The following is a 72,089-nucleotide window of genomic DNA, read 5'->3' on the forward strand; positions in this document are numbered from 1 at the left end:
TAGTCTTAATGCTCAACTTAAGACTAGCAAGAGTAATTTTGATAAGCTAAAATTTGCAAGGGATGCCTACACAATTGGTAGACACCCCTCAATTAAGGATGGACTTGGCTACAAGAAGGAAGCCAAGAACTTGACAAGCCATAAGGCTCCCATCTCCGCCAAGGAGAAAGGGAAGGCCCCTATGGCTAGTAGTGTGCAAAAGAACCATGCCTTTATGTACCATGATAGGAGACAATCTAGAAATGCTTATAGGAGATGTAACGCATATGATGCTTTTGATTCTCATGACATGTTTGCTTCTAGTTCTTCTTATGTGCATAATAGAAATGTTGGTAGGAGAAATGTTGTTCATAATATGCCTAGGAGAAATGTTGTTAATGTTCCTAGGAAAGTAATGAATGAACCCTCTACAATTTATCATGCTTTAAATGCTTCCTTTGCTATTTGTAGAAAGGATAGGAAAATCGTTGCTAGGAAGTTAGGGGCAAAATGCAAGGGAGACAAAACTTGCATTTGGGTCCCTAAGGATATTTGCACTAACCTTGTAGGACCCAACATGAGTTGGGTACCTAAGACCCAAGCCTAAATTTGCCTTGCAGGTTTATGCATCCGAGGGTTCAAGCTGGATTATCGACAGTGGATGCACAAACCATATGACGGGGGAGAAGAAGATGTTCACCTCCTACGTCAAGAATAGGGATTCCCAAGATTCAATTATATTCGGTGATGGGAATCAAGGCAAGGTAAAAGGGTTAGGTAAAATTGCAATTTCTAATGAGCACTCTATCTCCAATGTGTTTTTAGTTGAGTCTCTTGGTTACAATTTGCTATCTGTTAGTCAACTATGCAATATGGGATATAATTGTCTTTTTACAAATGTAGATGTGTCTGTCTTTAGAAGAAGTGATGGTTCACTAGCCTTTAAGGGTGTATTAGACGGCAAGCTTTACTTAGTTGATTTTGCAAAAGAAGAGGCCGGTCTAGATGCATGCTTAATTGCTAAGACTAGCATGGGCTGGCTGTGGCATCGCCGCTTAGCACATGTGGGGATGAAGAATCTTCACAAGCTTCTAAAGGGAGAACACGTGATAGGTTTGACTAACGTACAATTCGAAAAAGACAGACCTTGTGCAGCTTGTCAGGCAGGTAAACAGGTGGGAGGAGCGCATCACAGCAAGAATGTGATGACCACATCAAGACCCCTGGAGCTGCTACATATGGACCTCTTCGGACCTGTCGCCTATCTAAGCATAGGAGGAAGTAAGTATGGTTTAGTTATTGTTGATGACTATTCCCGCTTCACTTGGGTGTTCTTTTTGCAGGATAAGTCTGAAACCCAAGGGACCCTCAAGCGCTTCCTCAGGAGAGCTCAAAATGAGTTTGAGCTCAAGGTGAAGAAGATAAGGAGCGACAACGGGTCCGAGTTCAAGAACCTTCAAGTGGAGGAGTTCCTTGAGGAGGAAGGGATCAAGCACGAGTTCTCCGCTCCCTACACACCACAGCAAAATGGTGTGGTAGAGAGGAAGAACAGGACGCTAATCGATATGGCGAGGATGATGCTTGGAGAATTCAAGACCCCCGAGCGTTTTTGGTCGGAAGCCGTCAACACGGCTTGCCACACCATCAACAGGGTCTACCTTCACCGCCTCCTCAAGAAGACGTCGTATGAGCTTCTAACCGGTAACAAACCCAATGTATCTTACTTTCGTGCATTTGGGAGCAAATGCTACATTCTAGTGAAGAAGGGTAGAAATTCTAAGTTTGCTCCCAAAGCCGTAGAAGGGTTTTTGTTAGGTTATGACTCAAATACAAAGGCGTATAGAGTCTTCAACAAATCATCGGGATTGGTTGAAGTCTCTAGCGACGTTGTATTTGATGAGACTAATGGCTCTCCAAGAGAGCAAGCTGTTGATCTTGATGATGTAGATGAAGAAGATGTTCCGACGGCCGCTATACGAACCATGGCGATTGGTGATATACGACCACAGGAACAAAAGGAGCAAGATCAACCTTCTTCCTCAACTTTGATGCATTCTCCAACTCAAGACGATGAACAGGTTCATCAACGAGAGGCGTGTGATCAAGGGGGAGCACAAGACGATCATGTGATGGAGGAAGAAGCGCAACCGGCACCACCAACCCAAGTTCGAGCGATGATTCAAAGGGATCATCCCGTCAACCAAATTCTGGGTGATATTAGCAAGGGAGTAACTACTCGATCTCGATTAGTTAATTTTTGTGAGCATTACTCCTTTGTCTCTTCTATTGAGCCTTTCAGGGTAGAGGAGGCCTTGCTAGATCCGGACTGGGTGTTAGCCATGCAGGAGGAACTCAACAACTTCAAGCGCAATGAAGTTTGGACACTGGTGCCTCGTCCCAAGCAAAACGTTGTGGGAACCAAGTGGGTATTCCGCAACAAACAGGACGAGCACGGGGTGGTGACGAGGAACAAGGCTCGACTTGTGGCAAAAGGTTATGCCCAAGTCGCAGGTTTGGACTTTGAGGAGACGTTTGCTCCTGTGGCTAGGCTAGAATCAATTCGTATCTTGCTAGCATATGCCGCTCACCATTCTTTCAGGTTGTTCCAAATGGATGTGAAGAGCGCTTTCCTCAACGGGCCAATCAAGGAGGAGGTGTACGTGGAGCAACCCCCTGGCTTCGAGGATGAACGGTACCCCGACCACGTGTGTAAGCTCTCTAAGGCGCTCTATGGACTTAAGCAAGCCCCAAGAGCATGGTATGAATGCCTTAGAGACTTTCTAATTGTTAATGCTTTCAAGGTTGGGAAAGCCGATCCAACTCTTTTTACTAAGACATGTGATGGTGATTTGTTTGTGTGCCAAATTTATGTCGATGACATAATATTTGGTTCTACTAACCAAAAGTCTTGTGAAGAGTTTAGCTGGGTGATGACGCAGAAATTCGAGATGTCGATGATGGGCGAGTTGAACTACTTCCTTGGGTTCCAAGTGAAGCAACTCAAAGACGGCACCTTCATCTCCCAAACAAAGTACACGCAAGATCTGCTAAAGCGGTTTGGGATGAAGGACGCCAAGCCCGCAAAGACTCCGATGGGGACCAACGGACACACCGACCTCAACAAAGGAGGTAAGTCCGTTGATCAAAAAGCATACCGGTCAATGATAGGGTCTTTACTTTATTTATGTGCTAGTAGACCGGATATTATGCTTAGCGTATGCATGTGTGCTAGATTTCAATCCGATCCTAAGGAGTGTCACTTAGTGGCGGTGAAGCGAATTCTTAGATATTTGGTTGCTACGCCCTGCTTCGGGCTCTGGTATCCAAAGGGGTCTACCTTTGACTTGGTTGGATACTCAGATTCCGACTATGCTGGATGTAAGGTCGATAGGAAGAGTACATCAGGGACGTGCCAATTCTTAGGAAGGTCCCTGGTGTCGTGGAACTCTAAGAAACAAACCTCCGTTGCCCTATCCACCGCTGAGGCCGAGTACGTTGTCGCAGGACAGTGTTGCGCGCAACTACTTTGGATGAGGCAAACCCTCAGGGACTTTGGCTACAATCTGAGCAAAGTCCCACTCCTATGTGATAATGAGAGTGCTATCCGCATGGCGGAAAATCCTGTTGAACACAGCCGCACAAAGCACATTGACATCCGGCATCACTTTTTGAGAGACCACCAGCAAAAGGGGGATATCGAAGTGTTTCATGTTAGCACCGAGAACCAGCTAGCTGATATCTTTACCAAGCCTCTAGATGAGAAGACCTTTTGCAGGCTACGTAGTGAGCTCAATATCTTAGATTCGCGGAACCTGGATTGATTTATAGCATACATGTATTTATGCTCTTGATCATGTTCCTTATGCATTTTGTTGCTTATTGTGGTGCTCAAGTTGTACAAACACTCCTTGGACCTCACAAGTCCTTTTTGCAAGTGATGCACATATTTAGGGGGAGCTGTGCTACAACTTGACCCTTTGAGACTAATCATGTACTTGAGTTTGGTTGTTTTAGTCTCAAAAGAGGATTGAAAGGGAAAAGGTGGACTTGGACCATGCAAGACTTCCACTGCACTCCGTTGAAAAGAGTAACTTTTCCAAGTTCATCTTTATACTCTTATTGCCCTTGTGTTCTTATTTGAAGATTTTGGTGAGGCAAAGGGGTTAAAGGGCCAAGATTGATCCCGTTTTGGTGCTTGATGCCAAAGGGGGAGAAAATAAAGGCCAAAGCGATAAATGGATCAGCTACCACTTGAGAGGTTTTGAAAACAGTAGAATAGAGCTTTTGGTTTGTCAAAACTCTTTTGTTGTCTCTCTTGTCAAAAGTTGGCCTCTTGTGGGGAGAAGTATTGATTATGGGAAAAAGGGGAGTTTTTGAAATCTTGAATTAATTTCTCTTGGAATGACTCTCTTTATGTCTTAACATGTGTATTTGACTTAGAGATAGAAATTTGAGTTGGATTTGCAAAAACAAACCAAGTGGTGGCATAGAGTGATCCATATATGTCAAAGTGAAACAAAACAATTTTGAGTTCTAATTTGATTTGATTTTGTACTTGTTCTACTTGCTTTATATTGTGTTGGCATAAATCACCAAAAATGGGGAGATTGAAAGGGAAATGTGCCCTTAGGCCATTTCTAAGTATTTTGGTGGTTTAAGTGCCCAACACAAGTGCTTAAGTGTAAAAAGGTGGACAAAGTACAAATCAAGGATAAAGGTATGTTTCTCAGACTTAGTACATTGTTTTATGGACTAATGTATTGTGTCTAAGTGCTGGAAACAGGTAAAATCCAATTGGAAATGTCTTGGCTCGAGCAGCCAAGAATCTGCTGAGTCTGGGAGCACCAGACTGTCCGGTGGTGCACCGGACAGTGTCCGGTGCGCCAGGCTGGCTCGGGCGAAGTGGCCGCTCTCGGGAATTCACCGGCGACGTACGGCTAAAATTCACCGGACTGTCCGGTGTGCACCAGACTGTCCGGTGAGCCAACGGTCGGCCGGGCCAACGGTCGGCCGCGCGATCTACGCGGGACACGTGGCCGAGCCAACGGCTAGAAGGGGGCACCGGACTGTCCGGTGTGCACCGGACATGTCCGGTGCGCCAACGGCTCCAAGTCTGCCAACGGTCGGCTTCGCCATTTAAGGAAAGAAATCGGGCACCGGATAGTGTCCGGTGTACACCGGACTGTCCGGTGCGCCAGTCGACAGAAGGCAAGATCAGCCTTCCTGGATTGCTCTCAACGGCTCCTAGCTGCCTTGGGGCTATAAAAGGGACCCCTAGGCGCATGGAGGAGGACACCAAGCATCCCTTGAGCATCATTGATCACTCACACTTCATTCTTGCGCACGTGTTCGACATTCTAGTGATTTGAGCTCCGTTCTAGTGTGCTAGTCTCTTGAGCTCAAGTCTGGGTTTTGCGTGTGCGTATTCGCTGTGATCTTTGTGTCGTGTGTGAGTTGCTAATCCCTCCCTTGCTATGTGATTCTTCGTGAACATCTTGTGTAAGGGCGAGAGGCTCCAAGTTGTGGAGATTCCTCGCAAACGGGATATTGAAAGGCAAAGGAAAACACCGTGGTATTCAAGTTGGTCTTTGGACCGCTTGAGAGGGGTTGATTGCAACCCTCGTCCGTTGGGACGCCACAACGTGGAGTAGGCAAGTGTTGGTCTTGGCCGAACCACGGGATAAACCACTGTGTCATCTCTGTGTTTGATCTCTTGTGGTATTGTGTTTTGTTGAGACTCCTCTCTAGCCACTTAGCGATTATTGTGCTAACACTTAACAAGTTTTTTGTGGCTATAAGTTTAAGTTTCACAGGATCACCTATTCACCCCCTCCCTCTAGGTGCTCTCACGGGCTTAATGATGAAGAGATGGCCCTCATCATCAAGCGCTTCAAGACGGCGTTAAAGGGTCGCAAGGGGCAGCCTAACAAGAACAAGACGAAGGGGAAGCGCTCATGCTTCAAATGTGGTAAGATTGGTCATTTTATCGCTAATTGTCCCAAGAATGATAGTGACCAGGAACAAGGGAACAAGAGGGAAAAGAAGAAAGCTTACAAGAAGGCTAAGGGCGAGGCACATCTTGGCAAGGAGTGGGACTCGGATTGTTCGTCGTCCGACTCCGACAACGAAGGACTCGCCGCCACCGCCTTCAACAAATCGGCCCTCTTCCCCAACGAGCGTCACACATGCCTCATGGCGAAGGAGAAGAAGGTATGTACTCGGAATACTACTTATGCTTCTTCAAGTGAGGATGAATCTAGTGATGATGATGAAATAGATTATTCATGCTTATTCAAGGGCCTAGATAGAACCAAAGTTGATAAAATTAATGAATTAATTGATGCCTTGAATGATAAGAATAGGCTATTAGAAAAGCAAGAGGATCTTTTGTATGAAGAACATGATAAAGTTGTAGAGGCACAAAAATTCCTTGCTTTAGAAATTAAGAGGAATGAAATGCTTTCTTGTGAATTGTCTACATGCCATGACTCTATTTCTAGCTTAAAGAGCATAAATGATGACTTGAATGCTAAGCTAGAAATAGCCAATAAATCAACATCTTATGTAGAACATGTTACAATTTGTAATAGGTGTAAAGATCTTGATATTGATGCTTGTAGTAAACACCTAGTTTCAATTTTGAATGATGAAGTGGCTAGTCTTAATGCCCAACTTAAGACTAGCAAGAGTGAATTTGATAAAATAAAATTTGCAAGGGATGCCTACACGATTGGTAGACACCCCTCAATTAAGGATGGGCTTGGCTTCAAGAGGGAAGCTAAGAACTTAACAAGCCATAAGGTTTCCATCTCCGCCAAGGAGAAAGGGAAGGCCCCTATGGCTAGTAGTGCTCATAAGAACCATGCTTTCATGTATCATGATAGGAGACATTCTAGGAATGCTTTTAGAAGTTATGATGCTTTTGATTCTCATGCCATGGTTGCTTCTAGCTCTTCTATTATGTATGATAGAAATGTTGCTAGGAAAAGTGCTATGCCTAGAAGAAATATTGCTCATGCTCCTAGGAAAGTAATGAATGAACCTTCTACAATTTTTCATACTTGCAATGCTTCCTTTGCTATTTGTAGAAAGGATAAGAAGGTAATTGCTAGGAAATTAGGGGCAAGATGCAAGGGAGATAAAACTTGCATTTGGGTCCCTAAGACCATTGTGACTAATCTTGTAGGACCCAACAAGAGTTGGGTACCTAAAACCGAAGCCTAAATTTGCCTTGCAGGTTTATGCATCCGGGGGATCAAGCTGGATTATCGACAGCGGATGCACAAACCACATGACGGGGGAGAAGAAGATGTTCACCTCCTACGTCAAGAATAAAGATTCCCAAGATTCAATCATATTCGGTGATGGGAACCAAGGCAAGGTTAAAGGCTTAGGCAAGATTGCAATTTCAAATGAGCACTCTATTTCTAATGTATTCTTAGTAGAGTCACTTGGATATAATTTGTTATCCGTAAGTCAATTATGCAATATGGGATATAATTGTCTATTCACAAATGTAGATGTGTCTGTCTTTAGAAGAAGTGATGGTTCATTAGCTTTTAAGGGTGTATTAGACGGCAAACTCTATTTAGTTGATTTTGCAAAAGAGGAGGCCGGTCTAGATGCATGCTTAATCGCTAAGACTAGCATGGGCTGGCTGTGGCATCGCCGCTTAGCACACGTGGGAATGAAGAACCTTCACAAGCTTCTAAAGGGAGAACACGTGATAGGTCTAACTAATGTTACTTTCGAAAAAGATAGACCTTGTGCAGCTTGTCAAGCAGGGAAACAGGTGGAAAGCTCTCATCATGCAAAAAATGTGATGACCACATCAAGACCCCTGAAGTTACTTCATATGGACCTCTTCGGACCCGTCGCCTATCTAAGCATAGGAGGAAGTAAGTATGGTCTTGTTATAGTTGATGATTTTTCCCGCTTCACTTGGGTATTCTTTTTGTAGGATAAATCTGAAACCCAAGGGATCCTCAAGCGCTTCCTAAGGAGAGATCAAAACGAGTTTGAGCTCAAGGTGAAGAAGATAAGGAGCGACAATGGGTCCGAATTCAAGAACCTTCAAGTGGAGGAGTATCTTGAGGAGGAAGGAATCAAGCACGAGTTCTCCGCTCCCTACACACCACAGCAAAATGGTGTGGTAGAGAGGAAGAACAGGACGCTTATAGACATGGCGAGGACGATGCTTGGAGAGTTCAAGACCCCTGAGCGCTTTTGGTCGGAAGCCGTGAACACGGCTTGCCACGCCATCAACCAGGTCTACCTTCATCGCCTCCTCAAGAAGACTTCGTATGAGCTACTAACCGGTAACAAACCCAATGTTTCGTATTTTCGAGTTTTTGGGAGTAAATGCTACATTCTAGTGAAGAAGGGTAGCAATTCCAAATTTGCTCCCAAAGCCGTAGAAGGGTTTTTGTTAGGTTATGACTCAAATACAAAGGCGTATAGGGTCTTCAACAAATCATCGGGTTTGGTTGAAGTCTCTAGCGACGTTGTATTTGATGAGACTAATGGCTCTCCAAGAGAGCAAGTTGTTGATCTTGATGATGTAGATGAAGAAGACGTTCCAACGGCCGAAATGCGCACCATGGCGATTGGAGATGTGAGACCACTGGAACAAAAGGAGCAAGATCAACCTTCTTCCTCAACAATGGTGCATCCCCCAACTCAAGACGATGAACAGGTTCATCAAGAGGAGGCGTATGATCAAGGGGGAGCACAAGATAATCATGTAATGGAGGAAGAAGCACAACCAGCACCTCCAACTCAAGTCCGAGCGATGATTCAAAGGGATCATCCCGCCGACCAGATTTTGGGTGACATTAGCAAGGGAGTAACTACTCGATCTCGATTAGTAAATTTTTGTGAGCATTACTCTTTTGTCTCTTCTATTGAGCCTTTCAGGGTAGAGGAGGCCTTGCTAGATCCGGACTGGGTGTTGGCCATGCAGGAGGAGCTCAACAACTTCAAAAGAAATGAGGTTTGGACACTGGTGCCTCGTCCCAAGCAAAATGTTTTGGGAACCAAGTGGGTGTTCCGCAACAAACAAGATGAGCACGGGGTGGTGACAAGGAACAAGGCTTGACTTGTGGCAAAAGGTTATGCCCAAGTCGCAGGTTTGGACTTTGAGGAGACTTTTGCTCCTCTGGCTAGGCTAGAGTCCATTCGTATTTTGCTAGCATATGTCGCTCACCATTCTTTCAGGTTGTTTCAAATGGATGTGAAGAACGCTTTCCTCAACGGGCCAATCAAGCAGGAGGTATACGTGGAGCAACCCCCTGGCTTCGAGGATGAACGGTACCCCGACCATGTGTGTAAGCTCTCTAAGGCGCTCTATGGACTTAAGCAAGCCCCAAGAGCATGGTATGAATGCCTTAGAGACTTTTTAATTACTAATGCTTTCAATGTCGGGAAAGCCGATCCAACTCTTTTTACTAAGACATGTGATGGTGATCTTTTTGTGTGCCAAATTTATGTCGATGACATAATATTTGGTTCTACTAACCAAAAGTCTTGTGAAGAGTTTAGCAGGGTGATGACTCAAAAGTTTGAGATGTCGATGATGGGCGAGTTAAGCTATTTCCTTGGGTTCCAAGTGAGGCAACTCAAGGATGGGACCTTCATCTCCCAAACGAAGTACACGCAAGACTTAATCAAGCGGTTTGGGATGAAGGACGCCAAGCCCGCAAAGACTCCAATGGGAACCGATGCACACACCTACCTCAACAAAGGAGGTAAGTCCGTTGATCAAAAGGCATACCGGTCTATGATAGGGTCTTTACTTTATTTATGTGCTAGTAAACCGGATATTATGCTTAGAGTATGCATGTGTGCTAGATTTCAATTCGATCCAAGGGAGTGTCACTTAGTGGCTGTGAAGCGAATTCTTAGATATTTAGTCGCTACGCCTTGCTTCGGGATCTGGTATCCAAAGGGGTCTACCTTTGACTTGATTGGATACTCAGACTCCGACTATGTTGGATGTAAGGTCGATAGGAAGAGTACATCGGGAACGTGCCAATTCTTAGGAAGGTCCCTGGTGTCATGGAGCTCTAAGAAACAAACCTCTGTTGCCCTATCCACCGCTGAGGCCGAGTATGTTGCCGCAGGTCAGTGTTGCGCGCAACTACTTTGGATGAGGCAAACCCTCAGGGACTTTGGCTACAATATGAGCAAAGTCCCACTCCTATGTGATAATGAGAGTGTTATCCGCATAGCGGATAATCCTGTTGAACACAGCCGCACAAAGCACATAGACATCCGGCATCACTTTTTGAGAGACCACCAGCAAAAGGGGGATATCGAAGTGTTTCATGTTAGCACCGAGAACCAGCTAGCCGATATCTTTACCAAGCCTCTAGATGAGAAGACCTTTTGCAGGCTGCGTAGTGAGCTAAATGTCTTGTATTCACGGAACTTGGATTGATTTATAGCATACATGTGTCTTATGCTTTGATCATGTTCCCTTATGCATTTTGTTGTTTATTTATGGTGCTCAAGTTGTACTCATGATCCCCGGACCTCACAAGTCCATTTGCAAGTGATGCACTTATTTCGGGGGAGGCATGCTACAACTTGACCCTTTGAGACTAACTGGGTGCTTGAGTCTACTTGATTTAGTCTCAAAGATGGATTGAAAGGGAAAGGTGAACTTGGACCATGCAAGACTTCCACTGCACTCCGATGAGAGGGTAACTCACTCCAAGTTCATCTCCATATTCTTATTGCCTTTGTACTCTTATTTGAAGATTTTGGTGAGGCAATGAGGTTTAAGGGCCAAAAAGGATCCCGTTTTGATGCTTGATGCCAAAGGGGAGAAAATAAGGCCAAAGCAAGAAATGGATCAGCTACCACTTGAGAATTTTGAAAAAGTAGAGTTAGAATTTTTGTTTGTCAAAATACTCTTGTTTGCCTTTTTTGTTTGTCAAAATACTCTTGTTTGCCTCTTATTGTCAAAAGTTGGTCTCTTGTGGGGAGAAGGCTTAATTATGGGAAAAAGGGGGAGTTTTTGAACTCTTTGATCAATTTCTCTTGAAATATCTCTCTTTATGTTTCAACAAGTGTGTTTGACTTAGAGATAGGAAATTGAGTTTGATTTGCAAAAACAAACCAAGTGGTGGCAAAGAATGATCCATATATGCCAAATTTGAATCAAAACAATTTTGAGTTCTTATTTGAATTGATTTTGCACTTGTTCTACTGGCTTTATGTTGTGTTGGCATAAATCACCAAAAAGGGGGAGATTGAAATGGAAATGTGCCCTTGAGCCATTTCTAAGTATTTTGGTGATTTAGTGTCCAACACAAGTGCCTAAGTGTTAAATGGTGGACAAAGTACAAATCAAGTATAAAGGTATGTTTCTCAGACTTAGTACATTGTTTTAGAGACTAATGTATTGTGTGTAAGTGCTGGAAACAGGAAAAACCAAGTTGAAATTAAAGATGGCTTTGTTCAGCCAAGGTCAGCTCTGTCTGGGTGCACCGGACAGTGTCCGGTGCGCCAGGCTGGCTCAGGCGAACTTGCTGTTTTCGGGAGGTGATTAACGACGTACGGCTATAATTCACCGAACTGTCCAGTGGTGCACCGGACTGTCCGGTGAGCCAACGGTCGGCCGGGCCAACGGTCGGTCGCGCGATCCGCGCGAGACACGTGGCCGAGCCAACGGTCGGAAGGGGGCACCGGACTGTCCGGTGTGCACAGGACAGTGTCCGGTGCGCCAACGGCTCTCGAGTGCCAACGGTCGGCTTCGCCAAATAAGGAAGGAGATCCGCACCGGACAGTGTCCGGTGGTGCACCGAACTGTCCAGTGCACCAGGCGACAGAAGGCAAGAATTGCCTTCCTGGAATGCACTTAACGGCTCCTAGCTGCCTTGGGCTATAAAAGGGACCCCTAGGCGCATGGAGGAGTACACCAAGCATTCTGTTAGCATTCCTAAGCACCAAGACTTCAATTCCGCACATTTGATTCTTTGTGATAGCAACTAGAGCTCCATTTGAGTTGTGAACTCGTCGGGTTGTGTTGTGAGCTTTTGTTGTGACTTGTGTGCGTGTTGGTACTCTGATTTTGTGTCTTGTGTGCATTGCTCATCCCTCCCTTACTCCATGCTTCTTTGTGAACATCAAAGTGTAAGGGCGAGAGGCTCCAAGTTGTGGAGATTCCTCGCAAACGGGAGATAGAAAAGTAAAGCAAAACACCATGGTATTCAAGTGGGTCTTTGGACTGCTTGAAAGGGGTTGATTGCAACCCTCGTCCGTTGGGACGCCACAACGTGGAGTAGGCAAGTGTTGGACTTGGCCGAACCACGGGATAAACTACTGTGCCATCTCTGTGTTGATCTCTTTGTGGTTATCGTGTTGTGCAAGTTCTCCTCTCTAGCCACTTGGCTTATTCGTGCTAACTCCTAATCAAGTTTTGCGGATTAAGTTTCAAGTTTTTACAGGATCACCTATTCACCCCCCCTCTAAGTGCTCTCAAGAATGAAACCGACCTAAAGGGGAAAAGACTGCTTAGTCCTCGACAACTTACCGTCTGGCTAATAGTAAATGTCAAGGACATGAATGTAATTTTGTCTAGGTTGCGTCCTGTGCCTATAAATAGATGAATAGTAACACCATACTGTTCACGTTGACTTGTAATCGCTTGCACGTCACTCCTAGACTTTTACCTTCTGTCAAGCCAATGGTACAAATGTAATTTAATATCATCAATGTTCGTTCATAATTATATAATATGAATAATCTAATGATTTAAGATAATTATTCATGCTCTTTCTATGTTTCATATGTTCCTGTTTTTATTCTTACATATTGAAATTATGAAAGTATGTCCTTTGTAACCTTCGTCTGAAGATCATTATATCCTAAGGGAAATAATGCTTCAAAGGACGAAGGTCTTTAACCATTAACATTTGTGTTGCCTTGTTTTTAACTCATAGCATTTGAGAACAAGTGGCCAACATTGGCGCCCACCTCTGGTGAACTCACTTGACCACCTTCGGCAAGCTTTGACCTTCGTCATGCCGCCGAAGAAGTCATCAGGGCCAGGGGCTGCATTGCAGCCACTGGATGTTAATCAAGAAACATTACGCGAAGCTAGGAGCCAGAAAAGGAAGGCTATGAGTCCAACACCTCAGGAGGAGGAATTGGACCAAGAAATCAGGGACCTTGAAGCCATCCATCAACAGGTTTAGAGGAAGAAGGAGAAGATGCTTCGTCTCACCGATCTTCAGAAGAAGATTGATGAGGCCGCTGAGAAAATGCGTCATCTCACCCAAGATGATCAAGACCGAAGACCTCAACACAAAGAGCTTCATCAAGACAATTCATACAACGATGATGAATGGTATGATGATTTCCATCATGGCAATTTTGATTTTGATGATGCTTCTCCTCTGCAGCAGAGTTGCAGGCTACCCCATGCCCCCCATCATACAAACCACCTCAGCTTCCTATGTATGATGGGCACTCAGACCTGAAGCAGTTCCTAATGAGCTACGAGGCAACAATATCTTCATATGGGGGCAACACTGCAGTCATGGCGAAATCTTTCATCATGGCAGTCAAAAGTGTTGCACAAACTTGGTATTCTTCTCTTTGGCCAGGGACAATCACATCATGGCAGAAGCTCAAGAATATGCTAATCACCAGCTTCCAAGGATTTCAGACGAAGCCAGTCACTGCTCAGGCTTTGTTCCAGTGCACGCAAGACCACGAGGAGTACCTTCAGACGTATGTCCGAAGGTTCCTGCGTCTGAGAGCACAAGCGCCTATAGTGCCCAATGAAATTGTCATTGAGGCCATGATCAAGGGGCTTCGGCCAGGATCTACGGCTCAGTATTTTGACAAGAAACCCCCACAAACCCTAGAGAAGCTTCTTCAGAAAATGGATGAGTACATCCGGGCTGATAATGATTTCTGCCAAAGAAGGGAAGAAGCATACAGGTTTTCAGAGATGACTAGGGGCTTCAGAGGAAGAATCCACCCTAGGCATGTCAGATCGATTCATAATTCTAACACAAGTGATGACAGAGGAAGTCAACCTCAAAGGCAACAACACAGCTCCCAGTCTTCAGGGCCACAACAAAGTTCCTTCTGGCCACCAGCCCCAAGGGGCAGAGGCGGCAGAGGCTTCAGAGGAAGATACGGAGATCAGCCCAGAAGACTATACTGTTTATTCTACGGTGAAGACAAGGGCCATACCACAAGAACATGTCAGGTCACAATTCAGAAGCAAAAAGAGATCGCCGAAGCTGAGGCACGGTAGAATCAGCCGAAGCAGGTCTTACATACCGCTTCATGCTACTCTCCCTATATCCCAGAGTACGTAGGTAATCAACAGCCTACGGCCTCTGTCACTTCGGCAAGCCACTCTCAAGCTTCCTGGGCCCAGCTCCCACCACCACCACCTTTACCACCTACTCTGACCCGAAGCCAGCAGCCAGAAGGGCACCAGCACGCTCAGCAGCAGCGCGACTTTCGGGAGGAGTCTGAAGCTCGCACAGTTAACAACACTGTGCCAGAATCCAAGCATATCTATTAAAGAATATCATATTCTTGATGTATCTTTATCTTTTATGCCATTTTAATTTTTGTATGAGAAACAAGTCATGAAGGACTAAATTTCGATTTTATGTAATAATTGTGCCTGTATCAATGAGTAAAATACGTCTTAAACAGACTTCTGAAGCTACAAAATTCATTCCTAAGGGAGCGCGGAGTAAGTTCCGAAGCTACAAAAGTCATTCCTAAGGAAGCGCAGAGTAAGTTCCGAAGCTACAAAACTCGTTCCTAAGGGAGCGCGGAGCAAGTTCCGAAGCTACAAAAGTCGTTCCTAAGAGAGCGCAGAGTAAGTTTTCGAAGCTCAGAAGTCGTTCCTAAGGGGATGCAGAGCCAAAAATTCCACCGAAATATAAGGTGAAGAAGCTCCAAAGTCGTTCCTAAGGGGATGCAGAGCTTAAATACCACCGAAATATAAGGTGAAGAAGCTCCAAAGTCATTCCTAAGGGGATGCAAAGCTTAAAGACTCCAAAGTCGTTCCTAAGGGGATGCAGAGTCTTGGACGTTTTAGTGTGGGTGTGTGTTCGGCATAACCATCATATTGCATCATATCATTGCACCATTCCGCATAACATTACGTCATACATCATATCGCATCAACAGACTGGTACGAAGTAGATTTTCAGCAACAATTTGTTAAATGAAAATGTGCTGAGGCATGAAGGCAATCTTCGGAAAATACAATTTTATCAGATTTGCCATAGAAGGGGCTTCTTTCATTACGAAGCATGAAAAGAAGGGAAGGTGTTTTTTCGCCGAAGGCTCAAAAACGGTATGTGTGTAGATTTCATGCATCGCAAAGAAATATATTACAACAATTTACATGTCTAATTAATTGTTTCATACATCAATTGTTACATCGTATCATTACAATAAAAGCCTAATAATCTTCCTTAAGGATCTTCTCGGCGGCTTCGTTCAGGAGCTTATCGACGACTTCGTCGACGATGGAGTTGGCAACGCTCATTACATCCAGCGCTTCTTTCATGACAGGATCGGCTAGGGGGTCGTATGGCTTGGGCAGCGGAGAGAGTTCAGCTATAATAGACAAGATGTTAGTTCGAAGCCAGGAAATATACATCGAAGCTAAAATTCAAAAACAATACCTATACGCCTTGCGCGCTCGGCGGCTTCTTCGGCTTGCTTAGCTTCTTCTCTGGCATCATGGGTTTCTTTTTCATTCTTCTTTATGATTTCATTGGCCAATTCTCGGCCACCGTTCACCCAAACATCGGAATAAAACTTTCCACCCACCAGAGTAGCTTCGGCCGAAGGGTCTCTCGTGTCGTCTGTGGAGAAGGTGGCTTCAGTCTGGGCCGCAGCCTTAATGTGGTCGCAGTCAGCCTTCTCCAGAATTGTCGCAATTCCTCGAGCGCCAGTGAAAGCACAGATGTCCCCGCGATCACTCAGGATCTCTTCAAAAGCTTCGGCTTCCCCGCTTATCCAATCAATAACACCCTCGGGGTCACCTCGAATAAAATTCTCTTCGAAAGAATAAGCACCCACTTTGGCAAAGCTAGTTTTTAATTTTCTTACGCAATCCAAGGATTTCTCGAAGCACCTCTCTTTGGATTTGCGAAGCTCCTCAACATTTTTCTCTAGCCTAGTGTTTGTCCATTCACTTATTTCTCGACTGGCTTTTGCAACTTCAAATTTTTTATTAGCTTTGGCAAGATTTTTCCGAAGGTCTTCAACTTCGGCTTTATGAGCTTCGGATTGAGCGTTAAATTTTGCTTCACCTTCCTTCACTCTATCCACTAATGAAAGTAGAATTTTATCCTTCTCCAAGGCCTCATTTCTCAGCTTGATAACTTCTAATCGAAGGTTGCCGAGGGCTATCACGCATCTTTCATCTTCAACATTCTTCTGCGCCCTCAAAGCGTTGCTAAGAATTAAGCCCTGCAAGAAGATAGAATCAGCATAAGTTCATCACTTTTGTACCTTCAGACTATTGTATGCAAGGCTGTCTGCAAGGTCATCTTTTGACATGGCGGAGAGGCCAGCTTCAAGCTTCGGAAATCCCATATTTTTGGCCATCTCCCGGCAGACGGATATTTCTTTGTTGTCCGGGAGACAGTATAGGAAATCATTTTTGTCCGTGTCGTTGAACACTAAGGCCCCCTTCGGGTATTTCAGTTCCCGGGCATAGTGTTTGGCTTCTGCAATTTTTTCTTCGGATAGTCTTTTTCCCGAAGCATGTCGAACAATAAAGTCAAGATCCTCGGACGGTGCTTCGGGAGCAGGAGATTTAGCTTTTTTGGCCACATCCTTCTCCACAGCCACGCTAGTATCTGGAAATTCTTGTTCGGCTCTCTGCTCAGTTGTGGCAGGCTCTGCCTCCACAGGCACTGCGGGCCTAGCTTCGGTTTTAGCACGAACTTTAGCAGTTTCGGCAACCTTTTTCATAGGGGCAGGAGTCAGCGCCTTTGTTGTCTCCATGACAGTGTCCAGCATGCTTGCCATTCTCCTCCTCTTGGGAGTTATTACAGAAGTTTTTGCCACCTTCAGCAATTCTGCCTCTAGCGGTCCTGCCTTTTCCTCTCCGTCTGGCTTCTCGGCCGTCTTTTCTTCAGCTTCGGCAGTTTGCATCGGCGCTTCAGCCGATCCAGTTGCAGAAACCTTCGGTACTGCTGCCGATTCTTCGGCACTTCGAACGGTAGGAGCAGCTTGTTCCGCTTCGACAGTGGAAGATGCTCCTTCATCAAATTTTGGCACTATGGCCGTCTCAATGTATCTCGGTGGATGCATCAAAACCTTGATCTTTTTGCCCTTCGGCACAGTAGAGATGGTCGAAGCGGCAATTTTCCTCTTTTTTCCTTGCTTTCGCGAGGGATAGCAATAATGAGGGTAGATGAAACCAATCACATCAAAAACTTTGTTCAACCTTTTCTTGCCTTGACCTCCGAAGGCTGAGGTCAAAGCATCATCTTCGGCTCTAGTGTATGCCCCAAGTAACTCGTCGCTAGTAGCCTCAACACATTTCAGCCACTCGTCGTTTGGTTCGTCAAACCGGTCTCTGTACCTGAAGGTATATTTCAAGTAAACCAAACCACCTTGACTGGACCCGGCAGCAGTCTCCTTCGGCATCTCCCACTTATCCACAAGTGGCCATATCCTATAGGCTATGTGTTCCTGAACCGGGTCTCTTGTGCCAATAAAGGCACAAACATTATTGAAAGCCTTCTGGCATGCTTCGGTATCCTTCTTGAGCATAGTAGTCGGCCTTCGGAGGCCGAAGCGAGACCAGATGGGGTGTTGGATAATCCCCTTTATGTCTTCCCTTTCAATCAAATTGTTCTTGACATAAAACCATTCCTCCATCCAAGCCCTGGGCCACCTTTTTCGAAATGTTGGGACGGGATAACTTACATCGGCACGAGGAACGAAGCCGTAACAACTGAAGTTATTGTGATATTGCTCTTTGCCAGTGCCCTTCGTCTCGTACAATAGTTTGTGCATGTTGCAGAAGCATTTCGCGCTCGGTTCCAGCCCTTGGCTTCTCACGGCCCAAACAAAAATACCCATTCTGATTATAGCTTCAGGAGTGATTTGATGAAGAAAGATTTCAAATGTCTTCAAAACTTCAACCAAAAATCTGCTTAATGGAAATCGAAGACATGCCTTCATAAAGCTTCTGTAAACAACAACTTCATCTTCTTCGGGTGCAGGGGCGACGCTGTCCCCCAACTCTTACAATAGACATATCACGAAAATTCTTCCCTTCATGGCATAAATTTGACTTTGTTTGATAGACGACTTTCCGAAGATAGTATGACTTGGCCGCCAGGGCCGATCTTCAGCATCTTCATTCCCACTTTCCACATCATAGTCATCACTATCGTCAGAATCTTCAGACAAATCAGCCATTATTTCGTTTGTAATCTTCTTTGTGTTTGTTTTTTCCATAGTTTCGTAAAACCTAGCTAGAGCAGGGTCCACAACCTTCTTCTCCTCAGACATCTTCTCTTCAGACATTTAACAAGCACTTGTGTACTCGCAAATCAAGCGAGAGCTAATAGCAAGAAAATTAAAATTTGAGAAAACAACACGAGCAATTGAAATGGCATAACAGATGTTGTCGTTGTGGGTCTCTATTTATATGCCTAGTGCATTGCAACTTGGCGGGCCCCATTTGTCATTGACTTTCGCTATTCTAGCGAAGGGAAGGTGTTTTTTCGTACCTTCGGCTAAAGGCCTTCGTTCACGTTGCAGTCTGAATTTTGTTAAACAACAAATTAACACTACGAGGGGCTACTGTTGGGGGCCTTCATCTTTCGAAGGTCCTCAAAAACACGACTAACATGTCTTCCAGTATAGTATACTGTCAAAGGAGGCTTCGACTTTAAGATGAAGGTGTACATGGCATGAAAGGCGCGATCTGGAAGAAGGATGAACCAGTTCCGAAGTTATGACGGAGAAGCTTCGGCTTAGCACAAGGACGATGATGGTGCAGAATGAAACCGACCTAAAGGGGAAAAGACTGCTTAGTCCTCGACAGCTTACCTTCTAGCTAATAGTAAATGTCAAGGACATGAATGTAATTTGCCCAGGCTGCGTCCTGTGCCTATAAATAGATGAACAGTAACACCGTACTGTTCACGCTGACTTGTAATCGCTTGCACGTCACTCTGGACTTTTACCTTCTGTCAAGCCGAAGGTACAAATGTAATTTAATATCATCAATGTTCGTTCATAATTATATAATATGAATAATCTAATAATTTAAGATAATTATTCATGCTCTTTCTATGTTTCATATGTTCCTGTTTTTATTCTTACATATTGAAATTATGAAAGTATGTCCTTCGTAACTTTCGTCTAAAGATCATTATATTCTAAAGGAAATAATGCTTCGAAGGACAAATGTCTTTAACCATTAACATTTGTGTTTCCTTGTTTTCAACTCATAGCATTTGACAACAAGTGGCTAACAACATGTGTTTGATAGTTATTGTGGGCTTGATGTCCAATCAGCGATGAAGTCTGCCAATGCTTGAGACTAGAAGGATGAACGATGCATAAACTTTATGACAAACTCATTCATCTCAGCAACCCATTTTCTAATTTGTCCAGTCTGCCAATGCTTGGGGTAGGCTACTAAAATAGCTAATAGTTAAACTATAGCTGGGGTGTTTGATGTCTCTAGCTAATTTAGCCACTAAATATTAGCTCTAATTATTTACAACTAACTTTTAGGGCGATGTAAAAGTTTCGATAGTGGTCTCTGCTGCATAACAAAGGAAGGAGATCATCATTCATGCATGGACGTGCCCAAACTGTGGCCTTGGCAAAGTTTAGGGTCTGTTTGGTTGGGCTGTGGCTGTGGAAAAAGTTGCTGTGGGCTGTGAGCTGTGGAAAAAGCTGCTGTAGGCTGTGTGCTGTTAAAAAGCTAAAAATCGTTTGGTGGAAACCACTAAAAGTCGTTAAAAGTTCTTCGATATATGTTTTCACAGTTGCATCCAAAAGCCACTAAAAGCAGGTCCAGGGGTGCTTTCAGTTTTGCACTACGAGAAAGTCGGCTTTTAGAAAAAGCTGCTTCCTGGATCCAGCCCTTTGGTTGGCTTTTGACTTTTAGGGGGCAAAAGCCAAAGCCAAAAGCCAAACCAAACACACCCTTAGTTAGGGTTTTCAGAATCGAATTTATGTATAGTTTTTAGTTCTTTTCCAAGCCGTTAGTTTCTTCTGAGTGGACTATCTTTATTCGCGCCTATTAATATGACTTCTTTGTTCTAAATTGGTTGCAATAGTTTAACACTAACAGTTCCAGTTTAATTGTATTGACTCTCAACGGTGTACGTTCCCCCGATGGTAAGGCTAGGATTTTGTTTCGTCACTTAAGAACTGTAAGCCTAGTGATGTTATGGGAGTATTTTTGACGGGACGACGACTAGTTCTGATGAATTTTGACTGTTCGTTTAGTTTTAATCTATACTGGTTTCTACTATTTTTATAGTGTTTTGTCTTTATAGATTAGAGCTAAAGCAGTCTAAACAGCTGGCATTAGTCCGAAGCGAGACTCGACAAAAGCGACCCCTGGCCTCTCATCTGTAGACATGTTCTCTCCCATGCATATCCCCCATTCTGTGTATTTATACTCGTCTGATCAGTCTTTTTCTCATAATATCTCTTGCCTTTTAATACCGTAACCTAACCAAGAGTCCAAGATTAGCTAGTTGACAACACAAGAAACCAACTGCATTCGATCTCGGCTTCCTTAATACCTCATCTCCGTGGACATCTCAAGAGCAATAGTGACGGGCCAAGAGAAGGGAGAGGAAGCAATGGCTGTAGCTAGCTAGCTACTGCGATAGCAAGTCACAGAAAAATCATCACCACACACAAACACACACATAAGCACAAGCAAAAAAGCATCATCCCCAGCAGGTCCCAATAAGAACTCCAACCATCACTGCCTTCATCATCCGATCTCATATATCCTTACGCCAACGACAGCTGCTAGCTGCAGCGGAGGGAGGGCGGCGGCGCACGCGCGGCACCTATGGAGGCGCGGGCAGTGTCGGCGCTGGACCTTTCGCTGCACATCAGCCTGCCGAGCAGCGCCGCCGGGTCGGCATCGCCCGCCCCGGAGCTGGGCGGCGGGGGAGGGATTGGGCGAGGTGCGCAGCCGCCGGCCGGAGCGGACCCATGGCGTCGACTGAACGGATCCACGGCGTCGACCGAGCTGTCGCTCTCGCCGCCGCTGTGGCAGCAGGACGTGGCTGCCGGGGATGTCCTTCCGTGCCGTCGGCTCCGGCCGGCAGCGCCGAATCACTACTCCTCCACCGCGGATGCAACGACGTTCGTGCCAGTGACCGTACCCCGGCTTATTTCGTTCGACGCCGCGGCGGGAGCGGAGGACGAGGCGGCGCGGGCGAGGCCAATCGAAGGCGTGCCCGTCTACAGCAGCTCGCGGGCTGCCCGTCGTCCATTTCTAGGCGCCGGTGCCGGTGAGTACCACCGCCAGGGCCACCACCCAAAGGCGGCCGGGCTATACAATCGTCCCTGTCACTCCTCGTCGCGGCCCTCGTCCCTGCGCTCGACGACGACGACGACGTCTCCCGCCGTGGCTCCCCCCGCGGAGTCCTCGTACCTCTCGCCGTCCGCGTACCACCGGATGCTGTCGAGCACCAGCAGGCTCCGCCTCCAGGGCGTGCTCGCCGACACGCTCCGGGGCTACGGCGGACACCACCACCAGCAGCAGCACTTGGACAGCCTCGCCGCGGCCCGCTATATGCCGAGGTTCCTGGCCTCCAGGCGCGGCATGCGCGCACCGCGGATGCGGTGGACCAGCAGCCTGCACGCGCGTTTCGTCCACGCCGTCGAGCTCCTCGGCGGCCACGAGCGTGAGTCGTTATTAATAACCTGCTGCTACCCTTCCATCCATCCATCGATATCCATGCTCAGCTCTAGACCCCAAAAAAAACAGTGCATTTCATGTAGATCTGCCAGAATCATTTCATGCGGGATATGATTAATCTCCCCTTCTCTCTCTCCCCGGCCGGCCTCTCTCGGCACACAAACAGGGGCGACGCCCAAGTCGGTGCTCGAGCTGATGGACGTCAAGGATCTGACGCTAGCGCATGTGAAGAGCCACTTGCAGGTTGAGTTCCGTTCCGGCCGAGCCCTTCGTTCTTTTACTCTGTCTACCGTGCGGTTCTTTAATTATTCTGTGTTCTTCGTGCATCTCCTCTTCTTCTTCCTTTGTTTGGGCGGACTCATGTACAAGGAGAGGTCAAATCTTGATGAGGGCACAGACTCCGACAGACGATGTGTTCAGTGAGTGAAGCTGCTGAATGAGAGAGAAAGTCGACAGAGATATTGTTCTGTGCAGACCCTAGCCAAGAAACTGCCATCCCTAGAGAGAGAGAGGAGAGGGGGAGCTACTAGTACTAGATTAGCATAGCTAGAGCGGCTAGAGAGAGAGAGATCATCTACTTCTGCTGCTCCTACTAGCTAGATAGTGAGGGAGATTGGATGTGTGGGTGCGTGTGTGTGCAAGAAAAGGTGCCATCATCATTGCACAATAATGCAACGTGTGTCTGGTCCTGCAAGCCGCGCCCAACCTCCAAAGCTAGCTAGCAGTGAAGTGAGCGCAACATGGGCACGCACGGACGACGAGATCATCAGAGTCAGAGAAGAGCCGGCCCACCCCATTGCGATTTCCTTTGGACAGTTCTGGCCGGCCGGGTGCTCCGTTTTGTGTGCGATTTCCCTTTCTCCCCCCGCCCCACACGATCTCCTCCCTCCCTCCCTCCCGATGCGAGCAGAAACTGTGTCCGCAGCTTTGCTTTCTTGGTCATTCTTTTTTTTCTTGCTGCTCCTTTTGCAGATGTACAGGACCGTGAAGAGCACTGACAAGCCTGCAACGACCTCATCGGGTAAACAAGACTGTCATATGTGCTCTCTCAAACCCTCTCCAAGTTTAAATGTGATTTCATTCTTGACGATTAGGCGGGCCGCCTGTGGACGGTGGCGGCGACGACGATGATCTCCCGAGTGCCCGGCGGGCTCAGTCGTCGTCGTCGTCGCCAGCTGGACGACGGGACGGCAGCAGCCCGCAGGCGTTCACCAGACACCGGTCGGCTGCCTCCTCGGAGGGCGCGGCGAGCCTCGCGGGCGGCGACGACGTCGAATGCTCCTCCTCGGCCGACGATTCCGACTGCGGCAGGGCGCGCAGTGCTTCGTCGTCAAGGTACGTGTCACGTGTCTTTTTTTAGCTCTAGCTAGCACTACTAGTAGTTTTCAGCAAGCAAAAAAGATAATCCAGCAGTAATAATAATCTGATGAGAAGATTAGCTAGCTAGCTAGCTAGCTAGCTAGAGCTAAAACGATGTTAGGCCCTACACAACAAGGGATCCTGAGCTGCTGGTATACTGTACTGTATAACATCTTGGGATTTGGCCTATCTTGTCCTCTTGTCTCGCTTCCTCCCTAGGAGAGGCTGCTGCTTTTGCTTCTTTTTTTTTCTCCTTATCACTCTGCGTCGCTGCGGCCTGCGGCTGCTATATTATGCAGGGGAGGACTTTGACCTCTCATCACAACTTTGCGTGAATCAACCTTGCTAGCTAGAAATGTGATGTCAACTTGTCAAGAACCCTGTTCTGCGTCTTGTTGCTATAGCTACTGCAGTATGTGTGCTCTCACATTGCTCCCAAGTTATACGAAAAATTGACTTGCAGCAAATACAAGTACAATGTTATGTTCTTATTCCTTATTACAATAACCTGCGTTGAGTAGAAAATAGGAGGGAAATAAAAAATGTACTGCTCCTCTCTCTCTCTCTCTCTCTCTCTCTCTCTCTCTCTCTCTCCTGATCTTAAGCTCCTGCGTGTCTTTCATGCATGTGAGCCTTTACAGTTCCAGTCGGTGATATTTGCTGTTAACTTGCCTGATAAAGTCAGGTGAATTTGTCCACAATAATAATCCGCCCCACATAAAAGCTCCTCGCCGAGACCAGGATATTTCTGGACACAAGCATATTAGTGGTCGATCGGGGTATGTATGCATGTGTGCAAAGACAGTCTTCGTCAATCGCACGGGTCGTCGCCTATTACTTGCCTTAACAAGCTCTAGGTTACTGCATTGAAAAGAATTACACTGCCATGACCAAATATAGTAATATTGAAGAACTGTTAAAAAAGATTGGGAACGTATTAGCTAGCATTCATGATTATGTATATACTAATTGTTTTCAGGAAGAGAGAGAGAGAGAGAGAGAGAGAGAGAGAGAGAGAATGATACAGATTAGAACTTTATTTGGGATGAAAATGTGCGTAGACGAGCTCAGAAACTTAGCAATGGTATTAGTGGCGTCACATCATTTGATTGTTGCACATAACTGGTGGTCAGATAGTTTGGAACTCCGATCCGCTAGTAGCTAACTGGCCATATAATTTCAGTTTAGTATTTTCTTTCATCGATAAGTAGTTTCTTTTTTTATTTCGAGGGAGCATTTTAGCATCCATTTGATAGAATATGACATTACAAATATAATATAGGAAATTATGTTTTCCAAATGAACATGCAAATAGGGGAATTTTATTTTACGAAATTTTGGTCATCGGTAGTAGGTGTTGTACTGTGTTGATGGTGAAGCATGTGGTGGTTTTTTCAGTGAAAGCAACATGTTAGGTTATTACTTCTCCATTCACAAAAAAAGTAGTATTTTGATCACTGGTTGATTGTGTGATACTTTCAAAGGTGATAAAGTAAATAGTATTTTGAAAAAAAAGACTACTAATTTCATAGACAACTTATACATACGTAATCTTTTGAATTCGAAATGTCCATTTAAAGATATATTAGCACTCAAAGTTCAAATGAATTGACTACGCATGACCCAATATATTTTTTTAGATAATGGATAAAAATTCGGCTTTCACCTCTTCCGAGGTTAAGGCCAAAGCATACACAACTAGCAGCCCCTACGACTGCTCAAAAAGGAGGGACAAACCTCCAAACCTCCAAGCCAAGAAGGACGGTAACACTCCCAAACGGCACACGTTCCACACACAATAAAAAAAGAGAGATTCAATACAATGCAATCCTATTAAAAAAACCTCTAACCATGAGAACCATAAATTTGCATGGCCACCGACTCAAGACGTCGGCAAGCATTCCTTATTAGCTCCGCTGCATCCTCACTTCTTTGAAGCTGCGCCGAGAGTCTGAGTCAGTGAGTGTCTCTGAATAGAACCTATAGATAAGTCATCCATGGGGATTTATCAAAAACTAAATCATTCCTACTTATAATCTAAATAACCCAACACATTGCTGAGACATGTAATAACAAGATGCTCAATTTTTAAGTCCACCCGCAACAACCAACTCCTAAAGATATGTCTAACAGATCTAGGAGTCACCAAACCAAAACAAATAGATAGCAAACGCCATATATTATGAGCAAAGTGGCATTCGATAAATAAATGTTGAATGATTTCGTCAGCATCACAGAAAACACATGTTTTATTACCCTGTCAGTTATGTTTTGCTAAATTGTCTTTTGTCAGCACCACTACTTTCAGCAAAAACCACTTAAAATTTTTATTCTTAAGCGGCAATTTTAGTTTCCAAAGGTGCTTATGATGAGATATATTCCCATTATTTATTAGAGACCTATACATGGATTGAACTGTAAACTTTCTAGAAGAGTTCAAACTCCATATAAAAATATCCTTTTCTGCATTCAACTGGACATGAATAAGCCGCGCCACTAGATTATGCCACAAGCTAAGATTGGAACCGACTAAGGCTCTACGGAATGAAACGTTTAAAAGTATTGTACCAAAGGTAGTAGCAACCGTGGCATTTTCTGTGCCACAATATGGTATAGTGTCGGATATTGAGCCATAAAAGATTGATTTCCTAACCATTTATCTTCCCAAAACCTAATTTATTCCCCATTTTTTAGGATGAAACTTCCTAGGTTCAGAACAGTATCCTTCACCTTCAGTAGCTCCGACCGAAAATGAGAATCCCCGGGCCTATGTGTCAACTTTGCCAAAGGGTATCTCTTTAGATACTTATTACGCAACAGCCACTGCCACATATCGTCCTCATTAATCATGTAAAAAGCCATTTGCTTAGCAAGCATTTTTGAACATCTATGCTCTAAATTCCTAACCCCCCCCTTGATCCTTCGGTTGGCATAGGACGTCCCATCTAGCAAGTCTATACTTCTTCTTATGATTCTCTCCTTGCCAGAAGAACCTAGAACAGAAATAGTCTATTCTCTTGAGAACCTCTCTAGGAATCTCAAAGAAAGATAACATAAGTATCACTAAGCTTGTAAGCACAGAGTTGCTTAAAACAAGTCGGCCCCAACGGACATAAGTTTTCCTTTCCACCCACTGAGTTTCTTATCGAATTTTGTCTCTATTATTTTCCAATCACTATTACATAACTTCAGATAATGCATTGGTATCCCTAAATATTTATATGAATATCCCCCCATTTTGCATCCGAACAGAAGCTGATATTGATCCTTCACTTTGAAAGCCTGGCCAAAACAGAATACCTCATTTTTGTGATAGTTAATATTAAGACCAGAAACTTGCTCGAAAGATAGAAGGAGTAATTTCAAATTCATGGCTTTCTCCAAATCATGCTCCAAAAACAAGAGTGTATCGTCCGCATACTAAAGAATCGACAAGCCACCATCGACTAAATTAGGCACCAATCCTTCTACTTGATCATCCACTTTCGCTCTTTTAATTAGAATACCAAGCATATATATACCACAATATTAAAAAAAATAGGAGACAAAGGATCACCTTGACGCAAACCCTTTTTTGTTTGGAAATTGGGACCATTTTGATTGTTTACTTTAATGCTGTCACACCCGGTTTTTAGAAGGTAAACCGAATGCGAACCATGTACGTGCCAGGATCAGTTATTCACGTACACAGCAGTTACATAATATGGACATCATCACACAGTGCTCAAAATAGTATTAATAAGGGAAATAGTCGATTACATCATACGTCTGAGACGTCCATATAGTCCTTACAATAAATCAAAGTGCGGAAAAGAAACGTAGATAACACGGCCTTCACAGGCAGCCGACTGGGGGTTGCCGCTAACCCACACCTAGAACTCGTCGTAATCTTGGAACTCCTGGAAGTCTCCTTCCACAGCTTCATCTTCGCCTGAGCAGTGGTTGCAATGCTGACAACCTGGGGGGGGGTTTGGTGTGTAGAGCAAGGGTGAGTACACATCAACATACTCAGCAAGTATCCTGTTTGGCTGTAGTGGACTAGCTTTATGTGGGGATAAGTCAAGCAGTTGCTTTTAGTTGGTCAGATTATTATTTACTAGTAGAAAGCCAAGTTTTAGCATTAACCCAAGTTATTAACCCGATGTACCCTTTCCAAACGGAAAGAATACCACTTACCAGCACCATAATCATAACCAGAACCATCAATCTCATAACCACCTGTACCACAATGTCTCTGATCAAGTACCACTAATCACTGGAGCTCCCTTGGCCGCTCATAACCGCGAGCACGGCTGATATATCAGTTTCATAACACTCTGCAGAGGTTGTGCACTTTACCCACAAGCCGTGATTCCCTCTTGCCTCGGGCCGATCAAACCCTTAAACACTACCAAGGTGAATAGGCAGGGTTTCACTACGTAGCCTTTACAAAGATTCCCCGGGGCTGTAGCCACCCGTTAGGTTTCCTAAATGCACCGCACTCCTCCCCAAGGGGCGAACCCAAACTTGGCAGAGCGAGCCGCATACACCGAGCCCCATTGACGGCACGACGGCTAAGTGAACTACACCCCGGATCCTCTAATTATTCAGCTAAGGGCACCCCATTCCACCCTCATGGTTGCACTGTTTTCCCGGGCGGTCATCCATAGAACAGGTCCTTACGGAGAGGCACTCGAGAAACCGCTCGAGTCCCCTTGAATACCACAAGTACAACATCATAATAAGAGAAGGGAAAACAGCGTATCATAGATAATCACATCATGTTCATTGATTAGAGTTGAGCAATAGCATCAGACTAAGTAGTAATAATCCGACCCAAATAGGTAAACAAGGACATGGATAACAAAAGCTAGTCAATCCTTAGGTATAAATGTGTAATGCGGGAGGTGAATTAAAGAATGAATAGGACATAGATAGGTCAAAGGACACTTGCCTCCACCAAACGACTGCTGCTCAGGGGCTTCTCCTGCGGGTTCCTCGGGCTCTTCGACCGGATCGTTCTCTATGCGAGCGCAAACATACATACATCCATCCACATATTTAATACAAAAGAACAGTACACCATACAAGATAACAAATAAAGTGAATATGCACCAAGTATGACATTCGATAACGCATTTGTTATGGTTAGAAAGAAACGGGAAAGGTCTCGCAGGGGGTTAAATCTTATGCACTAATGACACAATTGGTTTTTAACAAAATAATTCTGTTATATATATATATATATATACTGATGGAAACCTAATCACTTTTAGTTGATCAACATTGCACAGGGTAAACAATTAACTACGTGAATCAATAACATAACGGAATTTTAAATTAAACTTCCTATTTTCCCATAGCATGAACAGTGATTAGCCTACTTAAAATACAGTAATTATGATCACAGAAAGTAAATAAAATAAAATAAAAAAAATAAAAAAAACAGAAGGGGGGGGGCGGTTGAACCGGCCCTAGGGCGGTTGAACCGGCCCTAGGCGGGGCGCGGGCGGGGGGGGCCGGGGGCGCAGCCAAGGGGCCGAGCGGGCGGGGTGGGGCGGGCGGCCGAACCGGCCATGGGGCCGAGCGGCGAGAGGAAGGGGAGGGAGGATGGGGGAGGGAGGAGAGAGGGAGGAGGGGGGGGGGGGGCTTACCGGCGTCGGGGATCGACGGCGAGGGGCGGCCGGCGGCAGGGGGCGGCGCGGCAAGCAGGGGGCGGCGGCGGCTACCTAGGGCAGGGGGCGGGTAGGGGGTAGGGGCGGCGACTTAGGTGGGGAGGGAGAAAATGAGGGGGGAGAGGGAGAGGGTTAGGGAATAAGGGAAAGAGGGGGGGGCGGCTGGGCCTATTGGGCCCAAGGGGGGGGCGCCAGGGGGCGGCTGGGCCGGCCGGGGTCGGCCCACGGCGCGGGAAAGAGAGAAAAAGAGGAGAGAAAAAGAGAGGGAGAAAAAAGAAAGAAAAGATCTTCTCCACATTTTCGAAATCCGATCTTTCTACATAAATGCAATTGCGCTTTCAAAGCAATCAAAAGAAATGCAAGGTTCGGCATGGTGCATCAAGCAACATAAAGCATTTAGGGTTTTTATACGTACGGGAATTCCAAACCGAATCCCGCTAGAACTTTGGAAAAGGTCAAGGTTTAGCGAGGGGAAAAAGAAAAGGAAAAGGTAACGCCCGAATTTTGGCGAGTAAAGAAAAGAAAAAATTCAACTGCAAAATCCACAATATGGTATAGTGTCGGATATTGAGCCATAAAAGATTGATTTCCTAACCATTTATCTTCCCAAAACCTAATTTATTCCCCATTTTTTAGGATGAAACTTCCTAGGTTCAGAACAGTATCCTTCACCTTCAGTAGCTCCGACCGAAAATGAGAATCCCCGGGCCTATGTGTCAACTTTGCCAAAGGGTATCTCTTTAGATACTTATTACGCAACAGCCACTGCCACATATCGTCCTCATTAATCATGTAAAAAGCCATTTGCTTAGCAAGCATTTTTGAACATCTATGCTCTAAATTCCTAACCCCCCCCTTGATCCTTCGGTTGGCATAGGACGTCCCATCTAGCAAGTCTATACTTCTTCTTATGATTCTCTCCTTGCCAGAAGAACCTAGAACAGAAATAGTCTATTCTCTTGAGAACCTCTCTAGGAATCTCAAAGAAAGATAACATAAGTATCACTAAGCTTGTAAGCACAGAGTTGCTTAAAACAAGTCGGCCCCAACGGACATAAGTTTTCCTTTCCACCCACTGAGTTTCTTATCGAATTTTGTCTCTATTATTTTCCAATCACTATTACATAACTTCAGATAATGCATTGGTATCCCTAAATATTTATATGAATATCCCCCCATTTTGCATCCGAACAGAAGCTGATATTGATCCTTCACTTTGAAAGCCTGGCCAAAACAGAATACCTCATTTTTGTGATAGTTAATATTAAGACCAGAAACTTGCTCGAAAGATAGAAGGAGTAATTTCAAATTCATGGCTTTCTCCAAATCATGCTCCAAAAACAAGAGTGTATCGTCCGCATACTAAAGAATCGACAAGCCACCATCGACTAAATTAGGCACCAATCCTTCTACTTGATCATCCACTTTCGCTCTTTTAATTAGAATACCAAGCATATATATACCACAATATTAAAAAAAATAGGAGACAAAGGATCACCTTGACGCAAACCCTTTTTTGTTTGGAAATTGGGACCATTTTGATTGTTTACTTTAATGCCAACATGACCCCCCGACAAAATCGAATTAATCCATTTACTCTAAGTACTAGAAAAACCTTTCATGTGCAGAGTCTGTTAAACAAAGGTCCATTTGACTTTGTCATATGTCTTTTCAAAATCAATTTTGAAAATAACCCACTCTTTTTCCTTCTGTGAAGCTCATGTATCGTCTCATGCAACACTACCACCCCCTCTATGATATTTACCAGGGATGAAAGCTATCTAGGTCAGACTAATTATTTTTGAAGCAACAGAAGAAATCCTATTTGTAATGACATTTGTAAAGATTTTGAAACTTACATTGAGTAAACAAAAAGGTCTAAACTGTTGAATTGTTTCAGCGTCCTTACTTTTTTGGTAAAAGGATGATTGTGCCAAAATTCAAACTATATAGAGGGAGGTCGCCTCTATGAAAGTCTTGAAATAGAGAGACTAAATCATCCTTGATAATGGACCAAAACACTTGAAAACATTCCGCAAAAAAACCATCCGGCCCAAGCGCTTTGTTATGTTCCATATGGAATAGTGCTGCCCAAATTTCTTCCTCAGAAAAAGGCGAGACCAACAATGCGTTTTCAACATCCGAAACCTAAGGAATGTCATGTATTTGGGACTCATCTAGAGCAACATATGTTGCATCAGGTGGCCCAAATAAGCATTTGTAATATGAAGTTATATGCTTCATTAAAGTTGCATCCCCATGTATCACTTTATTTCCATCACGTAGTTGAAAAATCCTAGATTTCCCACTGGCAACTAGATGGAAATACTTAGTGTTGGAGTCCACATGTAATAGATCTTTAGTTTTTGCTCTTTGATACCATTTAATTTCCTTTTCTCGAAGCAGTTGGGCTAAGTTATGTTGGAGGACTTGTTTCAAATCAAAATTTTCTACTGACAAATAGGTCCCCTCTGCCTTTTTATCCAAAAATCCAGCTTCTTTAGGATTTCTTTATTTTCTTTTTTGTATGCTCCACTAAAATTTTTAGACCAACCCTTAAGATATTGACGTAAACGCCTAATTTTGGCCTGCCAACACTCTATCAGAGTGTTTCCCTCCGTAACAGCACTTATTAGTATACAACTAGAGGAAGTAGCGATGTTGTCGTATTGGGTTTGCCAATCAATTGCAAATATGTTATCTTTATATGTATGGAAACGAGATCTATATACACACAGGTATATGATGAATAAATGATGAAAAGAATAAAAAACATTGTATCATCTTCCAAATAAACATTTACTCCTATTATTCGATCTATTAGACGAATATCCTAGCTCAATCTAATTCCACAATCCTGATGATTTTTTAGTTCCCATGATGCTGGAGCTGTTAGAGATTAATTGTGCACCAACATGTTCTTTATATATTGGATAGTTCTGGCTTCAAACTCTTGTGCAAAGATGTAGTACAACACTATCTAAATTAAAAGCATGCATGTCAAAAAAAAGGGTAGCGGCAGTATATATGAGACTGATATATACAACAATACATGTGTATTTACTAGTGGCAAGATGCCTTTGCATTTAATTTATAGCATATAGTAACAGAATTTCTAACATAATTTCAAACAAACTTGTATTCAGAGATCAGTTGCTACCACCAAGTGCAGGCAGTGCAGGCACCCTTCCTTCAGTTGGCGTATCATCATCCACTACTGAGGTACCGCAGCAACGATCTTGTTGCTTCTCTTCAATTTCTTCCTCCTCTCCCGGTAGCCTACATACTAATATGATTGCGCATTTGGATCAGGATATGGAGCCAGCTTATCGATCAGTAGGCTTGCAACAGGCACCCAACCATGAAATGAGCTGCCCTCCTAGCCTGGAGTTCAGGCTAGGGCGACCGATCTGGAACGGAGCAGAACATTAGTAGCTAACACTATCTGCAACAGCTTATTCAAACTCCACTATGTAAACGGTACAGTCTACAATGTAGAACAGTGCAAAACAATGTTTTAGGTAACCATATGGGTAAATGTTGGACACGGTCTAAGCAACACTAGTTACACACATGAATGGCACATTATTAGTTCAACACTTCCACTATACAGTTTACTATATATACCTTGATTGGTCCTTGCATCATCTAGAATTTAGGAATGTGGTGAAACGAAATGTGGAATTAATGATATTAGTTTTGTGTTGGCCCCAAGATCGTCACAACATGAACTTGCTTTGGGTTTTGTTTCCTTTTTTACATTTTGGCTTTTGTTGTGGTCATATAAAACAAAGGTATATATTGTTGTTTTTTTGGTGATGGCAAGCTAGAGAAGGGAGTTCAAACAAATTATATGTATATCATGATGAGTTGGGTTGGCTAACAGATGTATCATTTGGCACGAGGAAAAGGAAAATGGAAATCTGACCTGACGAGATGATTAATTCTTTTGTTTTGTGATTCATATGAATGCGCATGCTTATTGTTGTTTTAGGTTTCTTCCATTTTGGCCCTAAAATCAGTTGAATCCTTCCTACAACAACTACTCTACCAGTTTATTAGTTGAATATTACGCCCCTTTAGAATGTAGGAATTTTTCCTGTTTCCTATGTTTTTCCTACGAAAATGAAATGATTCTTGTGAAATTCCTCTATGATTTCTTTGAAATTCGTGTATTCCAAAGGGGACCTTAAAGTGCATCACAATTGTTGTGGTGTGCTTATTATTAGTTAGTCTTATGTTCGTTGTAAATAAAATTGGCTCTAGACAACATTAGTCTGTGTAGCTACATGACCTTGGATAAGATGTCTCGATGTTTATTATAACATTATGGACACTATTAGAAATTATAATTCCATAATAAGGGAAGATAAAAAAAATTATTTACTTAATTTGTCATGTCTATTTCGGTGCATTTTTAGGTTTTCTCAAAGCAATTAGGAAGGCATATGGCGCCCATAATTCATATATTGGTGCGCATCCAAGCAAAAGATTTAGTATATTTTTTTCATATTCTGCATATGAAATCATAAAACATCGATTGTATTGTAATCGTTCCAATTTCTGTAACTTAGAACCGCAGACACTAGTGAAGAACACAAAAGGCATATTATGGTGGCATTGTGCTCAACGTTTAGCAAAATAAAACCCATTAGCCTCTCAAATGCGATGGTATATCTATATATAACACCTTCCCACATCATTTCTAACAATTCTAAGGAGAGTCACTCAAAATATATACCCTTTTGTATATATACTATATATGCAACTTGAAATATTATTGGACGGCTAAGGTACAGATAGGAAAAGAAGGTGATCCACAACGATCATATGAAGTAGTCGATGAAAACGAGTATGAGGTTGGATAAAATAAAATGTACTTTTATTAAGACAATGATATGTATTGAAAGTTAGTTGGAGCAGCGGAGGTTAACAATCTACTCTAAACCAAAGAATAAGATAACTCATTAATAACTCAAAAGTTTTTACATGCCATTTAGGATAAATCTCTACTACTCTATTAAGAAGCTAAGGAGTGCGTCCACACCTCCGTGCCCCCGCCTCTGTCTTCCGTCTGCGATGCCCTCGGCCCCGAGCCGCCAAGTCAAGCGTTGTCCTGCCCCTCTCTCACCCCGTCTCCACTCCCTTCCTCCGTCTCTGCGCTTTGCGCCCTCACCGCCTCCCCATCCGCCTCTGCTCCATGTGTCCTCGCCTCCTAGACCAGCCTACACCGCTCCACCACGACATGGTCGCCGCCTCTCCTCCCACCTCCTCATCTCCCATTCCGCCCAGCGGAACCGATGGTGACAGGGATAGGATTGGGTGCGGTGCCGCCCGATGCGTTGCTCCTCGCCCATGCTCGTGCAACCCCCAACCGCGACGGCAGATCCTCATCAACACACACCCAACAGCGCCTCCACCTCTCTGGGTTCCCCTCCACTCCTCTGCACCGCAGTGGCGATGGAGTCCCCCGACGTGTGTGGCGGTTGGCACCACCTGGTTCTCTTCCCCCTAGGTCGGCCATTTCTCCTACTCCTAAATCGGACAACGCGCCTGCACCCCCAATATCAGTCCTCGCCCCCCGCCCACCATCCTCAACAGATCTTTCGCTACCTCCAGTCCCGCGAGCCATCCTTCCTCCGAGCCATCATCGTGCTACTCATCAATTTCACAAAACCCTAGGCCTCAAGCCACCAACCAGCACTCCATACACGGCGACGCCGATGTCAGCCATCTTTGGGCGGCCCTCTGGTCGAAGAACCCTCTCAGGCAAGGCAGCTGCCTCGAAGGAACCAGCTGCCGCGGTGGAGGAACCAGCGACCACCGCAACCGAATTGGCAGGGGCATCCAATCCATCTCTTGTCATGGCGGTAGCCGCTAGAGATGCCTCGTGCAGTCCCGCGCTCGCCACCAATCTTTCCCGCTTCTCCTGTCACGTCCACAGCGTCTCCTCTTGTCTCTCCCGGCGTCGGAACTGGGCAAGGCGTTGCGGTGGTCGTCAAGCCTGGCGCTGCTCCATGTGTGTCGTGCTGGTGGTGTCCGCCGCGATGGGGCTCCCCGCCTAGGCCGTGCAGTACTACCGCCTTGTGTTCGCAGGGTCAATTTGTAGGCCATCGACAACCAAGCTCCACTTCTGGTTTGGTGTCCCCTGTAAGATCAAATGGTGCAAATTAGCACTACATAAGACTTATCCTAAATTCTCTGGATACTCAGGTTTGATTTATCTTATTTTCAGCCACCACAAACATTCCTTTCAACCATGGAGTATGTGAAGGAGGCTCCACGTGTGATGCCAGTTATAGAGGCATAGAGCCATTGGTTAGTTCCTGGGCTCTGGTGGATGAATGAATAAGAGCACAACAGCTGCAGGTAGGCTGAACTGAGGAACATGTTAGTTCTAGAATTCTGATCTCAAGCTACTGAACTACTAGAATGGAAAGTGTGGTGTAGAATTCTGCAATACCATCATCATATCCTGGCTATCGGTTGGTAGGAGGCTGGCAACGGACCTCTACATAGCGAGTACTCCAGTGTGGTCTTGTATTGATTCTGTCTATAGATCAAACTCTATTTTCTGGAAAGGCCTGGCACCCTTTTTTCTACAGCAACACCTTAGAAGACTCTTTGTCGTGCTCGGGAGAAAGACAAGATGCTCTGTCATTGGCATTTCTACAATTATATCTGCATGAGGGGATATAGGAAACACTTTGCTCATCTACCATCTCTGTTATTATGCTTGTGATGTACTGCCTATACTATGCTAACATGACATTCCCAAGCTATCATCCTTCCCTTGTTCCCTCTGACATGCGACAACCCATCCCATGGTCAATTCTGTGCTTGCTTGATTATTTGAGATAAAATAAATTTGGCTGAAAACATTACTGAGATACAAAGGAGGATGTTCTAGAATCAAGAGGGAGGGTGGTGGGTGATACGCTATTATTGTTTTCTTTACTTCACTAATATCGTACACATGTGTGTGTGGTTGATTGGCAAACTAGCTCTAGAAATGTTTATGAGGAAAAAAGCTAGAAAAGCACAAAATAAAGATCACTGTTTACACCTGTTGCTGCTGAAATTTTTTTTGTTCAATGATGGGATTGATATGTCTCATGAGTATGTGGCATAAAATCATTTATAGGCTAAAGATTTGCATTGCTTTTCAATTTTTTTGAGAAACATGTACCTGATATTTTCGATACCTTGTATTAAATTTAGCTCTTTATTTTATTGCTAATTTATGTTTCCTTTTTTCTTGACAGCTTATATTTGGTTGAACTATTGATTTGGTGTATGCCAGATATCTCCAGTTTAGCTCTCAAATGTGATTAATTATCAATGATCAACATGGGCAACAACATGAAGTGTTAGATGACAACATCCATGGTCATAGAGAAAACATATACAGATAAGGGTGAACTTTTGGTATTCTACGGGAGCTGATAATGAAAAGATAACTAGCTGGATGAAGCGCCTTGAGATTGTAGAAGATTCTGCAAAAGGTTTGTGGTCTGCTTGTTTCACAATTCACTACGTATTTTTTAAGGAAACATGAGGGGTAGCCTCCTACTGTTTATTATATAGACTAATAATAGAAGACAAGTATGTGTGCAAGCAATAGGTAGCCATTATAAGAGGGAAATATTTTTTTCTTCGCTCTATGGATAACCAGAGAGAACTCTGATTCAGAATGTGAATGGGCAAAAACCAGGTATATAGTATCTGAGACATGTAGCTTTTGCATATGCTTGTGTTTCAGCTTGCTTCAGTGTTCATGTGAGAGGTTTAGAGTACATTCATCTGCTAGAATCATCATTTTTGTGCCTCTGACTTTGACTAATGAATCTTTTGAAACAATAATTAATTAAGTGTTAAAGGAGCTTAGATAAATTTATAATACAAATTTAAGACTACACAGTCTATATGGCTCACAGATGCCTGCACAGGTTTCAAATACGCGTATATTAGTCTGTGATTTGGGGCTAGAGTGAGTGTGTCTGCAATGACTCCATGCCTCGACTGGCATCAAAAGGATTGAGGTTATTTAGGGGTATGGTACCTGGGGACATTGCAGTTCACTGCTTGGCTAGCTTGATTAGGGTAGGACATCTGGCAGCTTGAAACAACCATGAAACTATTTTCAGCTACAATGTGACTCACTATTTTTAATTGATTTTGAGCATACATAACACTTATTTTTTAATTTGGTTTGCCTTGTTGGTTTGTGGGTCGACTTAACTAATATAGTGGTAGATATCATTTTCCAGGTATTCAACAAAAATTCAGGATGAAACCTGGGCTCGGAAGAGTTCTTAATAGCATTACAAAGAAAAGAAACTGATATTTGTCGACCAACAATATCAGGTCCATTGGGGTTCTTGTATTGTTGATTCAATGGTAGGAACTAGGAAGTCTTCTTCACTTCAATAGGTGGTGCTCTAATTTGGCCCCTACTTTATCCTCACTAAATCTGGCATTTACCTTGGATTGTGATCTCCCGATAGGTATGTCATTTCGTTAAGTATGAAATAAATTTGTCCTAATGATACTCTTGACACTGTTTTCATCGATGTTCCGTCGCAGGAGGTAATCACCAAGTGTGCACTAACTACTTAACTCTGGTGGAGTTGAAGGTTGATTATATTGGAATCACTATATTAATTAATCTTGGAGATATGTCTTACTGGTGGAGTTGAAGGTTGATTATATTGTGCACTAACTACTTAACTCTGAATGAACAGAGTTAAGGGCACATGATCTCTGGAGTTCTGATTGTTGCAGAAGTTCAGGCCACTGATTGTTTGTTTGGGAGCAAGGATAATGGAGGGAATTTAGGGGGTCAAAATCCCTTACTATCTAAAATTGAAGAGTAAGGGATTTTGGCCCTTTCAAACCCCTCAATTACTCTTGTTCCCAAACAAGTATTGAGAGAGTCATCAGTGGAACTAAGCTTTGGAGAATATAACATCCCAAACCGAGGGGAGAATTTGCTTGGATCCCTAGAATAAAAAAACGAGGTGCTTTACTCAGTCGGCAAGCCCATGGAAGAGGTTTTCTAGCTACCTGTACAACCGACGGTGACTGCAGCACAATAGTCAGTACCATAATAACTGCAAAATATTTAGTAGCACAATAACTAATCGGATCAGACTATTACTTTTTTGTGAAATTTCTGTAGGTCAAACTTTAAAGATGCAATGACACTTTCTGCTTACTGACAGCTCCGCAGATTGTCTACAGGCTAAGAAGATCGACAGCTGACATGTTTGTTGACAACGCGGAGTACAGAAAGTTCCTTTTCAAAGAGTTTTGTGTGGCAGTGGTGATGGTGAGTTTTGTGTGGCATGGACAACGCAGCAGTGGTGATGGTGAGTTTTGTATGCCTACGGATGCTTGCAGATGCAGTACATCTTGATCATATAGCTTATGGTCTAGCGCTACAACCTACAGTTAAGCGTACTCTCTTGCTGATCGATTAGACAATAGCATCACCTGGCATACCTGTGATTTTTCTTCAGTTACCAGTGCTGATTTCATCGTGTACATTTAGTTTCAGAAAACACTTGAATATGAAGAACAATGTCCTCAATAGACATCATCTTGTGAACTATTTTTGTATGGAAGTAAAAAAAGAGTGTATGAGTATAGCTTAACCAAGTATGAATTTGCAAAAGGTTCCCTGCAACGGTGAAGAGTAACATAAAACACGGTCGTTAGTCACGTCGGTGGGACTAGACCACCATAAGCTTTGTACCCAACAGATTCTGTTATTCTGTTGCATGAATCTTGGGAGGATTCGATCCCTCCTCTCCTCCCATCCAACCTTCCTCATGTATATATATGTGGGCATCGTCGGCCCCCCTCCCTGTGCCATTATCGTTAGTGCTGCTGCCGCCGAGAGCAAAGAAGCCACCATTGAGCCAGCAAAGGAGAGAGAGACGTTGCATCTGGACTCATGCCCCACCGTCATACTACTTATGGTGGGAAACAGTGAAGGTTCGCCAGAGCCGTGGAACGCGTGCGCAGCATTATCGAGCGGGAGGATCAAGTGGGGGCCAGGAGATTTCTCGCCAAACGCACGAGCAAATTGAATGAAACTTTAAATTTGACCTTTGTATCAGTATAGTTCTATATTGATTGTTGGTAAAGTTTTTGTGAGATACTAAAGTCGATGATAATATATGTATTGTTCGTTTTCATGTAATAGTTGTGCGTTAGTATTTCAACAAATAATTTATGTTCCATCGTAAGACTTGATCATTGTACTATACCAAAATTTATGTATGGCTAGGATCACAAATGAATTACAAAATCTTTTCGCATAACAGTATAACACACATTTGTATATAAGTTATCGTGGTATTATATGTTCCCGTTGCAACGTACGGGCACTTACCTAGTGTTTAGTTAAATCTCAAAAGTAGTTACAAACATCGATAACTCAAAAATTGTTTGGTTTGGAAAAACATGTAATTATCATGGTTGTGCATTGAAGAATACGTGCAAAATATTATGAACCTAAAGGATTTTCAGAATATATTTAATATTAAGAAATTTGTGGTCAAACATGTCACTTGTGCTTTCAAGAGAGTGCAAATTCAAACGGGGCATGATTTTTTTACCGGAGGAATAGTACGCATTAGAAGCTGCTGCACCACCTGATTGATAGGATTTGTGATTCCTTTCGGGCTACTTTGGGAACCTAAATCCCTTTCGGGACCGAATGGGATTGAGGTAGAAATAAACTAATTTACTCTCTAATCCCCATCAATCCTGAGGGCTTGTTTGGATAATCTTGGATTGGGGTGGATTGAGGTGGTATAAAGTGTATTGAAGTGTAATATGAACTAATTTCCTTTTCAATCCCTAAAATCCACTTCAATCCCTCTTTATCCAAACAAGACCTGAAGAGGATTTGAGTTTCCAATCTGGGTGGTGATCGGGTGGTGATAGGATCCAAATCCCTAGGATTATGTACAGATTTGAACTAATCAACTAAACATAAGTTGTAAAACTACGTAAAGCGGCCCCTTTTTCACGTCCCAGAAGGGATGGATAAAATGGTCGAAAAGGATGGCCAAAAAGACGCAGCCCAATTATAAAGCAATGGATTGCAAAATCATTTGAGCATAAAAAGGTGACATGGGGGGGCAAAAAGACGCAGCCCAATTATAATGCCTTCATCGATGTCATCCTATCGTCCTCCCGCCCTTGTTGCTTTGTCCTCTCTTCTCTTCTGCACGCAGAGGGGGTGACATGGGGGGCAAAAAAGGTGGCAACGGCACAACTAATAAATAAAGGAAATAAAGGCATTTTCTGTGTAGCATATGTGTGATGTTACTGTGACCACTTGAATGTTGTCAGATCTCTCTCTTTCTCCGGTGTCCACCATGCTACATTCATTTGCATGGGACATTTTGGCCCGGTGCAGAGAACATTTTTTGTTTCGCTTAAAAGGCATGCGTGTGAACTTCTATAATGAGAGAATCATCAAAATATTCATAGCAAAAACATATGTGCATTGGCTACATAGTTTCTTTCGGCTAGCAAACAAAAACGTAGCATATATATATATATATATATATATATATATATATATATATATATATATATATATATATATATATATATATATATATATATATATATATATATATATATATATATATATATATATATATATACACTATACTTAAAAAAACTTAACCACAAAAGGAAATACAAAATATTCTTACCCAAAAGTCATACCACACCACTCCCTATGCATTTTGATAGTTCACATCAAGAGCAAACCCGTAGTATACCAAACATAGTCATCGTTCATACCTAATAAAAACGCCAGAGGTTACTTAAGACAAAGTTAACCTACTTGTGGTGGCCAGGCCAAAGAAGATCTCATCAATACATGATTTGTGAACAAAAGATGTGATATTAATCTCCATAAAATTTATAATAAGTATACAAAACAAAGATAGCCAAAACCATCACCCATTGCCATAAGACATGGTCACAAACTTATCCTTCTCTCCAGTGGGTGCCATAGGAGGAGCGACTATATGGATCTTTCGACAACGGCCTCGGGAGCCTATAGTATCAAGGTCATCTAGTTGGGCAACATGGACCTCGTCTGTATCACGACACAGGTCGGCTGTGCCATCGTCCATGTTGTCAAACTGGCTACTATAGTCCTCCTACTGTTCCTTGTCCCTGCTTGTCGTCCTAAAATAATGCAAATATTGAATTATGAAATTAAAATACAAAAAGTAGTTAATCCCAATCTTGTTACCCGGACGCATTCAGATGTGACATCACGACCATGCATATCTGGAGGTATGTGTCTCAATAGCTCCCTACTTACTCGATCTAGAAGCACTCTCTTGAAATAAGGAGTCCTCGGTGCTGCTAGAAAAGCTAGACCAGAGGAAATTCCTTGCTAAGTTTCTAATCTTTTTTACATCCTTTTTGACAAGTATGAGTAAGTATTAGAGAAGCTAACAAAGTGAAATATATTACATACAAAGTACAAATATAATTGAAAAAGGTAAAACTTAGTTACATGTCAACTATCGTCAAAATGAGGATCAATTTGTCCTATTTTCCTCAAGGCCACTATTTCACTTTGCCCTTCTTACACTCTTATTTCATTTTCTCCGGTAACATTTTATCATCTTGAAATTTGACTAAAAGGTCTACTATTGTCTCAATATTTATACAAAATATGGTTGGTAATTCATCATCATTGGCAATATAACCATTCTTAGACTCCAAGTGGAATTCATGATCATCACCAAGCATATATAGACATTCATGAGGATTGACTTTGTACACTAGCAACCAAGGTTTTAAGCTTGTGCATGGAGATAACATATAATACACTAGCTCGACTTGGTGAGGAGGGATAAAATTTTCATATCCACATAAACGTTTCTCGTGTTTTACTTTGACCATGCCATATTGGTTTTTTCGAGTCCCATGGTTGGGATCAAACCATTCACAATAGAAGAATATAACTTTAAGATTCTTATTTCATGTAAAGATATACTCAAGTGTATCTTAAATTATTCCATAGTAATTAATTTCTTACACGTTCATCGATGACACTAGTTACAACTCCAGTGTTACATGTCGCAGTTAGTAAACTAGCAACTTCTTGGTTGACCGAAAGTGAAACCTATTAACATTGTATCTACCATAGCTTTTGATCGTTATGCTTCCATAAGATAATTGACGCAGATCTTCATGTACGTTGGGGATTTGCATGTATTTTCAGTTGTATAGGTTTATAAGATCGTCCAAACCTAATATGGTATAATAATACATATATAGCAGGGAATGATAAGTATTTATGTATTCTTTAAATCAAGCAATAAAATTAGGACCTCCCCCTATTCCTTCATGATGCATTGTATCTAGTTGCTTCAATGCAAGTTGATATTTAGATTTCCACTTTTCAATTCAAACTCATTGTCCACAAAACATAAAAAAATAATAAGATCAATAAAAAGTACTTATGTTCTTTCTAAATAAAATTAATTCATTTGAATCAAATTCTTACTTCAAGTATTGTTCCATCTCATATATATTTGTGTACATGTAAAGAAAAGAAGACTTACATTCTTCAAAAGTGACATAATGCAAGCACCAATAGTGTCACCCTTCATTGAAAAATTTTAAGGTTACTGGAAGGATGATCTTTATCTACATGGTATCGTATAGTAGTTGCATTAGCATTGTGTTCCTCTATGAAGTATACACTATAAAGTATGCAATCTCATTTAATTTAAATTATTCTATGATGCACATTTCTACTCTTGTGTATTTTCAACCATTGTCCTAGGCTTCTTTAAGGCTCTTTCAATGTGATAGATCCACCTATATTGCATCAGACCACCTATCTTTTCTTCATATGGAAGATAGAGAAGTAAATATTGCATTAGATTGAACAACCCAGTAAGGAATAATTTTTCTAACTTGCAATTGTTTGAGAATGCAAACTTGGAATTAATTGATATAAGTTGGGACAAAAAAGCAAGAATTTTAACTGTTCTGTATTGATGAAGTGATTCATTCAAAGATTTATAAAGGTCTAAGAACTTTTGGACACCCAGTGTAGGTAGATCCTCAGACTCTAGTTCAAACTCTGGCCACATAGCATTAAGCATCTTGTCCATCCTATCATCATCGATCTTGTCGTGCTCTTTGACTTCTACATGTTGAAGCTATAACTCGCCACGATACAACTTATAACTTAGCATGGAATCAAACTAACAAAGATGCATTGACACTCTTTGAGAGCACCTAGAGGGGGGTGAATAGGTGATCCTATAAAAATCAAGTCTAAACAACACAAACTTGGTTTATAATAAATGTTAGTGATATCAAAACCAAGGTGATATGAATAGAGAGGAGAGAACTCTTCACTCGATTGTTCCTTTAGAATATGTATTGAAGTTTTGAACTTAGGAACAATACCGCAAGTGATCAAGTGATAACTTTATGGAAGAAAGCAATCACAATAGAAAGATGCACAAGAGACACGGTGATTTTATTTTGTGGTTCGGCCAATGCCTACTCCACATTGTGGTGACCTCCTTCGGTCAAGGATTGCACTCAATCCCTCTCAAGTGATCCAAAGATAAAACTTGAGTACCATGACTTTCTTCGTTTTCTCAAGTATTCCTTTTGTGAGGAATCTCCATAAGTTGGAGTCTCTCACCCTTACAAGATTGATCACAATTAAACCACAAGAGTAAAGGAGGGAATGAAACCACACACACGAGGCAAACTTGCAGCGACTCACGCACACAAAACGAGAGAGAAGAGCACAAAGACAGCATAACGGAGTTACAGCTCAACACAAGTCCCCAAATCTCAATCTGCTAAAGCAAAGGTGTGAATTCGATGTCTCGGCGTTGTTGGATGTTCACTGAAGGCTTGGTGTTGTGCTCCATGCACCTAGGGGTCCCTTTTATAGCCCCCAAGGCAGCTAGGAGCCATTTGAGTTCCATTTGGAAGGCCCTGGTTGCCTTCTGTCCGTGGGCGCACTGGACAGTCCGGTGCACCACCATACAGTGAACAGTGCACGATTCCCTTCCTTTTTTTGGCGAAGCCGACCGTTGCAGCCACCGGCCCTCGTGGCACACCGAACAGTCCAGTACGACCTTCTGACCGTTGGCTGAGCCACGTGTCATCCGCTGATCGCACGGTCGGTCGTTGGCCGGGGGCGTGGCTAGCACACCGGACAGTCCGGTGAATTATAGCCGCAGAGCCCTCAGCATTTTCCTGAGACAGCATAAACCCTAAACCGGACAGCCTGGGCACCGGACACTGTCCGGTGCACACTGGACAGTTCGTTGCACCACAGGCTGGTGCAAGTCTGGCTTGCTTTAGCCAAACTTCTCCAATTCAATTTCTCTCACTTTGAGATGGTTCCTAGCACTTAATAGAATAATGTTAGTACCAAAAACAATTTACTAAGGCTAGAATCATACCTTGCTTTTGCATTTGCATCTCTTTAAGCCTTAGCTCAATAAAGCCATAACTCTATGTGTTGGGCATCTAATCACCAAAACATAATAGAAATGGACCAAGGGCACATTTCCCTTTCAATCTCCCCTTTTTTGGTGATTTATGCCAACACATCAAAAGCACCTCAAAATGTAACAACATTTTCAAATGCAAGCTAAAGAGTGCAACTTGATGTCAAATTGAAGAACAATTTATCTAACATAGGATTTGGCATATTTGGATCACTCTTGCCAGTACTTGGTTTGATTTCGTAAAACAATTTCATTTTCCTACCTCTATGTCAAAAACACTTGTTTTGGCAAATTAAAACATTTGGAAGACTAGATTTGATCAAGTACCAAAAACTCCCCCCTTTTCCCATAATCGAATTTCTCCCCCATAAGAGAGTGGTTTTTGCAATAAGAGTGTTTTGATAAAAAAAACAAGTATTCGTACACTATAAATTTTTGAAAAATACACAAGTGGTAGCTGATCCAGTTGCTTTGGCCTTAATTTCTCCCCCTTTGGCATTAAGCACCAAAATAGAAGAACTATTTGGCCCTTAACCTCATTGCCTCACAAAAAAATCCCGAGTAAAACCAAAGGCAATGAGAAAACACAGAGATACCAGAATGCAGTGGAAGCCTATTCTTTGTCCAAGTCCATATGTTCCCATATGAGACTATATCAAAATCACTCAAGCAACCATATTAGTCTCAAAGGGGTCAAGTTGTAGTACATCCTCCCCGGAAACATGTGCATCATTGCATAAGGACTTGTGAGGTCCAGGGAGGACATGTACAACTTGAGCACCAAAATAAGTAAAGACAAAATTACTTAAAAGAACATGACTAAAGGCATAAACGCATGTATGCTATAGATTAATCTAGGTTCCACAAATCTAAGACATTTAGGTCACTTCGCAACTTGCAAAACCTTTTCTCATCTAAAGGCTTGGTGAAGATATCGACTAGCTGGTTCTCGGTGCTAATATGATAAATATTGATATCTCCCCTTTGTTGGTGGTCTCTCAAAAAGTGATGTCGGATGTCTATGTGCTTAGTGCAGCTGTGTTCAACAGGATTATCCGCCAAGCGGATTGCACTCTCATTGTCACATAGGAGTGGGACTTTGCTCAGATTGTAGCCAAAGTCCCGAAGGGTTTGCCTCAGCCAAAGTAGTTGCACGCAACACTGTCCTGCGGCAACATACTCGGCCTCAACGGTGGATAGGGCAACGGATGTTTGTTTCTTAGAGCTCCAAGACACCAGGGATCTCCCCAGAAACTGACAAGTCCCTGATGTGCTCTTCCTATCAACCTTGCATCCAGCATAGTCGCAATCTAAATATCTGATTAAGTCAAAGGTAGACATCCCTTTGGATATCAGATCCCGAAGCAAGGCGTAGAAACTAAATATCTAAGAATCTGCTTCACGGCCACAAGATGACATTCCTTGGGGTCAGATTGAAATCTAGCACACATGCATACGCTAAGCATTATATCTAGTCTACTAGCACAAAGATAAAGTAAAGAACCTATCATAGACCGATATGCCTTTTGATCAACGGACTTACCTCCTTTGTTGAGGTCCAAGTGTCAGTCGTTCCCATCGACATCTTAGTAGGCTTTGCATCCTTCATCCCAAACCCCTTGAGTAGGTCTTAGGTATACTTTGTTTGGGAGATGAAGGTTCCTTCCTTGATTTGCTTTACTTGGAATCCAAGGAAGTAGTTCAACTTGCCCATCATAGACATCTCGAATTTCTGCATCATTACCCTGCTAAACTCCTAACAAGACTTTTGATTAGTAGAACCAAATATTATGTCATCGACATATATTTGGCATACAAACAAATCACCATTACAAGTCTTAGTAAATAGAGTAGGATCAACTTTCCCAACCTTGAAAGCATTAGAAAGAAAAAAATCTCTAAGGCATTCATACCATGCTCTTGGAGCTTGCTTAAGTCCATAGAGCGCCTTAGAGAGCTTGTAGACATGGTCGAGATACTTGTCATCCTCGAAGCCAGAGGGTTGTTCCACGTACACTTCCTCCTTGATTGGTTCATTGAGGAAGGCGCTCTTCACTTCCATTTGAAACAACTTAAACGAGTGGTGAGCAGCATAGGCCAATAATATGCGTATTGACTCAAGCCTAGCTACAGGAGCAAAAGTCTCCTCAAAATCCAAACCTGCGACTTGGGCATAACCTTTTGCCACAAGTCGAGATTTGTTCCTTGTCACCACCCCGTGCTCATCTTGCTTTTTGCGGAACACCCACTTGGTTACCACAACATTTTGCTTTGGGTGAGGCACCAGGCTTTATAATTCATTTCTCTTGAAGTTATTGAGCTCTTCCTGCATAGCCAACACCCAGTTCGGATCTTGCAAGGCTTCTTCTACCCTGAAAGACTCAATAGAAGAAACAAAAGAGTAATGTTCACAAAAATTAGCTAAACGTGAACGAGTGGTTACTCCCTTGCTGATGTCACCCAGAATCTGATCCACTGGATGATTTCTTTGGATTGTGACCCGGGCTTGAGTTGGAGGTGCTTGTTGTGCTTCTTCCTCCTTATCCTTTTCTTCATGTGCTCCCCTTGATTTATGCCTGCATCTTGAGGTACATGTTCCTCATCTTGAGTTGGGGGATGCACTAATGTTGAGGAAGATGGTTGATCTTGATCTTGTTGTTCCTACTAGGGGTGGAAACGAGCCGAGCCGAGCTTGGCTCGGCTCGCTGCGGCTCGCTCACGTAATGAGCCGAGCTCGGCTCGGCTCGCCCATCTGGCGAGCTCGGAAAACCGGCTCGGCTCGGCTTGCTCCGGGCTCGCGAGTTGGCTCGCCGAGCCAACGAGCCTAGCCATAAATGTAAACCTGCTCTCTAAATTATAATATAAAATCTTAAAAATATTTTAAATAACATATTTTAAATTAGTAAAATAGATATATCACTAATATAATATAGAAAATAGATTATTTTTGTATAATAATCTCAAATAACATAAATTATTGTCTACTCGGTACTAATATTATATGCTAACTAAGATTTTATGTAACAAATTATTGTTGGGTCGAGCCACGAGCCAGCTCACGAGCTGCACCGAGCCGAGCCGAGCTGGCTCACTCTTTTCACGAGCCACAAAAACAGGCTCGGCTCGGCTCGGGCTCATTTTAAGCGTCGAGCCGGTTCGAGCCGAGCCGAGCTGCTACGAGCCGGAGCCTGCTCGTCGAGCTCGAGCTTTTTTTTCCAGCCCTAGTTCCTGCAATCGCACATCACATATTGCCATAGTTTGCATTGCGACCGTTGGAACTTCATCCTCATCTACATCATCAAGATCAACTTGCTCTCTTGGAGAGCCATTAGTTTCATCAAATACAATATCACTAGAGACTTCAACCAAACCCGATGATTTGTTGAAGACCATATATGCCTTTGTATTTGAGCCATAACCTAATAAAAACCCTTCTATAACTTTGGGAGCAAATTTTGAATGTCTACCTTTCTTCACCAAGATGTAGCATTTGCTCCCAAATACACGAAAGTATGAAACATTGGGTTTGTTACCAGTTAGAAGCTCGTAAGATGTCTTCTTGAGAAGGCGATGAAGATAGAGACGATTTATGGTGTGCCAAGCTGTATTTACAACTTCCGATCAAAACCGCTCAGGCGTCTTGTATTCTCCAAGCATTGTCCTCGCCATGTCAATGAGTGTCCTATTCTTTCTCTCTACTACACCATTTTGTTGTGGTGTGTAGGCAGTGGAGAACTCATGCTTGATGCCTTCTTCCTCAAGAAACTCTTCTACTTGAAGATTCTTAAATTTGGATCCATTGTCGCTCCTTATCTTCTTCACCTTCAGCTCAAACTCATTTCGAGCCCTCCTTAGGAAGCGATTTAGAGTACCTTGGGTTTATGATTTATCCTGCAAAAATAATACCCAAGTGAAGCGGGAAAAGTCATCAACAATAACAAGACCATACTTACTTCTCCCGATGCTAAGATAAGCAACGGGCCCAAAGAGATCCATATGGAGGAGTTCCAGTGGTCTTGACGTTGTCATCACATTTTTGTCTGGATGATTAGTTCCCACCTGCTTCCCTACTTGGCATGCTGCACAAGGTCTATCTTTCTCAAAACAGACATGAGTTAGTCCTAACGCATGTTCTCCCTTTATAACCTTATGAAGATTCTTCATTCCAACATGTGCTAGACGGTGGTGCCAAAGCCAGCCCATATAGCGATTAAACATGCATCTAGACCGGCAATTTCTTTAGTGAAATCAACTAAATAAAGCTTGTCATCTAATACACCTTTAAAAGCTAATGAACCATCACTTCTTCTAAAGACAAATACATCAATATTTGTAAATAAAAAATTATATCCATATGACATAATTGACTTATAGACAGTAAATTGTAACCAAGCGATTCTAATAAGAACACATTAGAAATTGATGCTCGGTGGTGATGGCTATTTTTCCAAAACCTTTGACCTTGCCATGATTCCCATCTCCAAAGATGACCGTGTATTGGGAATCTTTGTGCTTGACGTAGGAGGTGAACATTTTCTTCTCCCCCGTCATGTGGTTTGTGCATCCGCTATCAATAATCCAGCTTGTGCCCCCGGATGCATAAACCTACAAGATGATTTAAGCTTGGGTTTTAGGTACCCAACTCTTGTTGGGTCCTATGAGGTTAGTCACATGAGACTTTGGAACCCAGATGCAACTTTTGTCTCTCTTGCACTTAGGCCCCAAATTTCTAGCAACAACTTTATCATTTTTACACATAAGTACAAATGAAGCATCATACGTTTGATAAAGCATAGTTGGTCCATTTGATGCATTCCTAGGCGCATGAGAAGCAACATGATGAACATGGCGCCTAGGTATATTCCTACCATGAGCATAAGAAGAGCTAGATGATGCAAACATGGCATGTGAATCAAAAACAACATCATGACAAGTAGGAAAAACAACATGATTATGATGAATAATACTAGATGCATTCTTATCATGAGCATACAAATAAGCATGATTCTTTCTATCACGAGAAGAATAAGAGCTACTAGCCATATGAGTCTTCCCTTTCTCCTTGTTGAGATTGGAGGCCCTTTGGCTTGTTAAGTTCTTGGTTCCCTTTTGGAAACCAAGTCCATCCTTAATGGAGGGGTGTCTAAGATTGTCCAGTGCTGGAGTCATAAGAGAAGTGGCATACCCAGAATGGTTGGCTAATACAGTTATGGTAAAAAAATCAAATGGCAAGTGGAGAATATGTATTGATTTCACAGATCTCAACAAGGTATGCCCGAAGGATGACTTCTCATTACCAAGACTCGACTCACTAATGGATGTAGATGCAACTTCGAAGCTCATGAGTCTACTCGATTGCTATTCAGGGTATCGCCAAATATGGATGAGAAAAGAAGATGAGCCGGACTCTAGTTTCATAACCCCAAGTGGAACTTATTGCTATCTTCGAATGCCTGAGGGGCTTAAGAATGCTGGTGGGAGCTTCAGTAGGATGACAGCTAAGGTGTTGAGTTCACAGCTGGGCAGGAATGTCTTAAGTTATGTTGATGACGTTATCTTAAGGAGTACGAAGCAACATGATCATATTTCAAATCTCCAAGAAACATTTGCCAATTTCAGAGAAGCAGGTTTGAAGCTTAACTCAGATAAATGTGTCTTCGGAGTAAAGAAGGGCAAGTTTTTAGGTTGCCTTGTGCCAACAAAAGGTATAGAAGCAAATCCAAGCAAAATCAAGAAAATGGGCTCTGAGATTGGTAGGAAGATTGGTTTCCTTAAACAGATTCATTTTGAGTTCTGCTGAACGAAGCTTGCCATTCTTCGAAATCCTAAATCAACAGAGGTCTCCAATGGGGACTCCCTTAGTAGCAAGCCTTCAAAGAATTGAAAGATTATCTAATAAAGCTTACAACATTATCCCCACCTTCGCCACGGGCTCCATTGTTACTCTATGTATCAGCTTCACAAACAACTATAAGCGCTACATTAGTCCAAGAGACAGTGACTGATGATACCAAAAGACATATGCCTATTTACTTCGTCTCCGAAGTACTAAGCCCATCCAAAAGAAATTACACAGAAATGGAGAAAGTCCTTTATGTGGTCCTGATGGCCTCAAGAAAGCTTCAACATTATTTTCAGTCTCACAATATCATTGTACCTTCATCATTACCACTCAAAGACATCATAAGAAACAGAGAACCTTCGGGCCGAATTAGTAAATGGGTAGCAGAGCTCAAAGAAGTCATCGTCGATTTTGTGCACAGGTCCTCCATACAATCTCAAGCATTGGCAGATTTTATTGCCGATTGGACCTCAAGCTCACAAGACAAAGTAGCCTAGTCAAACGAGGCTATCTGGACAATATTTTGCGATGGCTCATGGGGATCCTTCGGAGCTAGAGCTGCAGATGTTATGGTGTCACCATCCAAGGTGAAGACATCACATGTTGTTAGGCCGCGGTTCCAGAGTACAAACAATATAGTAGAATACGAAGCTTTGCTGATGGTACTAAGGAAAGCTGAAAGCAATGGGTGTACGAAGAGCAGTACTAAAATCAGGTTCCCAAGTTATCATAGGTCAGGTGGTAAGTCAAGCAAGGTGAAAATCCTAATATGGAGAAATACCTCGATATGTTTCGAAGGATGGGATCTTCTTTCGAAGGTTTTTCAGTAAGAAACATCTCAAGGCTGGACAACAGGTTGTGAGCCTTGAGTGCTGCGTGGGCGCTGGGTGACAGTGCAGTAGCTGAGAGAGCGTTGTGCGGGCGCTAGGCATTGAGCCCTGACGCGCGTGGGGCAGGAGAACCAGCCAGAACGCGTGGGGGCAGGCCTAGAGGGATAACGTGGACGGTGAAGTTGTGGTAGCATTAACTGTAGTATCATAATGTGTCTGTCACAATCTTAAACATCAGTTTTCCTGTAGATTGCCTTGTGAGTTACGATTCTAAAAGGTAGGCATCAAGTTGTCTCGCTTAATTGTTATAGAGGCACCATCGCTCGTCCACTCACACGCGTACACAAGCGTTAGTCTAGTGACGATGGAGATATCTTTTCTAAACTATAATCGCGATGAACAAAATAACGATCTCGTCTAACATTCATCTAATTATATTTTCTAGAAACTACGAAATTGTTATTTCCTAGATATCAGGTAGTAAGCTAGAGACCTTTTGTGAGCAGCACTCAAGGCTCACAACCTGTTGTAAGTATCTGAATATATGATACGAGTAAAGATTCCGTTCATAACTACATTAGAGGAAGGACAATATATATAAATTGTCAAACTTAACTGCTATTATGCTAGTTTTCACTTTGAATACCGTTTTACGGGATATTTCTTTATTAATTTTCTAAATGGATTTTTACTGTATTGTATTGTATGTATAATGAAAATTTTGATGTGGCATACTCTATAGCGAAATTCTAGATCCATCATTGCGCTAACCACCAGTTTGTAACTCTAAAACGGTTTGGTTAACCCTCTCGACACGGATATATAGAACAACTAGTACAATGGTTATGCGTTGCAACGATACACAATTATATTTGATACCCAAAAAATATAAATTTAACATCGGAGTGAATTTATGGTTCACTTATCAAATATTAAAATGTTAAGAACAAATATTAAACTCATCTTAGCTGAAAGGCCGAGGAAGGTATGAGTTGAATAGAAGTTCAATCCTTTTTTATAGGTTGCTTGTCCTCCTTTAGCTACCGATGTGGTACTATAAAAATATTGTGATGTGTATGATTTTCTGTCGTGTTAGACTTGAATGGTTTATCAAGATCATTTATTAGGTGAAATGCGGGAAAAGAAACAGACATGACTAAATTAGTGTTTTAATATAATAGGACTCTCCATTTAACGCTGATAGAAGCTGCAATTACTTCACCTGCATTTGGATCACTGATATAAAGGGACGGATCCAACTAAAATTTGAGTAGGGGTCTAAAAGCTGAGTGAGGACTGTTGGGGACTTGTTCTCAAATGCTATGAATTAAGAACAAGGCAACATAAAGTGTTAAATGTTAAACGTCCTTCGTCCAACGAAGCATTATTCCTTTGGAGATTAATGGACCTTGGACGAAGGTTGATGAGAATACGATTACGAAGATTAAATCTTCGTAATTGTAATTTAATAGATTGTATAAAATAACATAAAGTATAAAGTATCAAAGGTGAACGAATCATAAACGAACCACATTGCATTTACTCAGTATATTTAATTATTGAATACTGTTATACCTCTGCCTTGGCAAAGATTGGTTTCCGAATGATGCGATTGCAGAGACAGGAATGCGTGAACAGTAACGGAATACTGTTCACTATTTATAGGCACAGGACACAGCCTGTGAGGAATTACAAGTATGCCCCTTATAAAAACTTACAACATTGACTCAGACCTTTATGGACTAAAAGGTCATTCTATCTTTAAGTCGGTTTGTAACACCGAAGCTTCACGAAGAGGAACCTTCGGCTATCTTATGCAAACAGGCTTCAGCCGAGGACCACTTCTTTCTATAAGACCTTCGACGACGAAGCATAGACCCAACAGTAGCCCCTTTCGCGGTGCTAGATCATTTTTCGTAACGAGCTTGATCCGTGAAAAAAGTCTCTTAAGCTTCGGAGGGCCGAAGGTCTAAAAAACACCTTCCCTGAGCTCGTTGTCGAGAAACGATTCAATCTCGTAGCGTGTAGCGGCCCCACCTTGCAGAGTTACTGTTTGGTCTCTGCGGTCCACCACGCAGCGAGTGCGAGCGGGTGTCCGCCTGGTGTAAAAATTCTGGCGCTTCGCCTTCTTACCTGCAGCACTATATAAACAGATGAGTAGGTGTGAAGTTACCACAGCATTCATTGCTATTTGCACTGTTTTGCTGCCAAAATTTTTAGCCGTCGCCGAAGCTTGTCTGTCGGAATCGAACGAAGCTCCAGCTTGAAACCTGCTTCGGAGGAAGAAAGTATTAAAGTTTCGCAATTTCATAATTAAATGGCCAGAGTCCGTTCTACCGCCAGGGTTGAGCGTGAGGGGGACGAAACTGAAGCTTCGGAGACTGTCCCTATCTCCGAAGCCATGCAACGATCCGGGCTAGTGACTTCGGAAAAGATTCCTAGTGATGATGCAGAACAAGCGATCGCTGAAGCAGAGGAAGAAGAAAATGAGGAAACTGATCCCGAAGATGATTATCGCATTGCCATGCCAAGCAAACCCAGCCACTTGGACTTCGGGAAATCTACTGTTTCGAAGGCTGATCTGTCCAAGATGGTAAAATCGGGCTTTTTTACTGAAAATCAGAAGAAGCTATTGCGCTTCGGGGGAGAAGAGACTACCCCAAAGCCAGAGAAAGATGAAATTGTTATTTTCAAAAGCTTTCTAAAGGCTGGATTAAGGTTCCCCCTACATGGGATTATTGCAGAGGTACTGAATAAGTTCGGTATCTATTTTCACCAGCTGACCCCTAACGCTATCGTTAGACTTATTGTTTATATCTGGGCACTCCGAAGCCAAGCAGTGGAACCATTTGCGGACAGCTTTTGCCGAGTTCACGAGTTACATTATCAAACGAAGGCTAGAAAGGATGGATTGCACGACAATTTTGGTTGTTACAACTTCGCTTATCGGAAAACTACAAAGTTTCCTGTAATTAGCTACCGAAGCAAATGGGCAGCAGGCTGGAAATCTGAGTGGTTCTATGTCAAGGTTGATGACGACAAGGAAAAACTTGTGCAAAGCCCGCTGGAACTAATCTTCGGAGAAACCCGTCCTCGGTGCAACATGACACCCGAAGGTCCAACACAACAAGCAATGAGTGAATTCAGAATTATTGCAGAGCATATCAGCACAAGGGACCTAGTTCAAGAGTTTTTAGCTTTCAAAGTTTTTCCCAGTTTGAGAGAATGGGAAATGCCGAAGCTACAGGGGGAAAAGAAAGAAGGTGAACTTGTACGTTTACCTTACTATTTCAAGTTTAAAAAGTACTTTAAATCACCTTGCCAAGAGTGGCTGGATACAATTGAAGTAATGTGCAATGAAATACTTGGCAATTATTCCAAAAAAGAAGATCAATTGATGACTGCTGCCTTCGGCACCCGTCCGAAGCGAAGGCTAAATCGAGTGTTGGACGCCTTGGGCTTTGATTATCCTGATTATGAAAATCTGAACAAAAGTGCTGGGGGCCAAAAAAGAAAAAGGATAACTGAGGCCATGAATGAAGAAAAAGAACCATTAAAGAAGAAAATTTCGAAGAAGAGGAAAACTTCTTCTCCGAAGCAACAAATATCCGAAGCAGAAGAAACCCCCGCATCACCTTCTGCTGCTGCCGTTGAGGAAATTCTGAAGGTAATGACTGAATCCTTACCTGCGAAGCTAAGTCCACTGGGCCCTCAACTGACAAAGTTTTTTCAGAAGGACAAGGAGCCCGAAAAATCGAAGAAAACAATCAAGGCAAAGAAACAGAGAATTATCAATGTGACAGAGGTAATTGACAAGACGCCGCCAAGAGCTTCAGCCCAGAAAACACCAGCGGCTGCAGAGGGGACAGATATTGAAATTGCACCTTCGGAGGCCGCAGCTGCCGAAGCTGCCTCAGCTGAAGGTTTGAACCTGGAGAGCACAATTGAACACATTGACCAAATACTGCTAGACATGGCTGCGGAAGAAGCTGCCACCGCCGCCGAAGAGGCCGTGACCGCAGCGTCGGAGAAAGGAAAAGAAATTGCTGATGAAGCTTCAGAAAACGAAACCTTCATGTTCCAGAACTTAGTTGGAGAACAACTATCAAAAGTTGAAATAGAAGAGCTTAAAGAGTATGCCAAATCCTGTGGATACAAACCTGGGGCACTCCTCTTCGGAGGCGTTGATGATGAGAGATTAGATTGTATTCGAGATCAAACAGGAGCCAAAGTTATCAGTACTCTGTCCAAGAGTATCGGCTTCCCGAAGCTAGAAACAGACATCGGTCGCTACCGACGACAACATGTCGTTGGTAGTTTATTTTATTCCAACTTCAAGGTGATACTTGTCCCTTAACTTTAATAGTTTCTAATAATAAAAATATGTCTGACGAAGGTTGTTTTCGTGCAGAGTATGCTGTTGAGCAAAGCCTTGCAAATGCAGCAAGATTTTGAAGATAAAAGGCACGAAGTTATGATTGAAAATTTGGAAAGCAGAATAAAGGAGAAATCGGATATTATTGAGAAAAAGAACTTTGAGCTCCAGGCAGCCGAAGGTTCATTGGCGGAAGCTGAAGCAAAAATAACAGAACTAAACACGAAGCTTCTCCGCCAGTCTGAGCAGTTCGAACGAGAAAAACAAGATCTTAATGCAAAACTTGAAGCCGAAGCTCAACAAAATTCAGATTTGAGAAAACTACTGACAAGTCTTCAAGAAAAATGCTTGAAATTTAGCAACAAATGCATCCAACGATTAAGAAAGATTTTTTACTCAGTTGGAGCCAGCAGTGAAAAATTCACCCCCTCAGCTGAAGATCTACCGAAAACCTTCGAACATATTGAGGGGGAGATTGACGAGCTCGACGAAGTCATAGCTGGGCATGGTGACTTCTGTGCCTGGGTGGCTTCTCGAGGCACTGCTGCAGCTTTCCTGAAGGCTGGCTGCGATCATGGAAGGATTGTCAATAGGCCAAATTTCACTTTATCACCATCAATCCTTGATGACATTCCTGATCTCGCCCGAAGTATCTCGAATAGATTTGTAAAAATGATATGGACAAAAGGTGGGCGAGAAAAGGCTGGAGACGAAGCTCGTAGCCACCTTGAACCAGTAAGAAACCATACCTTGTGCTTACCTTTTCCTATAAGCTTGATTTTGACTTACAACAACCTTATTCATGTAGGATGACGCCGAAACCGAAGCTCCTTGGCGATTAGATTGTAGACTGTAGATAGTACTTGAGAAACTTTTGAGATAACTTTTGTAAATGTAACTAAAACTTGTCTTTAATGAATTCTGTTCATACCTTGTTATATATTCTTATCCTTCCATTGATGTATGAGAAATGCTTTGATGTGGACGAAATTTTCTTTTGAGCCGAAGGCGAAAAAACACCTTCCCTTCTTTTCGTACGCAGCAAAGCACAGAAAACAACATTTTTCCTTCTTTCCGAAGCTCTTCTTTTTGTACACGAAGCTCTTTCTTCCCCTTCTTTTTCCTCTTTTTGCCGAAGCAACCATTTATGCCATGAAGATGATTATCCTACATATGCCTAGATGAATGTTTATGAATGCAAATGCTATGATGTAATGTGATGTGCAAATGAATGGCCAAACACGTATCCGAAGCCATATTCGTAGCCATTTTTTCTTAAAAACAATCGCACCTCAGCTCTGCATTCCCTTGGGAACGACTTTGGAGCTTCTTCGCCTTTACTTTTGGCGGAATCAGCGTTGACTTTTCGCTGTAAGCTCTGCATTCCCTTAGGAACGACTTTGGAGCTTCTTCGCCTTTACTTTTGGTGGAATCATCGTTGACTTTTCGCTGTAAGCTCTGCATTCCCTTAGGAACGACTTTGGAGCTTCTTCGCCTTTACTTTTTGGCACTCGATGGTGCGTTCTCAGCTTTTACATTTACATTCCTTGGGGGATTTTGCTCTTATAGAACTAAAAAAGGAAATTACATGTGCTGGCCCCATTAAAAACCTTTCTCCCCCTTCGGAAAGGAAAAGGGTGCCATGAAAGAAAAATATGAAAAATTACATCGAGTTATACATAATATCGCCGAAGCTCATCCGCATTCCAAGACCTAGGAATGTCGTTGCCGTCCATATCCTTCAGTTTGTATGAACCGGGTCTTGACGAAGATGCTACTAAGAAAGGCCCATCCCATTTCAACTGCAACTTGCCCACTGTTTCTGGGTTGGCCACTCTCCGAAGCACCAAGTGTCCTGGCTCAATATTCTTTAACCGAACCTTTCTATCTCGCCATTTAATTGTTTCGGCTTGATATTTATTGATGTTCTCCACAGCTTGCAGCCTGATCCCTTCTAAAGCATCTTTTTCCACGGAATAAGCAGCTTCGGAACCTGATTCTGCCGAAGCTATTACCCTTATTGATCCGGTTTTAGCTTCCTCCGGAGTTATTGCTTCGTCACCGAATAATAACTTGAATGGAGTAAAGCCTGTAGACCTTGATATTGTTGTATTGTGGCTCCACACCACTTTGGTTAACTGATCTGGCCATTTTCCCCTGGGTTGATTGAAGATTAACTTCATTATTCCTGTCATTATGATGCCATTGGCTCTTTCAACGAGTCCATTTGACTCCGGATGTCTGACTGATGCAAAATGGATCTTCGTACCAATTTGATCACAGAAATCCCTAAAAGCTTCAGAATCAAACTGTGTTCCATTATCTACAGTAATAGCCTTTGGTACCCCGAACCGACAAACAATATTTTGCCAGAAAAACTTTTGGACAGTGGCCGAAGTTATTGTGGCTAAAGGCTTTGCCTCAATCCATTTAGAAAAATACTCCACCGCCACTACAACATATCTTAGATTCCCTTGGGCCGGTGGTAACGGACCTAACAAATCAAGGCCCCACCTTTGCAATGGCCAAACGGGTTGTATGAGCTGTGTTAAGGACGAAGGTTGTTTTTGATCTCGTGCACATCTCTGACAACCTTCGCACTTCTGAACTAATTCCGCTGCATCCGAAGCTGCCTTCGGCCAATAAAATCCTTGGCGGAAAATTTTTCCAAGTAACGGCCTAGACCCAATGTGAGATCCACACAGGCCTGCATGTATCTCTTTCATCAACTCTATACCTTCGGTTCTGGATAAACACTTGAGTAGCGGAGCACAAACTCCATGCTTGTACAACTCCCCTTCTATCATGACATATGGACGAGCTCTTGCCTCTATCCTCCTGTTATAAGCTTCGTCATCTGAAAGGAATTTTCCCTGAAGATAAGAGATGATCTCAGTTCTCCAATCTTCGCTATACACGGGAGATATACTGAGGACTGCCCTTTCAAGAAGTTCCACCGAAGGTGCTTTTATTGTTTCGAAGAATACATCCGAAGGTAAAGGCAGCCCCTGTGCTGCTGACTTAGCTAACAAATCAGCATGCTCATTTTGTCCTCGAGGGATATTTTTGACAGAAAATCCTTCGAAGGAAGCTTCAACTCTTCGAACCATATCCAGATATTTTTCAAGCTTCGGATCCTTAGCCTTGCAACTCTTGTCAATATGACCCGAAACAACCTGGGAATCAGTTTTGAGTATAGCCCTTCTGATTCCCATTGCTTTTAGCTTCCGAAGACCTAGAAGCAATGCTTCGTACTCGGCAATGTTATTTGTACAACTAAAATCAAGCTTTGCCGCATAACAAGTTTTGACCTTGGAAGGTGAAACCAACACAGCAGCCGCTCCTGCTCCGAAGGTTCCCCAAGATCCATCACAAAACACTATCCATGCTTCGGCGTCTTTATTTGCTTCTTCCTCCTGAGCCCCTGGCGTCCAGTCAGCAATGAAGTCTGCTAACGCCTGGGACTGAATCGAAGATCTATGAACATATTCAATACAAAATTCATTGAGCTCTGCAGCCCATTTTCCAATCCTTCCAGTAGCTTCTCGGTTCCTCATAATGTCCTTCAGAGGTTGTGAAGAAGGAACGATTATGTTGTAAGCTTGAAAATAATGCCGAAGCTTTCTAGATGCCATCAAAACAGCATATAACACCTTCTCTAATTCTGTGTAGTTTTTCTTTGATATGCTGAGAACTTCAGATACAAAATATACTGGGACCTGCTTCCTGGCTTGGCCATCAAGCTTCTCCTGGACAAGTGCTGCACTTACCGCTGAGTGCGAAGCTGCCACATATAATAATAAAGGAGCCCCTGGCACAGGTGGAATTAATGCTGTTAGATATATTAAATACTGCTTCAGGTCTTCGAAGGCCTTCTGCTGGATTGGTCCCCATTGAAAGACTTCGGCTGACTTCAGCACTTCGAAGAATGGTAAGTTTCTCTCTGCTGATCTGGATATGAATCTGTTGAGAGATGCCAACCTTCCTGTCAATCTTTGAGCCCCCTTTTTTGTAGTTGGTGGCTCCATCCGAAGTATAGCTTCAATCTTACTTGGATTGGCTTCAATTCCCTTTGTTGAAACCAAGCATCCTAGAAATTTCCCCTTCTTTACTCCGAAGACGCATTTTTCTGGGTTCAACTTTAAACCAGCTTGTCTGAAACTGGCGAAGGTCTCCTGCAAGTCAGCAATATGATTCTCCTGCTTCGTGCTTTTGACAATGATGTCATCAACATAAGTTAGCACATTTCTGCCTATCTGAGACTGGAGAACTTTCGCAGTCATTCTGCTGAAACTTCCTCCAGCGTTTTTGAGCCCCTCAGGCATCCGAAGATAACAATATGTGCCACTTGGAGTTATGAAGCTAGTCTTTGGCTCATCTTCCTTCTTCATCCAAATTTGATGATAGCCTGAATAACAGTCTAACAAACTCATGAGCTCTGAAGAAGCTGCTGCATCAACTAAAGAGTCTATCCTTGGCAATGGGAATTCATCCTTCGGACAAGCCTTGTTAAGATCTGTAAAATCAATACACATTCGCCACTTGCCATTAGCCTTTTTTACCATAACGGTATTAGCTAGCCATTCTGGGTACTTTACTTCTCTGATGACTCCTGCACTGAGGAGTCTTTTGACTTCGTTACGAGCACCTTCGGTCTTATCATCTGACATTTTCCGAAGCCTCTGTTTTCTGGCTCTGAAGGATGGATCAACATTAAGCGAATGTTCAATAACATCCCTATTTACTCCGCAGAGATCATTAGCTGACCATGCAAAAACATCTTTGTTGTTGAACAAAAACCTTATCAAGGTTTTCTCCTGCTCTTCGGATAATTGAGAGCCTAACAGCACCTTCTGCTCTGCTATGTCCTCACATAAGAGCATAGGCTTCGGCTGATCTGCTGAAGCTGCTTTCTCCCTTCTGAATTTGTACTATTCACAAGCTTCAGCTCCATCTATGTTATGGATTGCTTTTGAGTCAGTCCAATTACCTTCGGCTTTTCTGGCAGCTTCCTGACTTCCATGTATAGCGATGGGTCCTTGATCCGAAGGTATCTTCATGCAAAGATAGGCAGGATGAAGAATTGCTTCGAAAGCATTGAGGGTGCCACGACCAATAATTGCATTGTAAGGGTATTCCATGTCAACAATGTCAAACACAACTTGCTCAGTTCTAGTGTTGTTGATGAACCCGAAGGTTACTGACATGGTGATCTTGCCCAATGCTACAATCTGTCTCCCTCCGAAGCCACAGAGAGGATGTGTAGCATCATGAATCTTATCTTCTGGCTCTTGCATTTGTCTGAAGGCCTTAGCAAATATGATATCAGCTGCACTGCCTGTGTCAACCAAGACATTATGGACCAGAAATCCTTTGATAACACAAGAGATAACCATGGCATCATTGTGTGGGTAATCCTTGAGATGAAGATCCTCTTGGGAGAAGGTAATGGGAATGTGAGACCATCTTGACTTGATGAAGGGTCCTTGCACCCCAACCTGCTGTACCCTTCTCTGTGCTTCCTTCTTTTGTTTCTTGTTAGCTGGTTCTGAGGACGAACCACCTGTGATCGGGAGCACCAGCTTCGGGTCCGAAGCAGCTCCAGCTTGGTCATTGAACGAAGCCATCAGTTCGAGAAGTGGAAGTGAGTTCACCGGAGGTAGGCGCCAATGTTGGGGACTTGTTCTCAAATGCTATGAATTAAGAACAAGGCAACATAAAGTGTTAAATGTTAAACGTCCTTCGTCCAACGAAGCATTATTCCTTTGGGGATTAATGGACCTTGGACGAAGGTTGATGAGAATACGATTACGAAGATTAAATCTTCGTAATTGTAATTTAATAGATTGTATAAAATAACATAAAGTATAAAGTATCAAAGGTGAATGAATCATAAACGAACCACATTGCATTTACTCAGTATATTTAATTATTGAATACTGTTATACCTCTGCCTTGGCAAAGATTGGTTTCCGAATGATGCGATTGCAGATACAGGAATGCGTGAACAGTAACGGAATACTGTTCACTATTTATAGGCACAGGACACAGCCTGTGAGGAATTACAAGTATGCCCCTTATAAAAACTTACAACATTGACTCAGACCTTTATGGACTAAAAGGTCATTCTATCTTTAAGTCGGTTTGTAACACCGAAGCTTCACGAAGAGGAACCTTCGGCTATCTTATGCAAACAGGCTTCAGCCGAGGACCACTTCTTTCTATAAGACCTTCGGCGACGAAGCATAGACCCAACAAGGACTTAAGTAGAAGATTATTAACTAATGAACCTTTGTAGTTATAGCAAATTAGATAAAATTTCCACTAAAACCAGAAAATTGAGGTAGCATGTGCCTCGCTAAGGCCTTGTTCGTTTGTGTTGGATTGCACCCGGAATCATTCCAGCTTATCAAAGTCTATATAAATTAGAGAAGCAATCCGGTTAGGAGTCGTTCCGACCCACCAATCCAACACAAACGAACAAGGCCTAAGGTGAACATGGATCCGCCCGTGCTGATGTGTGAATCCGGTCTAGACTGAGCCCACACGTCAGTGATCTAAACTACAAATAAAATAACTGCAGAGGATCAATATGGCAGAAGCATAAGGCTAGTCACACTGAGCAACACTATGGAAGCGCTATTAGGGGTGTTTGAATGAACTAGAACTAATAGTTAGTTGATTAAAAAATATTAATGAAATTAGCTAGCTAACAAATAGCTACCTAACTATTAACTAATTTACCAAAAATAGCTAATAGCTAAACTATTAGTTAGGGGTTTCGATGTCTCAACTAATTTTAGTCACTAACTATTAGCTCTAGTGCATTCAAACACCCCATAGTGATGGAGTGCACATACCATAGATATTTTGCTGCAATGGAAACTCCATCTGCCGAAAGTAAAATAGGGGTGGGCTCAAAAAACGCCATTTCCAGAGTTTTGTTGCCTTTACGCTAAAACAGTGCATGCAACAACATCACTGTTTGGCGGCTGTTAGAAAAATAGACATTTTTAGTTTTAATTTAATTCAAAAAATCATAGTGATATGTGATGACATGTATGTGCATATGTGTATCACTACTTACATAAGCAGTAAAAAACAGTAAAATATGCACAAATACTAAGAACAGAGTGTACCCTTCTGAGGGACCGATGCTCACGGCATTAGTGGCTCCATTCACATGAGACATCTCGTGTGTATGTTCGATGTAGTCGTATGCAGTCGATGCAGGCAGATGTACGCAGTGCAGTCACTCGAACGACGCTGACGACGAGGAACTTGATCAGCTTTGGTCGGGCGGACGGAGTGAGCAGTCGCGAGTATGCTCCCCAAAAACCTGATCGCCCGCACACTCGTGCAAGTGTAGCTCTGCGGACGGGAATGGGCTGTGTGCAACGCGTCTAAGACTATTCGTGTGTGCTGTAACCAGAATCAACTTCACCTCCTCCGTATTTGTACACGCGCAGAGGGAGACGAACTGACAGTAACAGTCGCCATCAAAAGCTACTGTTACAGCCAGCCAGAAACTGACGCCATCAGTGACGTCCGTTAATAGCTGATAGTCATCACAGCTCGTCCGTTACTAGCCATAACACAGGAAACGACCAGTAATGGACGACAGTAATTGACGGTCATCACTCCAGGCAAAATGCTTAACTGTTAGGAAGGTGTTGACACCTTTTTCGGGCGCCAAATACTCAAGAAGAACCGGCGGCGGTGCTCTCTGGTCAGGCGCGGACGGTCCGCGACCTAGCGCAGGGGCTAGGGTTCCTGCCTGAAGGCCGGACGGTTCGCGCCCTGGGGCCGGACAGTCCGCGCGTGCGCAGGGGCGGCGGAAGATCGCCGGCGGCGTCTGGATCTCGCTCCCGGGAGGGACCCCGTCGGGGAGGAGAGATCCTAGGAGTTGTCTAGGCTCGGGCAGGCCGACCTAGACTCCTCTAATCCACGTAGAGTCGAAGAGAGGCGGAGAATTTGGGGATCGGAAGGCTAAACTAGAACTAGACTATAACTACTCCTAGGAAATAAATGTGAAATAGAAGTGTTTTGATTCGATTGATCATTACAAATCGGCCGTATACCTCTCTATTTATAGAGGAGAGGGGGGCTGGACCCTTTACAAACAAACTTCCCGAGCTAATTCCGAGAATCTAGCCAACAAACATAGCAAAAAACTCGGAACCCTAATCTGTTCTGCGCACACGCGGACCGTCCGGCCTCAGGGCCAGACCATCCGCCCTCTCTTTTTGGTGTCGAACATATGCCCCCCTGCCTTTTGGTGGAGCTGAGCGAACCAAAAGCAACTAACTCGATGTATCACATCAGTTTTCTTAGGCATCTTGCCACTTACTAGGATGGTACGCAGTGGCCTTGGTCCTGATGGTTGACTCAACGGACGTGACCCCTTTAGCTTTGATCGAATTGTTAGTCCCAACACCGCTGAGCGTCATACTGGTCCTGACCAATTCGTCACCTTGCTTTCCTAATTTTCTAAATGTTCTGGCGTAGCCTCGTAGTCGACCAGGTCTTCTCCTTGCAGGTCGTCTTCCTCCATGGGTGTTGGTACGTCGTTGTAGGTGTCATGGTGTATTGCGGATGATTCGGCCTCAGGGGTCGGACGGTCCGCGTCCTGTACAGTTGGTCCGGTCTTTATAGCCGGACTATCTGCCATACCTGCAAAGAGCTGCACAGTTGTTGTTTTATTTTCTATCTTTGTGGCCGTTTGATTTTCCTCAACGGCCTTTGGTCTCCATCTCTTTTGCGGTGGTGGATACTGCAGATGCGTGTCATTGAATATTTTTTCCGCCTCCTTCTCCTGATTCTCCTTTGCTCTAAGGCGCTTGTCGGCTTTTTGAACCCGGGGGGTCCCTGGACCGACGAGTAAATTGTCGCCGCGTGCCCCAGCCCAGATGGGTCGGCGCGAGACGGAGCGCGAAGGGGGGAAGAAGCCGGAGGGAGACAGGCGTAAAAGGGGAAACCCGCGGCCTTCGTGTTTGTCCCGCGCCCAGGTCGGGTGCGCTTGTAGTAGGGGGTTACAAGCGTCCACGCGGGAGGGAGCGAGCGGCTTACGCGAGCGCCGTCCCGTCCTTCCCCGCGCGGCCAACCCTCTATAAGAGGGCCCTGGACCTTCCTTTTATAGACGTAAGGAAAGGATCCAGGTGTACAATGGGGGGTGTAGCAGTGTGCTAACGTGTCTAACGGAGGAGAGCTAGTGCCCTAAGTACATGCCATCGTGGCAGACGGAGAGGTTTTGGCACCCGGTTCGTGTGGTGTCGTGGCCGTCGGAGGAGTGCTGGAGCCTGGCAGAAGGACAGCTGTCGGGGCTGTCGAATCCTTGCTGACGTCTCCTTGCTTCCGTAAGGGGGCTGAGAGCCGCCGTCGTCATAGAGCATGCGGGGCGCCATCATTACTTGTTTACCGGGACGAGCCAGATGGGACGCCGGTCTTGTTCCCCGTAGCCTGAGTTAGCTTGGGGTAGGGTAATGATGGCGCCTCCTGTGACGTGGTCGGTCCGAGCCCTGGGTTGGGCGAGGTGGAGGCCCCTCCGAGGTCGAGGTCGAGTCTGTCTTCCGAGGCCGAGGTCGAGTCCGAGCCCCTGGGTCGGGCGAGGCGGAGACCGTCGGCTGAGGCCAGGGCTGAGTCCGAGCCCTGGGGTCGGGCAATATGGAGTTCGTCGTCTTTCGGGGCTGAGCCCGAGTCCGAGCCCTGGGGTCGGGCGAAGCGGAGTTCGTCGTCTTCCGGGGCTGAGCCCGAGTCCGAGCCCTGGGGTCGGGCGAAGCGGAGTTCGTCGTCTTCCGGGGTTGAGCCCGAGTCCGAGCCCTAGGGTCGGGCGAAGCGGAGTTCGTCGTCTTCCGGGGCTGAGCCCGAGTCCGAGCCCTGGGGTCGAGCAAAGCTGAGTTCGTCGTCTTCCGGGGCTGAGCCCGAGTCCGAGCCCTGGGGTCGAGCGAAGCGGAGTTCGTCGTCTTCTGGGGCTGAGCCCGAGTCCGAGCCCTGGGGTCGGGCGAAGCGGAGTTTCCTATGGCGCCTGAGGCCGGACTTGGCTGCTGTCAGCCTCGCTCTGTCGAGAGGCGCGGCAGTCGGAGCGGCGTAGGCGGCGCTGTCCTCTTGTCAGGCCGGTCAGTGGAGCGGCGAAGTGACTGCGGTCACTTTGGCTCTATCGACTGAAGGGCGCGCGTCAGGATAAGGTGTCAGGCCACCTTGGCCAAGGTTGCTTCTTGGCGAAGACTGGGCCTCGGGCGAGCCGAAGGTGCATCCGTTGCTTGAGGGGGTCCTCGGGCGAGATGTGAATCCTCCGGGGTCGGCTGCCCTTGCCCGAGGCTGGGCTCGGGCGAGGCGAGATCGTGTCCCTTGAGTGGACCGAGCCTTGATTTAATTGTACCCATCAGGCCTTTGCAGCTTTGTGCTGATGGGGGTTAACAGCTGAGATTAGGAGTCTTGAGGGTACCCCTAATTATGGTCCCCGACAGTAGCCCCCGAGCCTCGAAGGGAGTGTTAATACTCGCTTGGAGGCTTTTGTCGCACTTTTTTGCAAGGGGACCGGCCTTTCTCGGTTGCGTTTTGTTCCGGTGGGTGCGCGCGAGCGCACCCGCCGGGTGTAGCCCCCGAGGCCTCGGAGTAGTGGTTAGACTCCTTCGAGGTCTTAATGCATTTCGCGATGCTTCGGCCGGTCTGGTTGTTCCCTCATGCGAGCTGGCCGTAGCCTGGGTGCACGGTCGGTTCCCAAGTTCTCGGGCTGGTATGTTGACGCTGTCAACGGTTTGGCCGGAGCCGGGTTTGCGAGAGCAGCCCCCGAGCCTCCGCACAGAGCGAGAGGACGGTCAAGGACAGACTCGACTTTTTTTACATACGCCCCTGCGTCGCCTTTCCGCAAGGAGGAGGGGGGAAAAAGCGCAATGTTACCCTTGGAGGGCGCCGAACATGGTGTCTCCAGTGAGCTGCTGTCGGGTAATCCGAGTGGACGCCCGTGCCCCATTTGTTAGGGGTCGGCTAGAGGCCCAGAGGCGCGCTCCAAAAGTACCTGCGGGTGATCTGCCGGACCGGTCCCCTTTTGACGGGGTCCGAGGGCTCGATGCCTCCCTCTGATGGGATTCCGTTATAAGATCGTTCCCGCTGGTCTCGAAAATGTCCTAGGGTACCTCGGGAGCGTAGCCCAAGCCTTGGTTATGTATCGAACGTACCTAGGGTCATCCCTCGCTCTACGTCTGAGGCAGATGTGAACCCTTTGAGGGCCAGCCTACGAACCCCTGATCAGTAGTAGGCGCGGAGCCCGAGTGGCCTGAGGCGGCCGTTGAACCCTTCCGGGGGGCTGGCCTTCGAACCTCTGACCAGTAGTGGGCGTGGAGCCCGAGCGCTCTGAGGCGGCTGTTGAACCCCTCTGAGGGGCCAGCCTTCGAACCTCTGATCAGTAGGGGGGCTCGGGGCCCGTTTCCTTCGCGGAGAAGGATCCCTTTTGGGGTATCCCCTTTCCCGGTCCCTGTTGTAAGAGAGAGAAAGAGGAAAAGGAAAAGGATACGAAATCGAAACGATGTGGCTCACCTTTTTTGACGCGGTCGTTATGGCAAAGGCGAAGCGTCGCCCGCTTCTCCTGCCGAAGGTGCCGCCTGTCCCGCCGCAGAGTTAATGCGACGGGGCGAGTGGTTCGCGGGGCAGCCGTTGCGCGTGCGCGAGCCGTTTGAGGAATGGAACACGGGCGCGTCGTCTTCACGCCGTGGGAGAGGGTTCTCTTGCTGTCCCATGAGGGGACGTGAGCTTGGCTGACGACGTGACCGCTGCTTCCGCCCGCCTGCCACCGCCATTACTGCCGGCCCTTTTTTGGCCGCATCGACCGTTGCGCCTTCTCCCGCGGCTGACTGGCCCGTGACCAATGCGCCTAGCTGGCACTGTTGGGTCACACGCAGGGTTGCCTCGAGTCGCGGTACTGGTTCCGCAGTCGGGGAGGCGCGGTAGTGGCGCGAGGGGCAGTGCAGTTGCTCGCACGTAGCAACCGGCACGCCGGCTGCATGACATGTGGGCCTAGGCCTCCATGCTAGGCGCGTTGGAGTCGAAGGGGTGCGCCCACTTGGCGCGGTTGCATGCCAACTACATGGCTGTCCGCCCTTTCACCCGCTGGTCTGGGCGAAAGTGGAGGAATGCTTGTAACCGCTGGGCAGTTGCATGCACTGCGCGCTGCAGTTTGGCTTCTTCTGCCTTGGGCCAGCTTGCATGACGCGTGGGACCCAGCCCCTGTGTCGTAGGGGGAGGACCTTGGAGCGTGTTGGAGAAGACTCAGCCCGCGATGGCTGAGGGCGCAAGTGGGGAGAGTTGCCTTTAAAAGGAGGGTGACCCCCTTGAAAGGCGACCATGTCTTCGCGCTCCCTTATGCATCGCGTCTTTCCACCTTCCGAGCCCCCGGATGGGGAACACCCGCAATCCTTCCGCCTTGTCATTGGAGGGACACAACTTCGTGGAAGTTGGTACCTTTCAACCATCGTTCGGCTTCAAGGATTTTCATCAGGCAGCCCGCCCGCATCCCCTCGCCGGTGGTCACCCAAGACGGTGACCACCAGCTCCTGGGTGGGGAGAAGCGAGCCGGGCTGCGGCCTCTGTCCCGCCCTCAGCTTCAAGGATCCTCATCATCCTTGCTGGGGCAGAGAGCGGGGTGAGCCGGGGCTCTACCTCCCACGCGGGTCGGCTGGTCACCTCCTCTTCCAGCTTCTGGTGGTGGAAACCATCCTCCAGCTCTGTGGAAGAGGCGTCCTCCAGCCATGCCGGGGAAGGCGAACTGTTGCTGCCCAGCTAGGATGCAACATTTCGTCCTCCTGGCTTTCGTGGCGAGGACGGGAGTGAGGACCTGCCGGTGCGCTTTGGAGCGGCCCGCGCTCGTCGGTGCGGCGTTGGTGGAGAGGCGGACGCCGCCGTCGGTGCTGACGTGGTGGCAGCTGGAGGGAGCTTCCTCACCGTCGAGGCCGTCGGCGCCGCCTACGGACCGACCTCCGGCTCTTTGGCTTTAATGTCTGGTTCACGTCCCTTGAGCGGGGACGCAAACGAGAGCCTTCTGGTGGCTGCGTCCGTCCTGGGACCATAGCTGCTGCTGCAGAGGTCGCTGGCGAGTCGCACGGAGCTTGTCGCCCCGCAGGCTCCCCGGTGTGGAGGTGGTTCATACCCGCGGGGACGGAACCGGAGTTCCGTTTCACTACGGTAGCTACAGGCATTTTCGGCGGCCAGAAGCCGCCGAAAATAAGCCCTTTGCCGCCGAAAATAAGCTATTTTCGGCGGCAAAGAGTTTATTTTCGGCGGCTTCTAGCCGCCAAAAAAATCCAGCCGAAAATAAGACTTTATTTTCGGCGGCCAGGACCTGGCCGCCGAAAATAAACTGTTATTTTCGGCGGCCACGTAGTCAGCCGCCAGAAATTAATACTGCCGAAAATAATATACCTATTTTCGGCGGCTAGGGAGGCCGCCGAAAATTACTAATTTCAGAGCAAAAAAATTGAAAAAAATGTGAAAAATAACAGAATTTCATACAAAATTCATACAATACCAGAAATTTCATACAATAGCAGAAAATTCATACTTGAGTTCACAACATAAAACTTGAGTCCATACAAATATAAAGTCCACAAATAGTCCATACAAACATAAAATCCACAAATAGTTCATTACAACACAGTGCAGCACAAAGCTAACTTAATCACACATTGGGGTCGTTGGAGTTGTGTCCACTACCTCTAGAAGCCAAGAACTGGTTGACGAAGTCGTGTAACGGGTTTGGATCCTAAAGAAAAAAGAAGACATTACTAACGACATTGGTTACATGTATAACGACTATTCAAACAAATTGTTTCTCAAACTAACCTCTCCTGCATAAGCTCCCTCCCCTGCATAAGCTCCTCCGTGTGCTGGTATGACCGGTGGTGGCGTGTTGTGGCCCATGACCCCGGATCCCTACAAAATCAAGTTTAGTAAAGATTTGAAATTAGGTTGATACAAACGACAAGTCTTAACTAAATTGAAGCACCTGAGGTGGAGGTGGAGGTTGTGGAGCATGTAATCCCCACTGAGGCATCAGCGGCTGAAACTGAGGGAAAACAAATGGTTGTTGTTGTGCCTGCTGTGGAAACCAAGACTGTTGCAAATATAATATATTAGTTATAGAACCAATATCGAGCGTGTTGAGAATAAATAAGACACTCACGTTCATTGCTTGTTGCGCCTGTGCGTTGTAAGCAGCCATGTACTCTGATTGCTGTTGGAGAAATGCCATTTGTTGTTGCCGCATCTCTTCATGAAACTTTTCTTGCTGCTCCCTCATAGCATCCTCCATGCTAGATACAGAGCGGCGACTACGGCTGCTACTACCACAGCCCGCCTGCGACGAAGAGCCGCCACGAGAACGCAACTGCGTCGAATCGATAACACCGGTAAACATAGAATATCTTGAAAAACAAGAAAATTAGCTATTCGGTCGTAGTTCCAATATTATTGAAAACAATTCACAAGTTCATACCGTCCATGCGCCTTGCCTCCAAGTGAATGCACAACTTCAGCATCGATGGTAGGCGCTCCTCGCCAATCGTAGTCTTCTCCATACTTCTTAACCATCTCCTGCCCGTATGTCTCCTGCAATACAATATGAAGGTTCAGCACACATGTAATTTATAGCTATATGGCAAGAAAACATTAATCATAACAACAACTAACCATACGCTCAACGGCCGCTTGACTACACAGCTCTTCGGAGATTTCACTGTTTTTCGCTCGATGCCCTCTCCTATAAACATCGATTGGGCTCGGGACAACTCCAGTTTGAGCCTCCTGCAAATATATGAGTTCAATCCTGTTTCATTTCTGAGTAAAACAGAATACTACATACTCACCATTCGCTTAGCCAACCGAATGTGTCCATCAGCCCCATAGGTATGGTTGACTACGACCTCATCATCGTCCTCGTCCTGCTGATGGCGCTGCCTATGTCGATTTCTGTTTGACTTCTCAATCCACTTGGGCGAAGCCCATATCTCACACAAAGCCTTTTAAGCCTGCGGCCGGTGTTCCATCCATGGAAGAGTTACCTGCATATAAAGCGTTAGCTCAAAATTACTTTCACATCTGAATGAGTTGTTAAATTAGATTTTTACCTCCATGTACTGGTCTACAGTCAAGTAGACATCTGAATATTGTCGAAAGTTGTTGATAGAATGACCTCAGCGCTTCATGTACGCGTTCACAACCTGTAGACGAGCATTGGAAAATGCATCCCTGCACACCTTCTTCGCATTTTTCTCTAATACTCGGTCTGCATGCTCTTGAGCCTCAGGTTCCACACGATAGCGTCTCTGTCCAACATCGAAAATAAAATTAGTTCAAAAACAACTAATAAATGTTAGGTTGAAACAACTAATAAATGTTAGTTCGAAAAAATTACCCAAAAGTCGTGCTTGACGGCGCCTTGAGCTGTTCCATATGTAGCATGTGGAGCTAGTGCGAAGTGCGACCAGCTAGTGCAAGGAACCACCACACCTTTCGGGTCGGTGACAATTCCTGGGTTATGTAGACGACAGAGGTTACCTAAGACTTGATTAACCTGTCTATGGTGACCTCGACCGTCAAATGACGTGTCTTCCCATTGGCTGCATGACAAAAAAATAAGAAAGTCATGTCATATATATAGTGTAAAATAAACAAATAAGTAAGAACAAAGTGGCCAAACGTGAGTACCTATCACCAACCGGGATGATCACGTAGTTCTGGCCGAGCGTGTCTCAGCAACGCCTCTTGTCTGCTCTGGCTAGAAGAACTCCCTTGGAAAAGGGAACGTGCACCAGGGAGTATCCTGCTAGCCGCATTTAGAAACCCCCTAGCAGTGCGCTTTGGTTTATTCCTACCACTCATCCTGTTCAATAGAAAAACATTAAATGTATTAGCTCCATAAAATTAAGTGAACTAATAAAAAATCAAATAATACATCACATAATATGAAATTTTGCATTACACATCAAAATTCATCAGAATCACGATCAAGGAGTCTTCTTCGATCCAAAGCTCGCAATGTGGCTTTTTTGTTCCAGGATAGTCTAGGCCAGGAATGATTAAGCAAAGAAATATAAATTCATATTTCATACAAAGAGAAGGTGGAAGGTTGTGTGGAATAACAAAGACGGGCCAACATGAGTATGATGATGCCATTTGACCAAAAGGTGTGAAGCCATCGGTCGCGAGGCCGATTCGAACATTCCTCGGATCAGCTGCAAACTCGGGATCAAACGTGTCGAGAGCCTTCCATGCATCCCCATCTGAAGGGTGCACGATTAGGTCATCGTTATCATGGAGACCTTCTTTGTGCCATCGCATGTGCATAGCGGTTTTTTTAGATAGAAACATCCGTTTCACTCGAGGAGTTAGTGGCAAGTAGCGGAGCTGCTTATGTGCAACATCTGTCATCACCTTCTCACCCTCATCATTAACAACTTCCACAAATCTAGATTGTCCACATTTTAGACATTTTTTCTCTTCCGCATGCTCCTTCATGAAAAGCATACAATTATTTTTGCACACATCAATCTTCTCATAATCCATACCGAGACCTTTGATAATTGTCTTTGATT

At 44.4% G+C, this 72,089-nt stretch overlaps 1 protein-coding gene and 1 non-coding gene across 2 annotated transcripts; one reads left to right on the forward strand and one right to left on the reverse strand.

The window, feature by feature from the left end:
- Nucleotides 1–20,841: 20,841 nt before the first annotated feature.
- On the forward strand, nucleotides 20,842–32,540 carry LOC100279550 (uncharacterized). Its single transcript, NM_001321010.1, has 6 exons — nucleotides 20,842–21,890; nucleotides 22,071–22,147; nucleotides 22,877–22,925; nucleotides 22,999–23,239; nucleotides 32,064–32,139; nucleotides 32,230–32,540. Exons 1-6 carry the CDS (start codon nucleotides 21,047–21,049, stop codon nucleotides 32,347–32,349), a joined length of 1,407 nt encoding a protein of 468 aa, NP_001307939.1. The 5' UTR covers nucleotides 20,842–21,046; the 3' UTR covers nucleotides 32,350–32,540.
- A 19,381-nt stretch (nucleotides 32,541–51,921) lies between these two features.
- On the reverse strand, nucleotides 51,922–52,120 carry LOC111591470 (U2 spliceosomal RNA). The gene has a single exon (XR_004858088.1). It is a non-coding gene; the product is annotated as a U2 spliceosomal RNA (small nuclear RNA).
- Between the last annotated feature and the right edge of the window lie 19,969 nt (nucleotides 52,121–72,089).

Source organism: Zea mays, chromosome 4, assembly GCF_902167145.1.
Source record: "Zea mays cultivar B73 chromosome 4, Zm-B73-REFERENCE-NAM-5.0, whole genome shotgun sequence".
NCBI lineage: Eukaryota > Viridiplantae > Streptophyta > Magnoliopsida > Poales > Poaceae > Zea > Zea mays.

What these genes read in the sequence shown, in the direction of transcription:
- LOC100279550 (NM_001321010.1), top strand. Translation starts at nt 21,047, where the DNA reads ATGGAGGCGCGGGCAGTGTCGGCGCTGGACCTTTCGCTGCACATCAGC. An exon ending in ATGTGAAGAGCCACTTGCAG is followed by an intron (nt 22,148 to 22,876) that starts GTTGAGTTCCGT and finishes CTCCTTTTGCAG; the next exon opens with ATGTACAGGACCGTGAAGAG. An exon ending in TATCATCATCCACTACTGAG is followed by an intron (nt 32,140 to 32,229) that starts GTACCGCAGCAA and finishes CATTTGGATCAG; the next exon opens with GATATGGAGCCAGCTTATCG.